Source organism: Eucalyptus grandis, chromosome 11, assembly GCF_016545825.1.
Source record: "Eucalyptus grandis isolate ANBG69807.140 chromosome 11, ASM1654582v1, whole genome shotgun sequence".
Classification (NCBI taxonomy): Eukaryota; Viridiplantae; Streptophyta; class Magnoliopsida; order Myrtales; family Myrtaceae; genus Eucalyptus; species Eucalyptus grandis.
This window is the reverse complement of record NC_052622.1, coordinates 16,681,516-16,749,147: the sequence shown is the minus strand read 5'-3', so window position 1 is coordinate 16,749,147 and position 67,632 is coordinate 16,681,516. Positions and strand designations below refer to the sequence as shown.

Here is a 67,632-nt window from a genome sequence, read left to right as displayed (position 1 = left end):
TTATTTTAAGAAAAAATAGTTTTATGAACACCAAACCATTTTTTTTCATATTTCTACCATTACCATTTCCATAATTTACATCAGGGATGTGAAAAATAATTGGATTGAATTAGATTGGCAATCGCCCGAAATGGGGCTTACTAATTCCAAATGTGGAACAGCCCATCTAAATAATTAAGACCGGACTGATATATATATTTATGATGTAGGATTGAGAGAGTGAAAGAGCCAACTCTTCACACGCACTCTCTCAAAAAGTCCTAATTCTTCTCATATTTTTCATAACTGACTCTCTCTATCTCAGTCCTGCATCTTTTTCATGAAGCAATATGGACGAAAATCGAGAATGGAGACAAAACAATGAAATTCTGGTATTGACACTCATAATTGATCTAATTGGTACGCGCTTATAACAAGAGTGAGAAATATATAATATTTGAGCAAAAATAAGATACAGTCACATGCATAACACAATGGTGATGTCTAATGTATGCTAAACCATCGATGGACATAGGAGTAGATGCCTGATGATTGATGATGAAATAAAGAAATGCTCTCTAAGAAATTTAACGACGATAGGTCCTAAGCAAGATCTTAAGGCTGCGCATGATAAAATTTATGTTTCTTGATTTCTCTGTTTCTCTGTTCCCCGGAACAGGTTTGGAACATAAATCCGTTTGGTAACGTAATTTGATTTCTCTATTTTTGAAACAGATTTATATTCCATAAATAGATTTGAAGAAGAAATCAGAAGCTAAAATCTCAGTTTCTGAAATAGAAATTGAGAAATTGATTTCTGATCAGAAATCAATTTCTGTTTCAGAAATTTTGTCATGCGCACCCTAAGCGGCTCCAGCCATCAGGCAGGCTGCCCCTCTCCGGGGGGAAAGTGGGCCCTATACAGGGCTTTTATCTTCAGTGTTTCCCCCACAAAGAAACCTAAGGAACAAGCCCGGGGAGGCCCTATACAGGGCTTTTATCTTCATGTTTCCCCACAAAGAAACCTAAGGAACAAGCCCTAGGAGGGCAATGAAGACAACCCGGGGAAACAAAGCCCCTAGGGGTGGGCCGAGCCTCCCCCGAGCCCAAGTTTTGGTCTTGAGCAAGACCTTAAAAGGCTATAGCCATCGGGCGGAACCCCCCTCGGGGGGAGGGGCCATGTACGGGCTTTTATCTTCAAAGTTTCCCCACAAGAAACCCAAGGAACATGCCTGGGAGGGTAATGAAGACAACCCGGGGAAACGGCCCTTGGGGATGGGCCGAGCGCCCCCCTCCCCCCTCCTCCCGAGCCCAAGCTCCATTTACGAGCAAGTGAGGGGGAGAAACACAGATAATAGCCCCACTGTGGCCGGCAGACGATTGGTAGCTTGCTTGTATGAACCTTGGTGACAGCTTTTTGATGAGAGATGTTTTGAATATTACTCATAATGCTAAGATAATTAGCGTCGAAGATGCACGTCGTAGTCATGAAATGGGCATCGACAACTGCACAATGCTCAAAACACAACTAGAACGGTTATACGAAACATGGGGAAATGGGTCTACGGGTATAGTGGGGCATGAACAAAGCAATAAATCAACAAAATAATCAAAATGTTATTTTTTTTTAATCTTTACTTTTCTAATAGTAGATTCTCCTTAGTAATATCTTCTAAATTCCCGTCGTCGATTAGAATCCGGCATGTTTTTTTATCCTAGTACATTGTTATCGATTAAATGTTGGCATTGTATCTTATTATCCTCAACACATGTCGTCAATTAAATTCTAGCATAGTTTGACACTAATCTAATAGCATTTGGGCCTTTGTCGTTGATTAAATTCCGACCCGACATAAGATTATATGATGTTGTTTGGATCAAAGAAGTTCAATTCCTTATTGCATGAGATATTCTATGTAACTTTGTCCCCTTTGATAAAATCAAGAAATAACTTTCGATGAAAGATATTTCATAATGGAAATGAGAGAGCTAGTGAAACATTTCTGGGGGGTTTATGACAACCTCCATCTTCACGTTTTCTTGCACTGTAAGTCTCACCTTTCCCTGCACACTTCGATTCCCAATCTCCCAGGATAGTGGACACGGCCGGTACTACTAACCCATTGGATTTGAACCGGATTGGTGATTCCATTTATGAGCGAGTCCAAGAACCAACAGACGGTTTCCCATTTCAGAATTAGTGGAACCAATCCTAAATGGATGGTTCCTGAATCTATAAAGTGAGATTCGACTTATTCTAGAATCAATCACCTTTAATATATATTTGATCTATATTACAATCAAGATAAATCTATATTGCTATGTTGTATTGGTCTTTTTTTAATTTCTTAACTTTGGGCCTTTTTTTTTTTTTTTTTTGTGAGAACATTGGGGCCTTTAATAGTGAGAACACTCATGTTGAATTGCATATTATTATATATGATGATAAAAAATATATGTGAACAAAATGATTTTGATATTCATAACCAAGTTAGCGATTCAAGAAACAAAGGAGCAACATAATAGGGTATTATGTATTTTTTTTCATTAAGTTAATACCATTAAAAGTTTCAAACTAATAACCCGTGACATATTCATTGCAAATTAATTTTTCACCTCACAAAAAAATTCCAAATCGACACCTCATAATATATTTACTCCAAACTAACTTTCGTTATTCAAAAATCACAATCCGATACGTTTTATTCAAATTTACCCTCCACATTAGATCGGGAAGAATAAATATTGGGTCAAGACTAGGAGTACTGGTAGAGGATATATTATGGGGGTGCCAGCATGAAATTTTTTGAGGAAAAAGTCACAAAAAATCTAAAGCTTTATAAATTGTGACACATTTACCTTGATTTTTTTTTTTTTGGTGATACCAAAAATCTCAAACTTATATTTGTATAATACATTTATCCCAAACTTTTTTTGCGATATTAAAAATTCCAAACTAATACTCGTATTGCATATTTACCTCAAATATTTTTTTATGACACTGAAAATCCCAAACTTTTTTTTGTGACACTAAATTTTTGGGATTGAAAGGATTGAACCTTCATTCTTTAAGAAGTTGGATTTGCCTTTTGAGCTTCTCTATTTCTGCTTTGGGGCTTTCGAGATGATGATACCTCAGATGTTGTCCAGTTCCAAGGCATGAAGCCTCTTTTGGAAGTCTGAAAGCATTTTCTTAGTGGTTTCATCACATCTTTGAAGATCTTATTGCACATTCACAATCTTGGAGTTAATTGCTTTGAACGCATTGTTGTGTGCCAAGAGAGTCTTCGATTACCAATTTAGGACAACTTTAGCTACAGGAGTCCTTTTCTGCCTTCCATGTTCATCCACATCAGTATGAGCAAGTATCTTAGGAGCATGCCAATATCTACCTTGTGGATCAATAAATTCTTTTGGAGCAGGGAATGAAAGTTTGAAACTTTCTCGGACAAGATGAGGAAAGTCTATCTCATGGAACATGGCGATGGAAGAACTTGGTGGTGTTTCTACTAGAGCCTCAAGTGGGTAGGGATACTTCTTCATCCACTTTAGGATTGGCTTATAAAACGGTGAAAGAGCTAGTTTCTTCTGAGGGGGAGATGGAGGAGGTGATGGTGGTGGAGTTGGTGAAACGGAGGGAGGAGCAGTGAACTCTTGCGATGGAGTTGTGCATAGGAAACCATAAACTGAAATTTATCATACTCACTAAGAGTATCAACGGAGGAATCTCCATTCAAGTACCTTTTGGTACATAGTATCCCTTGGCTTCTTTTGGTTCGTCGAGGTTTTGTATATGGATCTACCTCATCAAGAGAGTTTGTGTAATAAGAACATTGACAAAAAGGATCCTAGAAACAGTGACAATACCGGTCCTTATAGTAATGGATAAGATGTCTATCACTTTTGAAGTATTGAACAAGCTTTTTTGGATCTGGCTCAGAAATTGACTTAGGAACACATGGTTCAATCATAAAGAGGGTTTGGAAGATAGAAGGGCTTTCTTCCTTTTCCTTGCCAAATTTGATGGAAACAATTCCATCTTTCTTTCTGATGAACTTAGAATCCAATGACTGGAAATGCTTGTTATTCTGATGCAACTTTTCATAGTTGGTGATCCAAGTTTCTGGAATGAGCTTGGCCAACTTTTCCTTCGAGATTTGTCTCGAAACATTGATGCATGATGCTTGATCATTTTGCATGGAAATGAATAAAGTATCTTCATTTCCATTGTGGAAATTTAAATCAAGAGCATGGTCATGCACTCGATAAACCATCTGGTAATGCGGTGTTGTAGCAACATAGTTAGTAGTTTGAAGAGCTCCAGTGAGCTAAACTTGAACTTTTAGAAATGAGAGTAGCTGGGAGTCTGAAAGAGCTATATTGAAGTTTGGATATAAGGTTACGAAGATTGTTCTAATATTCAAAGTGGTTTGGACGGTACCAATGCAAGCATGCTGGTATTCTAGGAACCTATTATCCCACAACACAATTCTTGCCACAATTGGTAAGCCTATGCGACCATGAAAAGTAAGAGTAAGACGAACAACTCTATTATAGACATGAGAATATCCTTGTTTAAATCCACTGTTTGGGAAACTTTAGAGGAATCTGGAGAGTAACAAAGTATTCATTCTTAGTGGCAGGAATATGATATTGATCGAAAACTCTCCATGACTTTCTAAACTTCTCTTCTTCTCCAACCTGGTAAGATCCTTTGAGAGATGCAGCTCGATTAGAAATGTTACCATTTTGGCATCTCTGAGTGGTTTTCTGTTAAAAGGCTGTCTCTGAAGGGCTTGAACAGAAGTTGTTCACCTAATGTGGAAAGGCATACCTGTAGGAAAGTGACTATGTCTTCTATGATTCTAAGTCTAGGCCCATTCATGGTATCAGAGCCATGGTTTCATTTGTAGCAAGATCCGTTCCATATGCTTAGTAGATGAATCCAATGTTGAGAATATCTCTTCACATCATAACTAATCTAGAAATATTAGAAGCACCCGTTTCTCTCTCATTGCATCTCCATCTTCTTCAACCCCTTCAGATTTCTGTGTTTCCAATGCTTCTAATGTAGACTATCTTTATGAAGTCTCTCCTAGCGATAAAATCAAGATCTCTGAAACTCAACTTCCCCTTATCAACCCTTATTCTACTTTTGCTAAACCCATTTCGTTATTTTCTTCCATCTGCTCCATTCGTCAACTCATTCGCCATACTCTGGAAGTAAAGGAGACGTGAATACAATACAAGTTTGACGTTTTGGGTGTTATAAATAAAATTTTGAATTAATGTATCATAATTGGTAAAATTTAAGATTTTTTGTGGTTTTTATTCAATTAGTTGTTATATTTGGTCAAAAGAAAAAAAAGTCTTACCTTCAATGTAAAAGTTTTTTTTTTTTTTTTTTTTATAATAAAATGTCTAGGGTTTGTCTTCTCGAGACCGGTTCATGTGCGAGGTCATTGGTGGGGGGGTATTTATGCCAGAAGCTTATGTCATCCTCGTCCCTGCAACACCACTTCCTCTCTCTTCCTCTTTCCTCTCTCCCTCTCCCCTCTGCGCTCGCTTCTCCTCTAACCATTTCCATTTTCGCGCACGCGCGCCCGCCCCATGTTGAGGCCTTCCTCGATCCGCCGCCGCTGAAGACCGGATTGACTCCGTCCAGCCCCGTAGGCACCCATTCGTCGACACCACAGTCAGTTCTTTCCGGTCACGTTGATTTGCTCCTTCCCGGCGGCGTCTCTGCTTCTTCTCGGATACCCACTTCAGGTACTCGTTTTTTCCGCCGAATGTGTCGATGTGGAGCCGTTCGTGGCGTGTAAAGTTGCTTTCTTTTTTGACCTGAGGCTTTAGTTTGGTGGTTAGCTTTAAGTTTCTCTGTTGGATTGACCATCGTCCTAGACCATTGATTCGTTTTGGATCTTTTGCGTGATCTAGATTTGTTGAGATTTGCTGGGTTTTTTTTCTTTGTTGATTGGCTTGCATGATAGTTGGTGTGTGTATATGTGTTTGTATGTTTTTCTTGTTAAATTGATCTTGGTATTGGATGTGCAGGCGTGGGTGGGTAGGTGAGGTTGGTGACCGAGCTTTTTTGGTTCTAGAGATTTAGGGACTGAAACATGGCTACTCTGTCTCAACTGCGTTACAGACTGCGTCACAACCCACTTGCCGGGCACCACAGCTTCGGCGGTAATCGCGACCGGATCAACAGTAACCCGTCTGTGGTTGCTTTCCCACCTTCCTCATCCTCTCTCAATCTTCAAAACCAGTCTTTTCTCCTGCCAGAGATAAAGACTTTCCCAGCCAAATTGCATGCGAAGTTTGATTTTTCGTGTGGTGCGGGAGGTGGCAACGGTGGGGTTGGCCATGGAAGCGGTGGCGGCGGTGACAACAGTGGCGGGTGGAGTGGGGATGGCAGTTCTGATGAGTCCTCGTCGCCATTCGCGGGTCTGGGGATTTTGGGCCTTTTCCTCAATGGGTGGAGGTCCAGAGTTGCTGCAGATCCCCAATTTCCATTCAAGGTCTTGATGGAGGAATTAGTGGGGGTCAGTGCGTGTGTTCTTGGAGATATGGCTTCTCGCCCCAATTTTGGGCTAAATGAGCTCGACTTTGTGTTCTCGACTCTTGTTGTTGGGTGCATACTGAATTTCACTCTTATGTACCTTTTAGCGCCCACTGCATCTGCAGCATCGTCCAGTCTCCCTGCTCTTTTTGCTAGTTGCCCGAAGAGTCACATGTTTGAACCCGGTGCTTATGGCATAGTTGAAAGATTTGGGACTTTTGTGTACAAAGGGACGGTTTTTGCTGCAGTTGGTTTTGCTGCTGGCCTTGTAGGGACCGCTATCTCGAATGGCTTGATGAAGATGAGGAAGAAGATGGATCCTACTTTTGAGACACCAAATAAGCCTCCCCCGACCATCCTGAATGCAGCTACTTGGGCAATTCACATGGGTTTGAGCAGCAATTTAAGATACCAAACTCTGAATGGTATCGAGTTCTTGCTGGAGAAGTGGCTTCCCTCGCTGGGCTTCAAGACATCTGTGGTGGCTCTGAGGTGCGCGAACAATGTGCTTGGCGGGATGACGTTTGTTATATTAGCAAGGTTGACAGGATCACAGAGTGTTCAGGAAGCGAAGCCTGGCAAAGTCGAAGACAGGTTGGTTTCGGAGAAGGAGAAGTTGGTTGATGGGGAAGCTGAGGGTGTCCAGGGCAATGAGAACAGTTACAAGTGATGTATGTTTAATTATATCCGTGTTGCTCTTTCAAAGTTCTCTATAATCGTAGGCCTTTTCTGTTCATAGCTTTGATCAAAGGCTGCAATAAAGTTTGAAGAGGTGGGTGTTACTGGGTGGTCTTGATTATGGCTTGGACCTGATGTGCCATGTACTTGTTCCTACAAATTCATTTTTTTGGCTTTGATGGAGAAATCTTAAAACAAAAAAAAACCAAATAATTTGGGCTGTGAACTGACCGTTTACTAGCATGAGTCTGACCAACCAACACGGCCAGCCGTTGATAAACGTGTTTTTTATTCTGTTGATGTAATGTCGGTATTTTGTCCCAAAATGTTTTGTTCAATTTCTCTCGTTCTTTTCTACGGGCGGTTGTGATGTTACCGATGCCGGCTTCTTTGTCTGCTCTTGAAGACTTGAGCTATGAGTCCTCTTGTATGGTGGAGCCTTTGTCCTATGTCCTCTTCTGAAACTAATCATGCGAAAAATGCCTCCCTCACCAGAATATGTTTGTGTGTGTGTGTGTGTGTGTGTGTGTGTGTGTGTGTGAGAGAGAGAGAGAGATGTTTTTGTGCGTGTGCGCGCGTGTGAGAGAGAGAGAGGGGGGCTGAAAAATCTCTAATAAAATGACTAGTCTGTCTCCTAGCCATGGGGCTACATTAAGAACATGAAATTGACATCTAAAATTCATTTGTATCTTCAGATCTCAGTTTGGGTCCCAAGTGTACTCAAGGACGATGGCTGCTATGGCTATAAGAACTTAGAAATGTCAATTTTCCGTATACGCCACTGAATAAGTCTTCAGCAGCCTAGTACGTACAAACAGCAATCGGGAAAACCAACTAGCGGACATCAGTCCTCACACTTCAGAGGGGAGAACGATGACTTGACTTAAAAATCTGATTTTTCTAAGTTAAAATATCTACAGCTCATCATCCTGCTCATTCAAAATCCAATAACCAGTCAATAAACCGGTCATTTCTGGACGCACTTCATGAATTAGAATTGCTTTCTCTAGTACAAGGGGCAACAGCCACCGAAAACTGGCACTTTCTTTGCATAATCTACATCAGGTGAAAAATCTGAGTTCAATAACTTTCATGCATCAAATCTTTACATGTGCTGTGTCCTCCGGGTACTTCTTGACCGCGTTAGCTTGTTCTATGAGTCCAATCCAGTAGAGTCGCCAAACAGATGAGCCAAAAGTAGTGATTCCTGTTCGCTCCTGACAAGTCCACAGCAAGATATGGAGCATCGCCAAATTATCTGACAGCCTCCGGGGCCGAATTGCAGTAAGGTGTGTGCAAGCACACCAGCTTGGTGCATGTTAAGCAAATGGTGGCAAAACCGACTCCCATTAACAAACCACAACTGCTTTTCCTTGCATTCAATCTTGTCGCTCTTTTCACTATCCGAGCAAAGCTCGGGAGTAGTGCCCCGCAAGCAAATACCATCACGTGGTCAAGACCACTGTAGTCAATTCCTGCAAGTATGGCTCCAATGGCAGAAGTTGGGCCCATAAACCCGATAACCGCAGCAGCAGCTAGGGAGCCATGCCAGCTGTCAGTAGCTCCAAAGATACAGCTGGCGACAGCCGCACCCCTTGGAAGCCCATGCAGAGAGACTGGAAGGACCATATGCCGGCCCAGCCCGTATGCTTTAGGTGCTGCAACTCCTAGGGCAAGTCCTTCAGCTAAAGCATGCAAAGCAACTGCTCCACATGATAAAAAAGACTGGAGGGTGATCGTGCTCAATGGAAAGCCAGTAACTGATGGCAAGCTTGTTGAAGTTTTCTTGCGTACTGCAATGTTTAAGATGCTAGATGATACGACATGGAAGAATGTTGATCCAGCAGCAATAAGTGAAATCAGAGGAATGAATCCCATCTTTGAGGAGAGTAGCAGTTGCAATGGTCGCCAAGCACCAAGGACAAATGCAATTCCAGAGGCAGCACCCATGAGGAGGGCATGCTGCAGACGGAATGCAAGGGCAAATGCTACAAGAACAATGCCACCCAGCAGTGGCCCAAGACCAAATAGTAAAGAGACAAAGAAGCCAGAAGCATCCTCTGAGCTGGATGATATCCCACAGTTAGTTTCATAAGCATACAAGATGAGGCATTGAAAAGAGAGGAAAAGAAAACCAAAAAGAGGCAAATTCAAGGCAGCAAAAAAATCGTGACTAATTGGTACATCCGGGCAGCTCAAGAAGATTAACGTGGTTAAAAGATAAAAATTATCATCCCAATCCTTATTCTGTCAGTTTATAAACTCCAAGTGATCGTCCAAACCATACTAAAGTAGAAAGACTAATCATTAACCAGATAAGACAACCGAATTCAAATACTTTGGCTATGGTGACGTAAACCAAATTAGGGACTGGGTGAAAAAAGGATGAGAAAAATGAGAGCGACTGACAAAGAAATGCCAAAGGAGGACAGTTGGCAGGCCAGCTAACTCTTGATCCAAACTCAGCAAGAGCATTGGTTACAGACTGGAACAGTAACGAGACCCATACTCACAGCTTGATGAAGGCTGCTAAATTGACGATGCCTATGCATGACCAACAGAGGATGCTATGGAAAAGAAAATGTCTTGAAAAGGATTGCGAAAATCATACATTCACAATCAATGTAAGAAAATCCAAGCAGTTCACTAATCAAAGGAAAAATTCCAAGTAATTCTAGTATGGATGGGTTCTTTACCCTTGACCTATTCAGGCCTTCCTTTGTGTGCTAGGATATGCGAATTTGGGAGCCTATTACTGAGAAATTGAGAAGACATTGCTGGGTTGGAAAAGATCTTTCCTTTCGAAAGGAGGAATATTGATCCCCTCAACAAAACACTCTGCCATCTTCCTATCTACCTGACGTCTCCCTTTCCTATCCCTTGTTCGATTGCTGGAGGCTATTCAGAATAGACTTCTGTGGGAAGGAGTATAATGATTCATGTAAATTTCATCTGGTTAATTGGAAAGCAGCTAATCAACCTTTTTCTGACAGCAGTCTTGGCATCAACATCTCTTTTCTTGCTTAACAAGGCTCTTCTAGGCAAATGGTTATGGACGTTCAATGTTGAAAATGACTGTCTTTGGAGGAAAGTGGTCCTAAATTTGGCCTTAAAAGAACCGGTTGGATTTTCAAAAGTGAAAGAATAGCTCATGAGTTGAGTGACATTGTTACTCATATGAATCCTATTGTGGGAAATGGTAAGCAGATACAATTTTGGCTTTACGCTTGGCATGGGATATTTCTTTCAAAGGTCGTCTCCCTAACCTCTTTGACATGGTAGGAACAAAGAGGCTCTTTTGTCGGATTGTTATAATTTCTCCAAAGGGATTATCACCTGGGAAATTGACTTTACAAGACAAGCCCGAGATTGGGAACTTGAATCTTTTGGCAGTTCTTCTGATTGCTGTATAACTCAGATTTCCCGAGCTACCGTGGATACTGTCTTTGAGTAATAGTAGAGATGGAACCTTTTCAGCGAAATCTTATTATAATATACTCTGAAAGAAGATTTTCGGTGGCAAGGAAGTTTTTGCTTGCTATTCGGAAAGGAAGAGTACCAATAACAGTTTCATAAAGCATAGCATCTTGAGAATGTCATCTCACATCAGACAATTAGCAGAAAGAGGGAATGTGCTTATTAATAGGCGTTTTTTTATGCAAGAGAGAGGCAGAGACAATGAGTCATCTCCTCCATCAATGTCCATGGACAAGAATGATCTGAGTGGCCACTTAAGGGTGCACTAGGCTATCTTGGATTATAAAAGGATCTACTGAACGAGAATTACTGGCATGGCAAGGTCAACTCTTGCATTGAGGAAACACCCTTATTTTTATAATTTTTGAAAGCTGATTGAAAATCTTAAACTTCTGGTATAGTGGACAGTAATGTGTGTATGTTAATCCTTTAATCCATATCATAGATGATTTGTTTTGTACTTGAGCTCTTTGCATATATGGGTTTGTACCCCCTTGGGGCCCTTCAGTATTATTTTTGTTTTTTCATAAAACAATAAGATAAACATTTCTCTTTGCTCATGTTCAGGATCAAGGTTTTGAACAGACAGACCCACCTGTAGTCATGGCTGAAATTCTCGAAAAGGGTGCTGAGAGCTTCCATGAATGCCACAGAAAGTGTTGCTGCTGATGCAACCTCAGATGGAGAAGCTTCCTACAAGTGAAAAGCCCAATGAACCTTAAATCTCGAGATGCACTAAAACAAATCTCAGGGCCTGATGATTAGCCAGCCCTTTTTCAGACACAAGGTACTGAGTTAAAGGATCACAGAACCAATCCAATAAAAGTTTAGCAAATAACTAAGGGTGGGTACATCATTACCTTAAACGCATCAGGAAGGACCTCTGCAACAACCATCCAAATCATACATCCAGCAGCAAAGCCCGTACAAAAGGGCAGAAACTTGCTAAATGCATCAGCACAGATGAAAGAAGGGACTGCTACAATTGGCTGCAAAAACAAATAATAATGCCAGTTACTGACAGAAAAATAAGGACATGAGCAGGTCGCAGGTATTCATTGGTATCAAACAGTCACCACTCAAGCAAACTGAGTAGTGAGCGCCCAATATTAACTGACTAAGGTTTGGTCAGGTCAATCCAACAGTTTAGTAAATTTCACAAGAGACACTATATGTTTGGGCTTCTTCAAATTTTCAGTTTTAAAATTTTCAACAGCAGGAGTAAAATAAAATCAAGAAGATAACATAATGTACTTGATTTAGTCCAAGGAATCCACATGCTAGGCCTGCATCATATATTCCATAAACTAGAGAATGTGATATATAGTTTGCATGTTCTCCTCATACTTCATTATGAAACTTCCACGCTTATTTCTTTTCTCTGGATGAAAACAACTAAAAGGGTAGTGTAAGCAACAATTAGGAGCAGTAGAGCCAACTCGATGGCATTTGATAGCCCAATAATAAAGTTGCAGCAGCAATTAAACTAAATAAATTAGGCAAACAGCACCAGAAAAAGAAAAGAACAATCTGACAAAGAATTGTAATTGGTAATATTCATGCTTCACTATTAAAAAGCATCTGTCTGCTAGTTTGAGCAGCCTGGCATGGACAATCCTAAACAACTACGAGTACCATGGACAACGGATATAAGAACACATCATATCCAATGTAGTTCTAAATCAGTCAGGTAAATATGGCTTAGGAAAAGGCTTTGAATTTCCCATGATGAAATATATTTGAAAGGTAACAGGAAAGAAAAGGCTTGCCAAGGAGAAACTCCTACAACATTTCACTCCATACCTGAGGTAGGGAGGTAATTACACTCCATAACATAGCATTCTGTGGAGAAACACCCCTTGATGCCAGTACCATGCTGACAGCTAATCCCTCCGGTATATTATGAACTGCTATGGCCAAAGTCACAAGTAGACCTTGGGAGAATCCTTTAGAACCAGCAAAAGAAACTCCAACTCCAGAGCCTTCCCCGAATGAATGAAGAGTCATAATCCCAATAACGAGAACTACTTTAGTAGCATCTGCGCCTTTTATGTCTAACATACTGACTTCTCCATATTGTTCCAAAAACTGAAACCATCAAAATGGAATGCAAATTGTGACCAAAACTGACACGTGTTTTGCTTTTCTCCAAAAGTAAAGAAAAAAAAACAGAAAGGTAAGATCAAGATACATTCATACACTATATCAAGCAACCACAAGATACTCTCTAACCAAGTATGAACAAACACCTTTTCATAAGGTGACAATTATAAAGTCCTCAAAATGAATTTTTTCCATAAACACTGTCCTAGCAATGAGTCTGGCAATATTCATCCTCGAGTAAAATCTAAAGTCATGCCATTTACAGACTATGAGACAAAGGCGCAGCATTGGACATGCAGATATGAACAAATATCTAGGCAGAAAATCTCAGAAACAAAAATTGCAGAAGCATCGGTAAACTTTACACAAAGGTGAAATGGCAATTAAAAGACAATCTATTACCTTCTTACAGAGCCAGATAAAAATGCCCCCTGATAAAATCCCAAAAACAACCCAACTTCCAGCACCATGTTCCTGCCCTTCCTGTACAAGGTCAAAACTTGCAGCCAGCATTACACCAGCCGCCATTCCATTGCATAGTCCTGCCCATTGTGGACCAAGTTCCACAAAGAAGAATGGAACAGCACCGAGACCAGTCGCAGCAGCCATTGCCAGGGTAAATAAAGCAACAGTAGAGATTGAGACCTTACTGTCAGCATTCTTCCTCCCGCCCAGTATGTTACTTGCACCATCAAAACTTAGGACCTTCTCCTCACCAGTACCATCTATGACATTACTCACCACATTCTTGTGTGGGGCAGCTCTCAGACGTGTGATTTCATTTTCAGATTGTGCCGCAATGCAATCTAATACCACCAAGGAAAAGAAGAAAATTAAGAGGACTGGTTTTGCTCCCATCTTCTTCTATGCACACACGAAGAAGATATGGGGCCTTCAATATATCAAGAGATGCCCCCAACAGATCCTCTTGCAGACAATTTGGTCTTTCTACCACTGACTGGCACAAATAATTCGTTTTGCAGAGAGTTCAGAAGAGAGGAACTCTCATATGCTCGGTGCTACAATTATGAAAATGACCCTTCTGCATGCAGGTAAGAATTACACCCACAGAAGCAAATGCAGGTGCAGGGACCAAGGATCGAGAACCCACTGCCGCAAAATTTCCTGATAATGACCCAGCTGCTGCAGTGGAAAAAAATTAGCATACCGTGAGCAAAAAGCTCTTAATATCAATTCAATTGGTAGCAGAGATCATCGAATTATTCCATGCAAGGGCAAATTCCATCCTAAGCTGGCCAAGGTACAAACTTGAAAGACCAGATAAAACAAAAAGTCACCAAAAACTAGCCTGGAATTGACAAAATCCACTACCGATCAGTCCCTCCAACCAAATTAAGCAGCTCATTAGTCCCACCTTTAATCAAAATTTTCAATCGCAGGCAACGAAAAAAAGAAAAATGTCGCACGAGAAACACTTGATCATCGGACAATTCAAGGGCAAATAACCACAGAGAAACGAAATCCGCCGAAAGAACACGCACCCATGAAAGCATATTGACTCCGTTTGACCAAGAAAAAAAGAAGAAAAAGAGGAACCCAGAAAGTCCGCCACATCAATTCACGAACCAACGAGACGCATCAAGATCAGACAACATATCGAGGACGAACCACCTGCCCGCAAATCAAAGAACCCAGAATCCGAAATGCTTTGATCTCACCATCAAAAAATTTCGGGGAGGCGAAAACAACCCTAGGCCGAACAATGAGGCACACGAGGAATCCACGGAAACCCAAAAAAAAAAAAAAAAAAAAAAAAAAAAAAAAAACGAAACTTTCATCCAAAAAGAACAGGGAATTTACCGAGAGGACGGAAGCAAGAGTCGTCCAAAACGCCAGAGACACCTAAAGAGAGAGGAGAGAGGGAGTCTCTGGCGAAGGAGAAAGAGAAAGAAAGAAGGCAGGGCAAAGTAGCTTCCAAGGAATAATCCCCTTTCCCCCTTCCAACACGGATTGAGCATTATCGCTAATGAATTAATAATCCATATTGCTATTTTGGTTAATTGGGATCTGAATTTTTTTTGCAAAAGGGAATATAGATTCGAGCTGAGTCAGGCACGACGATGTATTAATGACGCGAGCACGCTGTTTTGCTCCCACCGCCAACGCCAAAACTGTGGTCTGCCCATGATTAGTCAAAATTGGCCAAATCGCCGTTGACGTCACGCGCACTCTACCGGTGGAGGGACCCACCCCACACCCATTTTTATGCTTTTTGGATTTTAGTATATTAATAATTGTGGGTACGACCGGATGAGTCGTTCGTCTTTTTTTTTTTTTGTCTTTCCTTTTAAATAGCCCGGCAAAGCATTTGAAAATGTTTTAGTAATCCGACGCAGCTGGAATCTCTCGAAAGTGCACCGAACCATTGCCGTGAAAAGGTCATTCGATGGACGAAGTGATTGAATAATTGTTTAGGCGTATTCAGCGGGTAGAGAAATCGAATCCGGACCGGTCGGATCCGGTTATTTATGCAGAACCTCACATGAGTCGTACAATTATGTTAACTTGATCGAGTATACATGTCCGTTAATTAATTACTGCGATTCATCTCGGGTTGGTAGGACGTTGCCTGGAAGTAACCGACTGATGGAGATTTCATACCACTATGATGACTCTTGTGCTAACTAAGAGCAGAGAGGTGGTCACGAACTTGGGTAAAAATATACAAAATTCGATCGAGGTCAAGTCTCATCGTGTCTCTCAAGCACACATCAAGTGCCATCGGATGAACAGGCGCAACCCATTTTCGCAAGATCCCGGTTGAATCCTGAATTGGTAGGAATCAGACCAGATTAATAATCCTGGTCCGTTACCAAATGCAGTAGACGATGCATAATCTGCAAAATGAATTGTTAGATTAATAGACTGCTACTGAAATGTACAATCTTGTTTCTTTTCAAGGCATCGCCAGACGGAAAATCGAGTCTCAATCTCAGTGCGACACAACCCGGTCGTGAAGAATGGAAAGCTTCGCGATGAGTAAATGAAGTACAGAGAGAGTACAGATGCTTGACCGCTAGCGGCGTGACCATTCTTTGCGTTATAATGAAGGCTCGTGAGAGTGAAATCAACGGTGAAGCGTCTGAACTTTTGCCCACCAGAATCTAGAAACCACCCCGTCCGTACTGAACAAATTGCTCCTCTAAAGAAAGAATACACCGCTATCGTCTTGATGAATCTTTGAAAAATCTGGATCACGCTTAATGGCTACAATTGAGAGACGAGACCCAGCGAAGAATTAATTTTTGGACTCGTTCTTACAGGATCGACCTTTACAGTGTACATTTTTAACAACATGCTACAGCTTTCATCTTACTGGTCTTCTATCAAAGATGTCGACGGCTCCTCCCCTGGCTCTGCAGCAGCAAAATCGTGCTTGTGGTAAAGATCCAGCCACTAATACTTCGGGTACCAAAACATTCCTTTGATTCCCTCTGGGTCAGCTTCAAAACCCAAGTTCCGGTAAAAATCTACAACTGCAATGAAAGCGATGAAGCAAAGTGAAAATGCATATTTACTTGAAATCAAAATGAAAGCCAATTGAGGAACTCTAAAATAAGTCAAAGCTTCCAAGCACTCATAACAGCTGGAATCAGAGGGTAACAGATGATCAAAGAACAATATCCTCAGACTGATATATGCATTTCATTTATTAATTTATTCTCAGAACGTGGAAGATGTCATCATGCACTACTCATACTGTAAAGCACATGCTGGTACATAGGAAGGAGGAGATCGATGCTCATAGAGAAAAAGGAAAAATGAGAAGCAAATCAATTTGCTGAGAATAGTAGATGGGTGTTATCAGTAATTTCTGCAGCATTGGAAATCAAAAGTAGGTTTATTCTGCAAAATATATATACAGCACCAAACGATATGTGAAAGTGGCACGATCAAGAAATTTGCCTCAACCCTCAACAACTTTTATGATATTACAGTCTGAAAATTTTCAAAAAACAGAGAAAACAAAGAAGAAAGAGAGAAAAAAATGAAGAGGGGTCATGATAAGCTAATAATATAACAGTAATAATAACAACAAACATAACAATAAGAACCAAATTTCAGCAATTTTGAAAGAGTATAGCATCGTGTCTTAAGAGCCAACCTCCAGTCCACAATCAAGGCATGATAATAGCAGGGACAGAAAACAGATGGGAAAATTCTGGACATGATTTCTCTCATTTTTTCTGGGTCGCATGGCCTACATATTCTATTACTTCTAGTCCACTGTCCTTATTTCCTCCAAATATTAGAAGGTAAAGCATTTCACCTTAGAACAATCAAGTTTCAGACTCCAAATTTTCCATCTCCCACAAAGAGGCATAGATTAAATGACTAGATAAGCAGATGCACAAGTTTCATGACTTGGGTATACACTGAAGCCATTCAAACTCCAACAAGATTGACTATGCTCAAAGGTAATAATAGGCTTTAAACTGAGATCTGCTGTACAAACTTTTTTCTTTTTTTCCTTTTTCAAGAAGAGAACTTAGGTGTGACCTTAATCAGTTGCCAGACAATATATATCATATAGGAAGGATCAAACAACATCACTGCTCACTGACCTTTACTATCCGCAAAGAGTGATATATTGCCTATATCCCTTTGCAGAAGAGTCCTGATAAGATTTTCCACGAGAGTCTTCCCAAGGCCTTGACCCTGGATGAAAGGAACGTCATTAACACTACTGCTGCAGTATATAAATCAGGACACAAACAATTTCCGGTTATACTCAAGCAGTGAATAACCTATGGTACCCTATGTCATTATCAGGTAATAACTATCCCACTAAATCTCCCGGAATGTTGGCATAATGCTTTGTTGGGATGGTGGTTGTGGAAAATGGGGTAAAATTCTCCATCTTCACAAACAAAGCACCAGAGTCCCTAGATCTGTATTATAATATCAAAATTCATCTACCATGATGAAAAGGTTCAATTAGAAGTTGGGATAATAAGTAATAGTAGCATGTGCAATTAGTTGCAAGAAACAGTGTTGTATGACAGATATCCACTACATAATAGGAATATTTTAATAAATAATTATTCTGAGGTAACCTATGGATTGGCTGTCTCAAGTATACAATGATGCCATAATTCAGCTTGGTCATGTGCAAATATTATGGTGCAGAAGCAGTACATATGAAGGCCGATGACAAATATTGCACAAAATTCCATATTTAAAGACTAAAACTCATGATTTAAAGATCATGGACCAAACCATTAAAATGGTAAAACTTTAGGAACGGAAGATGCTGTTTTTCCACTTTGCAAGTCATCACTTATCAGTCAAGCCAAAAAACCTTATGGCTCAACTAAATCTCATCTGGATTCTTATGGTTTTCTCACACAAATATTTCTCTGAAACATGAATTTAGTCTGTGACATAAAATTACCTGATAAGAAGGATCAACAAGGACATCCCAAATGGTGGCATTAAAGGCATGATCAGACGTAGCGCGTGCCATCCCGATGAGCTTCGTTTGGGCACTCTCATCTGTAGGTAACTTTTGCAAGTACAATAAGACTAGCATCAAATAGTCTTTGACTGAAAGGAAAATGCAAATAGAACAGGGGTAAATCGATCTACCGCAACACACTAATTTCTTGTTTTAAAGTACCTGATTCAGGGGAATGCCTTATAGAATGCAACGTGGCCACAATGTAGCTATTTTTCAAAGCTGCAGCCAGTTTGGACAATGGCCTCCGAGGCCATCCCACCTACAAAACATATGAAACTGATTTATTTCTAATTACCACTAGAGGCACAAAAATTCTTGTTTAACACATAAATAGAAAAACAGGGAAGAAGAGATGACATGAATGATCTCGATTGAGCAAATCAACTCCATTTCTACACTATGCAGCTCAAAGAAACCTAAAGACATACCTAACAATGTATTACAAATACAAATTTAACCACCAAAAGGAATTAAGTATTAGCTAGCTCTTGCAGATGAAGATTAAGGGGACACAACAATAAACTTAAAATCACCTTATCACATAGTGCTTGAAGATCATACACATCAACATCACCACCAGATGAGAACATTATCTGTTCAAGTGAGCCATCCGGTAGAGTCTTCTCAAATAGTAAAAACTCCTGAGGTAAGATCTCTTCCTCCTCTTCAGGACTGGTTGGTGGATCAACGATTTGTGTCGCACTGTCCTTTAAAAAACTGCCAAAAGAGAATATTGGTATTAACTAAAAACAGGCGGCTACATTCCACCAGAGAGTATTGGCAAAAGGTTCTGCTAATGAATGCAGATTACAGAAAAAGGCATGCCAATGTGTGTCACACAAAGCTTAGAATGCGGAATAAGAAATGGCTGAAATCTAGCACGAGAAATAAAATGGCATCCAGAATAAACCTGTAATATATGATAATCATCAAGAGCAACAAATGAACTTGAATATTAAACTACAAGGGCTTTTTATACTTCCGGAACCCACATTTTATAAGTGAAAAAACCTTAGCTTCATCCCATCTAAAACTGGTTGGGACTTAATAATTGTGATAAAACTAAAAGCTTCTTGCAGCACACCATATAGGTTTCAGGATCAGCTCCATATAGTTAAATTTGTGGTTCCAGTTTGATTGTGCTCACACAATCACAATGAATAGTAAATTGAGATGCTTTGGAGATAGAGTTCTCACCATGTCCACTATATCTCTAATAAACACTGGCCTTTTATCAATTTTTAACTAACCTATTTTACATCCTTATACAATAATTGTTATTATGTCAAAATGGACTATTTTCTTGATTGAAATAAGCTGTAGCCATGAACTAAACTACTTGGCGAAAATACATGATGCCCAACTTTAAATCTATTGCTCTCACGAGGAAAGTGTTCGAAACTATGAGATTTCGATAAATATATAGGTGACAAATGTACTGATAGTGACATCCATTTTCTTCACTTGATAAGGCTGACAAGCAATTCAGTAAAGAAAATAGATTTATAAAATATAAATAAAAAGAGCTTTTGTTTGAAATGTTTCATGCTACAAAAGCTTTGAGAAAACAAAGTAACTCAAATAAAAAGTTTCTTCCAGTGAAGCAACCATGCTGATCTAACTACCACAAGTAAGGATAGTATTTAACTCTTCAAATAAAGATGAATGATCAGACAACGAAAAGAATTTGATATTTGCAATTCGGGTGCATGTGCATCATATGCTTGACAGCATAATCAAGGCTTTTATGATTTGTCATTTACCCTGATCTTATGGTTTCCCAAAAGCTAGACTTGAGCGGAAGAAATTTAATCCTTCGACTTGCTGCAAAAGGAATGTCAGATATCAATCAAATGCCAACTAAGAGACTAATAGAAAGAAAGTGGTCATGATTTAAAGGTAGAAGCCAAGAGAACAATGGAAAGATCAGCACAAGAGAACTGGACCTTTAGCTATTAGAAAACGCAACTAAAGTTTTCCAGTTTCTCCTTTCTTACCCATGTGGTTCAGATGTTCAAACAAGGAGTATTACGGTGATGATCCATCAGACAAAGTGTATCTTAAAGACTGAGTGAAATGCAAATACTTCAGCTTGGAACTCAAAATGCAAGCGCAATTGCCAAACTATAAATAATATTTTGACATAGCCAACATGAGAAAGTTATCTGCAAATTCGAATAGATTTTTCTACCAGATGAAGAAACTTCATTCTCTAGTTGAAGATATGGCTTATTTAATCTGCATCCTCATGTATCCCCTTCCTATTCAAACATTTGAGTTTTGTTTCACAACTTTCAGTTTCACGTAATGACAAGACTTTGGATGTACAAATACAAGTACCTTTAAATTCATTTTATGATAAGAAAAAATCCGCTTCATTGGGTACCGTTATGTACATTGATCAAGCTGGTTTGCCAGACTTTTATCTTCAGAAGCAACAGATACAAGAACGCGGCACAAATCCAATAAACGAGTGCTTGTTTTTCATGATGTACATTCTATGCATCTCAAAGAATTAAATCTCCAAGTAATATGGAAAGAAGCTCGAACTATCGCATCAAGATCAAGTGCTTTATTCTACTGCAATGACTCCATGAATTTTGATGTCTCTAAATTTCAAAAGTTCTTGATCCTAATCCTCTTCCACTTTGAAATGGATAGTGAAAGCAAACGTTCCATCTCTTTAAAGCACCAAAACCCAACCAATCCTTACACGAGAAAGGTTTTATAAGAAGCTACACAATAATACAAGAAGCACTTCTAGGGGAGAGGTATGCATAAGATAAAATCCGAATGATGCACTAATGGTGTCAATGAGGTTCAAGTAAAAGTAAAAGTAAAAGAATGATCAGGGCATGGGGAGTTTATTCTTAAAGAGTTCTTGCGCGTGGCATTTAGCAGTAAGAAATTGCGTAAAGAAGTGATCTTAGTACTCAATCCCACAAAATTAGACTTGCATTTACGGATACTTGCGCCTTCTGATAAGCCAAATCTCTCTTTTTTTTCTTTTTGGGGTAGAATCTTTCCCACTTAACTTCCACCTAACCTCTCACCTCTTCTCTAGAATTTTGACTTCACAAATTCAACTCGATTCCTTCTTTCACTCGGCTCGAATTGCCCGACCACACGTCGTTCCCACACAACCGAACCTCCGCCAGCAAAAATTTCATCCACTTAGCCCGAAACTACGCCGCGCGAACCGAAGTCAAACCCAATTTGCGTCTCGCTCGAGGGAAGCCGAGAAGCAGGCGGATCGGCGCGATTCTATCCTTAGCATTCCCAGAGTCGCGTAATCATCTCAGACGCCGAAATCAATCGACGAATTATTCAAAAGAAAAAATGGCGTCGAAAAGAATCAACCGGCGGGACTTCGAGGCGGGGGCGGCGGCGGCAGCACGGGGCTTACCTCCGGCGAGTCGAGCAGGGGCGGCGGCGGCGTCGGAGAAGAGGGGGTGGAGCCGAGGTAGACGGCGGCGGTGGGGATCGAACGCGAACGGGGAAGGAGAGGAGGAGGACGGCGAGGGGAGGAGCAGGTTGTGGGCGAGCATTTTTCTTCGCTGACTCTCTCTCTCGCTCTCTCGCTCGCTGGCGGTCCCTGTGGCTCAGAACTGCCTACCGTCTCGAGGAGGATGAACCCGGCGCCAACGTCACCCCCCCGCCCGATTCGCGTACCCACGATCCTGTCGTGACTCGATTAGGAATGAATTAGAATCTTGGATTGCCCGCGGGATGCTCAATTAGGTGTCTCCATATATCTCGAATATTAATCTGTGACTGCGGTTGAGATTTGTTGAAATTTCGGGGGGGAAAAAACACAAAAACACTACACGAAGTAGTGAATTCCTCAAAAAAAAAAAAAAAAAAAAAAAAAAAAAAAAAAAACTACACGTAGTGAATTCTTAAAAAAAAAAAAAAAAAAAAAGTAGTGAACTCCTACCCTCAAATGTACAGGGATGTAATTAGTGAGGATTGGCTGGTACTAAATCTATGAAAATGAGTCATAACCCTTTTCCTTAACTTCTTTTTCGATTTTTGGATTCAAAAACCCCATTTGATAGCTGAGTTATTATATATAGATGGGTTGAGAATGATAAAACCCAAATAATATTAGTGTTAAATGGTTAAGAACCTACTTAAATCCATGTTTATTACTTTTTCACTCTCATTCGATCTTGTGCACATTTGTTTTCTATTGAATGTTTTAGAAATATGAGTTTGGTTGGATGTAGATCACTAGATTTATAATGTATGAAAATTGATTAAATGGGTCAATTTAAATTAGATCATTTTCGACCTTACTCATCCATTTGACCAATTTAATCAGTATGATTGAATCTAAACCATTACGCCAAGCAAAAGGGAGTTTCTAACTTTCATGAGTTCGCATGGCTTTCGAGAAATTATATGTGAATGGAGGATTTATGTTGATCACTAAACATACCTGTAGGTGTACGTGGAAAATGAGAAATGGAATAAAATGAGTGGTTGAGTGGATCGCATCCGTCCACTCTTTGGGAATGTCCTCACGTTGGGGAACATGTGCTAAGGTGTTTGTAAACTCGTTCAGATCATAATGAGTGGCAAAAAAGGGAAATAAATTCTATAGTCTCGAGGATCAGTACTGTTGCATAGCTTAAAATGGAAAGAAAGACATCCTCGCTAGCAAAATTGAACCAAGAAAAAACACATGTTTGATTATTCTGCTGTATATGAAATCTATGATTTCCGTCAGTTCAAATGTAGTGAATTCAAATTTGAATTCGATATGCAAAAAAATCTGTCCTTGTCTTTGGCAACAAACAGTTATTCAATGGGGAAATCTTATTTACTCAAAGTTGAAATCTTATGATCGTAATAAGAAAGAGGGTCATCAAGTCAAAGAAGGTATAGATTTGGGGGTGGGATGTACCTAATGAAGTTTTTATTTTTTATTTTTATAAAACACATTAAGGGAAAATTTGAGAACGAGAACCACCAACCCTTTTTTCTACCGAAAAGAATTTAGATAAATTAGTCTTGTTTAGAAAAAAATTAGACTTTGTTTGTTTTGCGAAAAATGAACAATTTGAAAATATATTTTCTAAAAATGATCGTTTCCGTTGCTCGAAATAATTAACAAATTTAGACTCGATTGTAAGGGGGCGCATGATAACCAAAATTTCGCCTTCAGAAATAGTTTTTCCGTTCCACCTATTTTTTAAAGAGAAATCCGTTTGATAAACCTATTTCGTTTTTCTATTTCTCGAATAGATTTCTATTCTAGAAATATATTTGGAAGATAAATTAGAAATGGAAAAATTTACTTCTCTATTTTTTGAAAACAAAAATCATAAATAATTTATCCCACAAACCCTAATTTCGGTAACTCTCATCTCCTCTACAACGTCTTGCCTCCTCCCCTCCTCCACCGGTTGCCGCCCGCCGCCACCCGCCATCGCCACCGGCCGCCGGCCCTCGCCGCCCGTTGGCCCCCGCCGGCCGTCGCAGGTCGCCGGTCATTGCCGCCGCCACCCGACGTCAATCGCCACCCGCCGCCGCTGGCTACCGATCGCCAACCAACGACCCGAAAGGAAGAAATTTTTGTGTCGTTATCAAACGAATTTCTATTTTTAATATAAATTTTGTCTTCGTTATCAAACGGTTATTTTTACTTTCTGAAATAGAAATATAAAAAAATTTATTTCTTTCCAGAAACTATTTATGGAACAGAATACCAAGCAAAAACGATGGTTAACAATATCCAGAGAGATAGCATTGGATAGCATCGCTATAATTATTCTCTCTATTATTCACCATCCAGACAAGCTGTCTTCGGAGGGATTGGGGCTAGTTACAAAATGAAGCCCACTGTCGAAGGTCGTGGGCTGGAAATTTTGATCTTTTTGTAGGTAGCAGGAATTAGTTTAGAAGAAAAGGGATCGCATGCGAGGTCGCCCATGCCCACGACGATGCGTGGTTCCACAAGCCCATCAAAACTCGGTAATTAATTCCAAAAATGAAAAAGCCATGTAGGGTCGGATGTTCATTATGCAAACGATGTGAGTACACTTGAAAAAAAATTCTTTTATAGTTCGGAAAATATTTAGATATAAACCGTTGTTGATAATAAAAACACTTTTGATCGGCTAATTATATCAAGTGATATAAATGATTTTTTTAATATATATTTTTTAAATTATTTGTTTTTTTCGCAAAATAAACAAAGTGAATAGAAAAATAGATTTGGGATGGTCAATCTTCTCAAACAGGAAAGTGATTAACTCTGCACACGTGTCTCAATCCCGACTCAATTTTGAGTCGGGTTGTTAAATGAAGCCCCAAATCATATGCTCGAGCTCACCAAAACAATTGACACTCATGGCCCATTGTCTAATCATATCACTATTGTCCTCAATATCATCTGATTTGTTTTTCTCAAACAGATTAAAAAACGCATCATCAAATTGATCTGATCAGTGAAATACAGATTACTAGAGAAATTCATCTATTCAAAATCACGAACTGTGTGCCCCATAAAATTTAATATGAGAGGCATTCGAAACCTCTAGGGCTCCCAGTTTGGATCTTGAATTCAGCATAGAACATATATTGGTCAGTTCGCTATTTGACCGGGCCAAGAAATCCAATTTTATCGAAATTCATTTTCGTAGAGCGGACCGAGTAGATACGTAGGTGGGGGACAACTCCCCATCCGAGCATCCCCTTAGAGGCATCCTCAGCTTTGAGCTATTAGGGGATCGCCTATCTCGACCGATTATTCAAGGGTTCGAAGAATCTCGGGCGTTTACAAAACAACAAAAAAAGAAGAAAGAAAGATAGAGAAAAGAAAAAGAAGACGAGGAGTCCAGCATTATGGGGTCGTAGGTCCCTGTCTTGGCGCGGCTCTCTCGCTGTCGGATTCCTCGCGCGTTCCTGAATGTTTTTTCCGCGCTGAGGATTGGCGAGAATCACATGGGGGGGTGGAAGGGGAGGGGGGGCAATTGATCCATCTTTTTCCAGGATCCCACATAGCCGGTGGCACATGGCTATTATGCTGGCGGAGACGAATCTTTTTTCTCATTTGGTCCAGCAACTTCATCTCATTAGCAGGCCTGATCCGATCCGATCTGATCCCGGCAGAGACGAAGTAGGATTTTTAATTGGTGGGGTTTTTCCATCCCGCGGGACCCGCTCGCATTTGGAAACCCATTTTTTTTTCATGTGTATCTGGATGATATGGCTGGTCCACATATATCTGTTATGAATATCCTTTGATCCCAATTCCAACAGCACACGCCTTCCTCTTTTAACTTTCGAGAGTCGGATTGTCCAAATTTGTCGACCAGCAATAGCGTCGTGGGATATTAAATGAACAAGTGCCCCTTAGACACTCATTTAAGTTAACAATACCCATTAATTTGTACTTAATCATGATTTGATGTGTATATACACATGATTGCTTCACCTATGTATAAGTTAAGATAGTCATTTCTTGTCCAATTCTAGAGTTGTTCGGTACAATTCAATCGGTTCTTAGTTGATGTTAGGCATCTAAGGATGCTGAAAGAAGAAGCCTCGTGAAACTCTAAAGTAAATGAGCCTCATGTGAGAATCGTACGATAAAAGGGTGGCCTCAACCCAAGTCATCAACACTCGAATTGACCCATATAGACAGGCGGTCTCAGGTCTCGTACACGGATCAACGTAGCGGAACACAAACATGGGAGCCTGCGGAAAAAAAAAAAACAATTGGTGATGGGGACTTTAGGGGAGTCGCTAGGACGATGATGCATTTATTCACATCCACCCGCCCCCTTCGCGTCACTGTTATATTTCCTCTTCGGAAAACCCAATTTCCCATCTTCCTTTCCTTTCTTTCCTTTCTTTCCTTCTTTCCCCTTTCCTCGAAACACGTTCAGTTCATGCCGAGGTGACGTGACGACGCTTGTTGGGTGTTAGATGGGTCGGGAGCTCGACTGGTCGACAGTTGTCCGGAAACGACCTTAAATTTCGAGGGATTGATGATACGGACGGGGATCGTGAGACGTCGCTGGTGGTCCCGTACGATCCCCAAGACCGACCAACCGACACCACCGATGCCAAATCCCAGAGTTCATGAACCCTTCCTTCCTATTCGTTTTCCGAGTTACACGAGTGAAAAGAGGCAAAAAGGCCACACTGTCCATCGCGTGATCCGATCTTTCTTGCGATTTGATTTTGTGCGATTGCCCGGAATTCTCGGCGTCGAGGGCAAAATGGAAATCCGATTGGAGGTACGTGCGGTCTTTGCTTAGCATGTGAGTTCTCATAGCCTCCGATGGCCACGTGGGTCGAATAACGATGTGTGCGTGTGGGTTGGGCACACGGCAAATGTCGAAATCAACGCCCCCGAATGCGAACGATCTCGGTAGGTGGGATTGGAGGGAGTGTTCTCTCCTCAATTTCATTTTAGAGATGGAACCAAAAACTAGATTGGGTTGAGCAATTTGAGGTTCAGTTCGGCCTAGAACTTACTTAGTTTCTCATTTTCTGAGACCTGATATTTACCTTGCAATTTATTGATCATAATTTATATATAAACATATAAAAAATATGAAATATTAATAAAATTAAAGTCTCAGTCATAAAATGAAAATTTAGACCAGTGATTCCATATTATACGCTATGGAATATCGCACTATTACGAGAGGATATAGACTAAGAAAACATAAAAAATTATTCCAAGTTTCACCTACATAAAATGAAAAATCTATTGTTGAAACAAGTTCCCGAATTTTAGAACTCGAAACCTAACTTATATCTTGAAACTTGGAACCGAATAAGTTTCCATTGGTTCCATTTTTTGGCTCAAAGTTCTACTCTAAAACTATGCTCACCTCTATGATATGCAACCTCTTGAAGAGCATGGACTCATCGTAGATTATTTTTTCATGACACGATGATTCAAGTAATATTTAGGATAGATACAATGAGAACCCAAAATTGGTATATCTATGATAAATTCACACTCTGTTGGTTTCCATAAATTATACAATCAAATTGTTGAGTTTAATGACACATAATAGTTTATGGATGTATCAGTTTGGAGTTTTACCTTCCGTTTATCGTAGGTGTACCAATTTATGATTTCTTTGTACATTAGTCCAATTTATCGAAAACTAATGGAGGGTGAATTTATCACAAACACAAATATATCATTTTGAGATTTGTTATTATAAAAAAAAACAAGTTTCAAGTAAATTTGTTATTGGTGTACCAATTTAGGGGTCTTTGATGATATTAACCATAATATTTATAGGATATCTTTAAGGATTAGAACTTCCAATGAATCATTCCCAATAAGATTATGTGGAGGATAATTATCCAAAAGATCATACAGCAAATTTAATTCTAAAATTTTCATTTTGGTCAATTTAGTCCCTAAACCTTTTGACCATTTGTCAATATAGTTATTCCAGCCAATTTTAATCAGAAATTGCTAACGTGACATCGACACTATATCCCAACATTGATATAGATAGCCTTTGTAATTTTTTCAATTGCATGATTCGATATTCCCGTGATTTTACGCAATTGGCCAAAATTCTCAATTTCAGGGGTGTATGAAGAAATCCGATTAAAGCTATGCGGTTCGGCTAGTGCGCGACATGTAAAAAGACTGTCAGGCCATCGTAGAGCAACCTAAATAGAACAAAAACCCAAATAAGGGAAGAAATGACTGGACCAAGACACAAAAGGGCATCATACATTTGAGCGTGATCGGTTGGTACGTTTCAACTCGCCACATAAACATTTATATATGTTCGCATATTTTACTTAGTGAGTAACCTTATATTTATTGTGTAGGGAAACAAGACCAGCATGTCAGCATTAATTGTGTCATGTTACATGATTGACATCTATATCGGTAACTTTTAGTCAAAATGGGACAACGAATTGGTTGAAAAATATCGTACTAGCACAAGTCGACTTAGTAGGAACCCTTCCAAGTTTCACCTTGTCACCCCAAGTACAAGATGCTATTATACCTACTTGCTTGACAATTGCTATGTCTGAAGACATAACATGGTGTCTACCTTCACCACCCAATGCCCCATTTGTTCTTAGGTATCTTTATCTTCTCCACCTAGGAGAAAATATCTCATAATTTTACGTCCCATGATTCAAATGAATCAATTTAAGGACTTAGGTCCAATAGTGGGTAATCCAGTATTTACCATGTTCGCCTACTAATGAAGGGAAACACATCAACATCGATCATGATATGATTTAACAGTTGATATTCATATCGGCAATTTTTAGTCAAAATCGGTGGGAAGAATATATTGACCAATCATAAAAAGGCCATGATTAAATTGAGCAAATTAAAAAGTTTATGATTAAATTAGCCATCGCATAATAGGTTTATGACTTTTTAAATAATTCCCCTAATCATATGCCTTGTCCAAAAAGAATTGGTCCTATAAATGATACTATTAAATTATAGGCAAATAGTTGCACTTAAAAAAGTAAGAATGCGTCCCGCGTACATCCTTGACTTTATAGTCGATCAGATTCTACTCGATGCATCTCATTATTCTCCCTGCCTAGTCAAAAAGTTTTTGGACAAAAATCATGGAAATTCATGATACTTTTTTCTTTTCTAACGATAATTTGTGATTCTTGATATGTAATATTCGCATGGCTTTAGTAGAAACTAGAAAGTGCAACTATATATATATATATATATGCTTTCACAGTTTAATAAATTGCAGGAGGATGAGTTTCTAATATTTCTAACATAATCATGAGTAAAATAATGCAACTGCCGGAACCAAGTCCGCGTAAATTGTTAGCAAAAATAGCTAAAGATGCATACGTAAAGCAACAAGAATGGCAACAGTATCGACTTTCACACTAAGAAAAGAGAAATCTTGAACTCAAGAACATGCTTCCTAGAACGGATTTGATTGGCCTCTGTTGTTGTAATACAAGCAAAATAATAGTAATAATACAATGAAAAAAAACTAAAACCGGTATATCCCCTACAAACTAATCATCATACAGCTAGAAACCTTAATTTGGTACACCGTGACAAATTTACTAAATTCTTGTAACAAAATCGTGTAGATTTAGGATTTTAGCATATTTTCAAATATGAAGGAGCTCTAAAGGAAAAATTAGCAGATTTTTAAATTTTCCAATCTCAATTCATTTTCTTTATACATGGATTCCCCCAAATAATGTCGTTTAAACAGCTCATTTATGTTGTATTTTCACATGTTGCATGCTGATCATTTGAGTTATTTGCCACGCGTTTTCTTGTTAGCAATTTTAAAGGTATAGTGAACCGAAGTTAACTCGAAGCAAATTTTATTCCTGGTATATTAGTTTGGGATTTTCAGTGACTAAAAAATTAGCTCTGGAGAGAGCTATCAAATTGGTGGTGAGTTGAAATTGACCCAACTCAACTCGATCAATTTAATCCTTTTTTTGAATTAAATGTAATACAAATTTAATTATTTTATACTCGACTTGACTCGTATAATTAAAACACTTATATTTTAAACCGAATGTATGAAATCTCATGCCCAAACTAAAGTGACAATAGGAGCAAACAAGCATGAGATCAAATGAGGGTAAGAGAGAGCGAAAATAGAATCATAAAGACGAGTTAGGTCTAAAATTAATTATGAATCCATATGAAACCGTATAACCAATTGATATATAATCCATTTAATATGGGTTGATAAATAGGTATATATCCCATTTCAATGGGCCTAGCTTTGAATAAATATGGTATGGGTATTATGGTTCGGAATTTTTTTTTTTTGTGATAAAAAAATAGAGCTTTGATGAAGGACGCGTGATTATTCAATATGGAAGTTGGGAAGTTCTCGGCGATGGAGATTAAATGCCGACGGTAGTTGCTGCGTCGTTTGGACGTACCATAATGATGTTTCGTTTAAGGAAAAAAACAATATAATAAAAAGGGGAGGGGCTTTTATGCTTTCTTCTACAATTTTTTTTCTCTTGCATCGTCCCCACTAACGTAATAATCAAAGCTCGTAATTTGTCAACGGCACAGAAACTTTTGCCTGGGCCTTTCACCGTGACCTTTTCTCGATCAACCACCCCACCTTCTTTCCATCTTTCTTTATTTTTCCGGTTAATTTTTTCAGTACTTAATTAATGGCGGAAATTATGTCACCACTAATGAGCTGATTCACCCTTTTAGTTAGGTGGGTCCAAATTTGGCTTCGAAAATTGCATGGTTCGGACGTTTAGCCACGTACCCTATAGATATAATCTGCGGCTGTTATTAAATTTCGGCGGAACGGATTTAGTTTCGAGGGTTTTGTTAACGAACTCGCCTTGGTAAATCGTATTAGATGGGGAAATATTTTTCTTGAATTTTAATTAACTTAATACACAAAACACAAGATAGACACTATGTTTTTTGACGATGAAAATTTCTTTGTTGACGTGTTTAAGAAGTGTCCGGATCGCTTATTTACAAAATCCTATTACTACAACATCACTTTTGAAAAAATAAATAGTTTGAAAAATGTATTTTTAAATGATTGTTCATAGTGCTTCTAAAAATGAATGAATGAAAAATATATATTTATCACCCATGTAAATATTCGAACATAAATTGTTGTTGATGATGAAAATATTTTTTATCAACTAATTAATTCAAACGTTATAATTGCTCATTATTTTTTAAATAATTCATTTTCTGTAAAATCGGGAGAATCTCATTGAATTTACTTTCTTCAAGTTAATAAAAAAAGTCAAACCAAGTAAATATATTTTTTGTTTACGCACGGATAAGGTCTTCTCCATTTATAGTGATTAGGAAAAGAGAATATGCGCACACGTGTAATTGTTGCGAAATTAAAGAAATTGATTTAGGAAAGATTTAAATGATTGCGAAATGAGGCAGACCTGCATTCCATTGAGAAAAAGTAGGGCATTCAATGCGATAAGTTGACGATCATCTCAATTATTGAAAAATTACGAATTTGTCTATTTGGGTAATACTATATTGTTGTGATTTTTCTTAACAAAATATATGGGCATTTAATAGCCTTTTTTTTTTTTGGGGGGGAATAGAAGATTCGAGATTGAAATTCTCCATTTGGTTTTCTTTTATAGGTGACAATTATGATAATGTGTTATTATTTTTCTGGGTACTGTCTTAGAAAAGAGACTCGGTGAAATAAAATAGACATGTTTTCGAAGAGGCAGGCTTGGCTTCTAGACTTTCTTGCATACCGAAGCTTATTAATTCTATTTGCTCTATACGATACCATATTATAAGAAAATCTCAAATCATGGACAAAAGTACATCTCAATTCATGTCATCTTCTTGCCAAGATGAAAGAGAAGTACGCGACGTTCTTGCACTCGGTTTCATCATCCGATTAGTACGGCATAATATTAATATCAGATATACTCAAATCAATCCATAAACGGAATAATAAATATTTATGGAGCATTGAATATGATCAACTTATTTTCAGCAATATTGTTATTATTATTTTTTTCCAAGAAAACTGTTACGGCCTAGATTTTTGCCGTCATAAATACGAGGAGCAGTCAAGATTACGAGGTGGGGGAGGGAGGAAGACGAGGGAGGAGAAAAGCCCACCATATTTCTTTGTCAGGGAAGTGCTGCTGCGGCTGCTGCTGCTGCTGCGGCTTTCCTTCTTCCTCACCCCTCATTTACTGCGCACGGATCTTGAAGCTGCAGCAAGCATTCGCCACCTTCCCCACAGATCTAATCAATCCCAACCTCCCTTCCTTCTCTCTCTCTCTCTCTCTCAATCATATGACGTAAAGCTCAATCAATCTCGAGAGAAAAAAAGGAAAAACGCCCAATCCGTGGCCACTTTACTGTCCTCTCCTCTCCCTTCGCATCTACTGCACTCACCTTCCCATCCCCCCTCTCTCTCTCTAGATCTCTCCTCGTTTCTCTCTCCTTCCCCCGCGCCCGCGCGGTCGCCCATGTGTCGCATTTGCCATTTGCGCTTCTGGGTCGCGGCGGGCTCGCCCTGAGGGGACGCCGGAGGGAGCGGGGATGAGCAGGAGCGGCAGGGAGTACCTGTTCGGGGGGAGGAGCGGGCCCGCGGGGCCGCAGAGCCACCACCGGCGCGGGCACAGCCTGGTCGGCGTGACCTCCTCCCGCAACGCCGCCGCCGCCGCAGACGAGAACCTGGATCTCTTCTCCAAGAACCGCCGGAGCATCTCCGTCGCGTCCTCCGACGAATCCTCCGACGGTAAATGGCCCCGCCCCCACACTCCCCTCTCAGATCGTCCTCGGCGATCGTCTCTCCCGTGTCTGCGATCGCCGATTGGCGATGCGGCTGTTGTCATTTTGGCCAGATCGCCATTAAATTTTTGATATTTTTTTCCGGGGAGAATTTGGATTTGTCTGCTTTCAGCCGGTTGTTTTCGTCTTCTCCGGAGGAGAAGATATGGGGATCGAAAACGATGTTATTCTTGGAACTACACATTAAATGGAAGCGACCCTTTCGGACAATATACGAAACGATCACGTTTTCGGAAAAGTTAAAAATCGGTTCTTTTTCTCCTTTTACTTCCTGCACAGGAAAGTAGGAATTGCTGTTGCTTGTAATGATGATCCATGGCCTCTCGGCAATAATCCTCTCCCCACTTCGTCGACCCAGAAAAAAAGTTTACTCCATTTCCATTGCTCGTTTCGCAATGCGACGATCCCAAGATTTGGAGTTTAGCGTGCATCTGACAAATTGCATCTCCATGGTTTTTCTATTTTTTTTTTTCTTTTCTTGAATGGATATGTTGGTGGGATAAGATTCTTGAGTTTTTCTGATTCAGTTTTTGATCCACAACAGCTTCTTCGATAAAGCTAGGGAGGCTTTCCGTCGGATCAGTGGCGAAAGTGGCGCGCAGCGGGTTGGATGATCTGCTTACATCTACGGATGGAGGGAAGCACGATTACGACTGGTAAATTTTCTGCGACGATCCCACAATCAATGCAGTGCTCCTTTGCAACTGTACTCCTTCTTGGTCGTTTCTTTCCCTTTTCCCTTCATTTTTAGATTCGCTTTTCACTGTTAAACTTTGGCTGTGCTGACATTCTGCTGAAGTAGATTTGCCTATGTCACGGTTATATACACAAGTGTGGTCCTCTGCTAGAGATGTTTTAGCGCCGTTGTTCAACTGCTAGATTTGTTCATGTCTATTCGAGTCCGTGATAATACAGCTGGGATAAGTTTTCGTGTGGGAAGGGATCTAGCGGTGTCTTTTCTTATGTCGACTAGGGGGGTGCCATGATGTGGTTCGAGCATGATAAGGACTCTTTTATCTTTTGAATTCTTGAACAGGAATGTTCATGTGCTCATCAAGCATAGAATTTGCAACCGAGGAAATTGGATTTGTGTGATCTGTGATCTATAGATATAAGTTTCTAACTGCTATGAATTTAGACCTCGCCATCTATCTGAAGGCATTTTGAGGTATCCTCTGAACATTGGCTTAGGACTTTGACTTTGTCTGTCAACAAGATGAGGTGTCCTTTCTCCTTTTGATAGAGACTAGACAATTAGTGTTATGGAATTCCAGCTCAAACAAGGAAAAAGAGCAAAAAGAGGCCTAGTCATCTTCGATCAATTATAGAATGGTGCATCTGAGATTCATGATACTATGGCTAAGCTAACTAAACAGTGTTTTAGCAACTATTCAAAGGCTTCCTGCCAGATCTAGGTTCCCGAGTGCCTATTTTATTTTTGCAGTAGCTTCTAGTGCAAAACTTTAGATTGTCTTCATTCTTCTTTTTTTGAAATTTCTGATATGGAAAAATGTTATCAGGCTTCTCACTCCTCCTGGGACTCCTCTATTTCCTTCATCGGATGGAAATGAGTCTCAATCAAACACAGCGGTGCCAAGAAGCAGTTCCAATGTCCGATCAACCTCTACAACCAAGGTCTCCAGGGTATGTGTGTCTTCTCTAATTTTTAGTAAATATTCTTCCCCATCCGGAATCTAAACCTTCTACACTTCTTAGTGTGTTTGCTTCTCTTAATCTGGTTCATGCAGTAATTAGAAGAAATTAGGCACAGGTTCCGTCATGTCGATTTACTTCTGCTGCCAAGTCTTAAAAAGAGTTAATTATCGCCTGCTATGGGTGTGATGGTTTTCCGTAGAGTCTGAGCTTGAATAATATTGCTAGCAGTAATCAATCTGCATTGTGTGTATCTCTTGCAGTTATCTGTTTCACAGTCAGAGACCACTCATTCCTCCAGACCTACCAGAAGCAGTTCGGTGACTCGCCCTTCTATCTCTACTTCTCAATATAGCACCTATTCTTCTAATAGATCATCATCAATTCTGAACACCAGCTCAGCCTCAGTCTCATCCTACACCAGACCATCTTCCCCACTTACCCGCTCTTCCTCTGCGGCCAGACCTTCCACCCCATCTGCCCGTGCAACTGCATCACGATCCTCAACTCCTTCAAGAATTCGTCCAGTCTCCACAAGCTCCTCTATTGAAAAACCTCGACCATCACAAAACTCGAGGCCTTCCACTCCAAGTTCAAGGCCACAGATTGCGGCAAATATAAGTTCTACCACTCCTCGATCTAATTCTCGTCCATCTACCCCCACTCGTAGGAGCTCTGCACCTTCCCCATCCCCATCAGCAGGCACGTCAATCTCTAGTGGGCGAGTGCTTTCAAATGGTCGCAGTGGAGCCCCTGCATCAAGACCAAGCTCTCCAAGCCCACGACTTCGATCTCCCCAACAACCTATTGTTCCCCCTGATTTTTCTCTGGAAACGCCACCTAACCTTAGAACCACCTTACCAGACCGGCCACTTTCTGCTGGTAGGTCGCGTCCTGGTGCTGCTGTCACTGTTAAAGGGAACTCAGACATCTTGGGGCCAGTAAACGCAACAAGACGGCAACCATCACCCATTACTACCAGGGGAAGAGTCGCAACTGCAGAGTCCACGGGAAGAGGTCGAGTCCATGCTAACGCGACTGATATAGTCGAGCCCCGTAGATCCCCTAATTCACCAGAGTTGGGAATGAGAAAGCCCGTGAAAAGTGTGACATCTCTTAGTGAGAGCACTGGATTTGGAAGAACTATCTCCAAGAAATCATTAGATATGGCTATCAGGCATATGGTACGTCCATCCTTATCATATCAAGATATGGTAATTTTAGCAAATTTGATGCACAGTAACGTTACTTCTGACATGTCAGTTTGCAAGCTTCACAAATAAATTTTAATTTCTACTGTGAAAATATAGTTTAGGTGTATCAAGTTTCTTCATTCCTTCCACGATTGTTTGGATTTGTGACTAATAGCAAGAGCTCTTCTCCAATCGTAATTTGATTTCTCTTGAATTAAACAATAGGCCCTTCGCTCTTTAGTAGCACTGATGGAATCAGTTATTGCTACTAATGGAATCAGTTATTGCCAACAGGGTATCTAGCTAATTACGATGCAGCTGTAGATCTATAGCTACAGTCTCGTTTGTCCTCTTCATTGAGGTCTCATATATTATTTTTAATGTGACCTGTCCCATATCATAAAGTTTCTTCCAACTACCACAGTTTCAACCAAGTACTCCTACATTAGTGATATGACTTTTACGCCGTCAGAATGGATAAAAATTATTAGTCTTGGCTTGTGATCTTTTGGTGCAATAAGGTATAAGTGCATTTGAAGTTGAAGCTCAAGTCCCAGGTGTAGAATCAGCTTTCCTTAAAAGATTGCTAGTCTGCTTCTTCTGTAACTTCCACTTGAAGCAATTTGCAATTCATAAGGAATCTTTCTGTTGCCTTAGCAAGAACAGAGGGCTGGCCTCTCAATAGTCTCCAGAAAGCGAACTTTCTAACTTTCTGATTCCATATATACAAACAGGATATAAAAAATGGAGCAGGAGGCAACCGGGCACTTTCAGGCACCACCCTTTTTCCTCAGAGTATTCGGTCTTCTGCTTCGAAGAACCAATCAGCTCGCATTTTCAGCGCACCGCCATCCATCAACGGCAATGGCAACCAGCACAACATGAACGACGTAGTCTTTATGGAGAATGGCAGCAGAATGAGAACTCCACCAGTCGGTAGTGAGGCGGGCAGTGGAAGGTACTCTGCCAAATTGACAGAAGTCGATATCTACGAGAGCTCCCGATACGATGCGATGCTGCTCAAAGAGGATTTGAAGAACACAAACTGGCTCCACAGCTTCGACGATAAATCTGATCAGGGACTGATCTTTGATAACGGGTTTGAGTCTCTGCCCGAACCATTCGCTCCCTTATAGCGACTGAGAGGCTGCACCCTTCCTTACAACTCTGGTTATTTATTGGTCGGAGTATTATTTATATCTCAGTCCTAAAGCAGGCAGCTCTCGGACAGAGAAACATGAAAAGTGCTCAAGTGTCCTCAAGGAGAAATCAGCTTTGATGTGGTCTTTTGTTTTGTGGCCATTTCTCATGGAGAAATCGATGTTTTCTTTTTCTTTTCTCTTTCTTTCTATAGCATCCTACAGTTTTCTTGGCTTGGGCAGTGTAGGATCAGCAACGCATTATTGAATGATGGGTGATACAGGGGGAAGTGAAGAACTTGGTTTGATGGATGTGTTCATGAAAAATCGTAGTTTAATAATTTAAGCATTTCGGGCTTCTTTTTGAATAAAATGGAGGCGCCGTGTGCACTGGCCAAAACCAAATTAAGGAGAGCTAGAGTCTTTTTTATTTTTTATTTTAATAAAGCTATACGATGTAGAGAGTGTATATATGGATTTTTTGGACGAGAGCAACTAAATGCAAATCGAACTATTAAAACCAGAGCCCAGATCAAATCAGTAACCTTGATTAACTTTCAGCATGGTTCGATTTCAGAATGTTAACAGCACACTGACACAAGAATGAAAAGTCTTAAGACTTTAATTATATCCTGCGAGAGCTAATTAACTTGAGATTTTTTAAAATATATTGTGTTATAAAAAATGCAAATTTCTACAAAACCCATCAAGGAAGAAGTACAACCACAAATGCATCAAATTACTTATTTAGGACATAGAATAAATTATATAACTGAGCTAAACTTAGGAATGTGATGGAGCATGGAAAACCCTATTATGGATATTAAGTCTAAGATTTCAGAGTTTTCATCAAGAATGGCCTTTCGGAAATAGAATCTCCGTTCTCTAATCGCAGAGGGATGAATAAAAGAGTGGCTACTTTGGCTAGGTTAAGTTACCAATTTTATCTAGTCGAGAAGAACAATTATTTATCAAGCTCTTAAATTTGGTTGAATTTTATCGTTGATGAATTGAAATCAAATCGAAAACAATAAACCCAACAAAACCAACCCTATAAATCGGACTTTCTACAAACAATCTCGATGGTGTTAATTTGATTCTCTCTACTTTTAACCGTAAATGATATTCATCGTAGATCCATGTATCCGTATTTTGGCTCATGCCATATTTAACTCATGAATCAAATGAAACAAATTTTCACTTCTTTTTTTGGGCAAGAAAATGTTTTGCGAGTTTTCAAACCGGCAAGGTTGACGGTTTCGAGAGGCTTGTCAATCGTAGGCAACGAACGTCGGTGGGGCCGTTTCTGGATTATCTTATGGGGAAAGTATCGAGCTCGACAAACCAAACTCGGCAACTACCCTTTCCTTTCGTGGGTTAGCATCCGAATTCGTCAACCTGGGTCGCGTTGCTTGCTTCTGCAAAAGGCAAAAGCGAAAATCCCCACTTCCTTGCCGGAGTTTCCATCGCAACCCCACGAGGCGAATCGAACCGAGCACGCTCCATTTCGTCGAGTCCGTCCGTCCGTCCGTCCGTCCGGGTTGGTCTTGGCCAAGATTCGCAGGCTCGAGCGTCGCCCGAGTTCGCGGCTGCGGCAGTATCCGTCTTGAAATCCGACGCTTCGGCGACTCCGCTGCTGCTCCGCTGGTAGACCGGCTTGTCAGAGAACGAACCTCCCCGCGGTTTCTGGGTTTGTTTTTCTGCCGAGCGAGAAAGGGTTGTTTCGGTTGTCGTCAGGTGGGTCAGTCGTGCGTGCTCGCTAATGCTGAATCTTGAATTCCTTCGTTTTCGTTTCGAGTTCGTGTGGTGTGTCGGATGAGTCGTGGGGATTTGGAGTCTCGCGAGTGTGAAATTTTCATCGATTGTTGTGACTTCTCGAACGAGCCGAAGTAGGAGGTGATTGTTTTTGTATTCGCGTTCTTGATTGATATAGATAGCGAGCTCGTTTATCGCATTGTTAATCTGCGCTTTCCTTTTCTAGAGATTTTTTTATGGGGTTCGTGTCTTACTTTCTTGGGTGAAATCAGAGAGAGAAGTTTGTGAGGTTTTGAAAAAGAATATTCTTTGATGTGTGGAAAGCATTCAAGAGTATTCAAGAGTCAACTTACTATCCAAAAAAGATGAGATTTTTAATGCTCGACAGCATTTATGCTCCCCAACATCTACTTTTTGCTAAAATAAAGAGTGGGGGGGGGCGGTTTTGGAATGATACATGATAGAACTTTGAAGAATCAGGACTTGACTTGAGCGGCCCCTCCAATTAGCAGGTTTTGCAAGTGTCAAAATGGTTTCGTCATTCGTAAAGCCGAGTATACAGTTTCCATTTCAAGCATAATTGCCCTGTGAAGTTTCCAGGACCTTGAAAATGTGAGCTCAGATTAGAAACTATGAAATTTTCAATGTTTCAGCCTTGGAGGTTTCTCTAGGCAATGATCGCGCTAACTCTTTTCTTCGAATTGCTTTTGTTAAACTTGGTTTCCATGTTTGTTCGACGAGAACCACCCAAGTAGCTTAATGGATGCTTAAGAATCTTTACTCTGGCAAATGCTATACTTTTTGGGTGCCACAAGGAATTTGTTTCCTCTCACTTCCTCTCAGCTTAATCCTACTCCTTGGCATGCGCTTAAATGGTCTAGAATGCTCTAGTTTGTCTACCAATTTATTGAGGTGTCTAATTCATTTCCTTTGTATCTTATTGGTTTAATATGTAGCCTTGGATTCGATAATTATTTTTCTTTTTTACGTGTACTGATAGGTTTTCTGCTGCTTTGTTTGTCAGGGTCCTTTTGTGTCTTAAGTATTGCAACTCCATTCCTGATACATCATCATGGGACAGTGTTACCCAAAGGTAAGTTTTTCATGGGATTAGCTAAACGATTGATGGAATGGAATCTAATTCAGTCACAAGTTTGGCTCTTCAATCTGGGAAAGTTATTAAACCTGTCATCACATTTTTCATGTGATATAATAGCATTTAAGTGAGAAGAAACCTTTTCTTTGTAGTTATCTAATATCATGCATGTAATCATATTGAATAGCAGTCAAATTTATCTATCATTGCTAACTAAAAAGTAAAACAAATCGAGGTTATATGCATTTGCCTACTTAATCTGCGGGGTATGCACTCAGTTTAAAAGTCCATGTTCGTTAGGTGCTTTCTTGGTGCACCTTTGGAAGGCTGCCTGTTAAGCATCTGCTGATCAGCCGCGTGTAGCAAATTTTGTCCAAAATAGTGCATATTGAAAATACATGTCCCGGTTTCGCTACATGTGTGCTCGCATCGTGTTTACATGTTTTTTTTCCCTTGATGAACCTCGTATTAGCACACTGGGTGAGATGGGGGAAGGCAGGGTTGTGAGAAGTCGAACTCCTAGCCTGTGTAAAATTTGTGGGAATTTACTGACCTGATGAAACTAACATCGAAAAACTTCCCCACGGCAACATTAGTTGTGGTTTTAATGCGCCATTCAATCCATCGATTTCAACTATTTTATCCATCTCCTTGCTTTTGAATGCATGGATGTGATTCTTCCAATGGAAATAATGGATACATAATCCTTCTGAAGGACTTGAATTGCCTGCAAAAGACAGCTGATAACTGTCGCTTTCAAACTGAGCATATGTCAAAGGCCTGAGGTGAAGAGAATGTACTATGGACAATTTCAGCGGATACCAGATGTCATGACACATGACCATTGGAAAATTTACTTTGTGAATTGAAACACTTTTTGGAATGATCACTATGGCCTTTCAATTTCATGGGAAAATTTTTGCCCTAAGCCAATGGCTGAATAGGTAATTCATAAAATCTCACTACAATCGAGATACTAGTAATGCAATGTGGACTTTAGCTCTTTGAACCACCACATAAAAAGGGAATGGTGGTCTGTGGGTTATGCTGAACGGTTGACAACAGGATATTTACTGATCATCAACAGCCCTGGGTAATACTGGTTTTTCCGTAGCCACACACCTAAAGGTGCATTCATGATGTCATAACCTAATCTAGACTTGTGTCTTGCTTATTTCTAAAGCCCTTATCACATGTGCAATTCTTGTAGAACCAAATGCATGGAGATGATTCTGATGAGCATGTTGAATTTGCTGGTGGGAATGTACACATCGTTACTACCAAAGAAAGCTGGGATCAGAAGCTGTCAGAAGCAAATAAAGATGGCAAGATTGTAAGTACTCTGCAGCTGCTTTTAGAAGTGTTTCATGAGCAAAATTAACACAATGCTAATTAGTTTGATTTTTATGAGGTATGTTGGGAAAAGATTTTGTTTGAGCAATTGTCAAGCATCACATCAGCAGATCATTTTTTTAGGTCGCAAATTTAACTTATAATTATTTGTATTAGGTAGCATGCCTAATTATGTCTTTCGGCATTTTCTCTTTTGGTTGAATATGCTCAAATAAGATGTTCTTTACTGCATCAGTTAGGCCCCAATTTTATGAACAGTCTCAGAGCTGTGCTTCTCGCATAAGAATACCATGGGAGACTAAATTGTATTTATCCGAATATTCTTGAATTTGCATTGGTTTCTAATTTAATTGGATTTCTGTGCAGGTTCTTGCAAATTTCAGTGCAACCTGGTGTGGTCCTTGTAAGATGATGGCACCATTCTATTCAGAACTGTCCGAGAAACATTCTTCTATCATGTTTCTGGTGGTTGATGTGGATGAGCTAACTGTAAGCAATGAAACCTACTTATTTGCCTTAATCCTTAATTCCAACCGCTTAGCCTAAACAACAAACACATGCTCATGCAGTCGTCTTCAAAGTTTTCTTCCACTTTAGCCCTTAAACTGAAAGCAGCAAGTGCACAAGTGTTCACAATACATGAAAAGTAAAACACAAATAAGGATAAGAAAGGCAAAGTACATTCCATTAGGGGTTATTGAAATTTAGTGGAATTTGCAGACAGGTCACTGATTTTGATTTCAGTCGGCCAATATACTAACTTTTCACTTTTTTGCAATTGATACGCTATGGCTGGAATGAAATCTATTTTCTGTCGAGCGCTATCGTCAATGCCCACATGGCAATTACATGGCATCTAGAAAATTGTCACATATCTGCCATGTCAGTACTTTGCCAAAAAATTGTTGGATTCCGGTCAGAGTACATATGTTGTAAAAACTCGAAAGGCTAGTGTATTTGGTGATCGAAGTTAAAAGTTCAATGATTTGATTGCCAGTTCCACCAAGTGATCCGTGATCTATTCATGCAGAAAAACAGGAGTCACATAGCATCGTGATCATCATATAGAACAATCGACAATGTTTGTTGTTCTTCTCCACTTTCCCGTGTAAAATGCATTGATGATTTTGAACTTATGCAGGAGATGAGCACATCTTGGGATATTAAAGCCACTCCCACTTTCTTCTTCCTCAGAGATGGCCAGCAAATCGACAAGCTAGTGGGTGCCAACAAGCCTGAGCTTCAGAAGAAGATCACTGCAATCCTTGATTCCGCCAACCCACGTTAGACACGAATTTGTAATCGGTTGTCAGTGCGCGCGCGTCTATTTGGATCCTCTGTGTATGTGTGTATTTGGGATCCTTTCTTCAGCAGGTGCAAGGGGACCCTTTTCTTTTGCTTTCTTTTGTTGTGATTATTCTGATTCCTACTCATGAAATTCTCTGTTCCTAAATCTTTTGGCTTGGGACGTGTATTTGTATATATGAGTATGACCGCGTGATATTCTGGAAAGAATGTTTGCATTGTGTTCAAAACGTTGGTTCTGGTGTAAAAGATGTCCAGTCCTCTGGTTGCCTCTGTTCTTCTCCCATTTCTTCTTTCCCAAATACCGTCCATGATTGTTTTCTCCATAGTTTCTCAACCTGTTATTGCCTCGCTTAGTTTTCATTAATGCTCTGTTTGGGAAACAACTATGGAAAGGGAAGAAATGGAAAATAGAGAAGAGAATCATCTTTCCTCTGTCGCAATTGACGAGAAATATTTCAACATTTCTTGAATTTTCACCCGGACTTTCTTTTCCTTCCATTCCTCTCCTTTCCAAAATGAAGCATCAGAAATCAAGTAATTATTTTGAAATTTACCATAGGGTCGTTTTAGCCTCGAGTCTTTGAGTTATATAAGTAGTGCCAAGTAATTATAGTTCAAACCGAGCAGTATCGGTTATATAAGTAGTGCCGAGTAGTTATAGTTCAAATCAAGCGGTATATATTGAAGTAATTTGAAGTCTCTTCTACAGGGTGATGAATTCTGTCAACAGATTTCGCTGAGCCCGGTTCTTGGTAACCAAGCATTCCTTATTCTCACTGGATAAACCGAACATTGCTGACGCGGCAAAAATGCAACCTCTGCTGACTCTTCTCAGTTTTCCCGAAACAAACGATCGAACAAACGAAGAAAGCTCCCTCCTTTTCCTCTGCTTACGTCGAAGCAACAATCCCCATGGCTTCCTTGCTCTTCCCAGCACCGCCAGCTTCAACCCAGCAAAACCCGAAATGCGCTCATCTCTCGCTCTCTCCTTCCTCTCCGAGACCCACTTCAGCTTCCCATCTGTGCTTCTTCTCGAACAGAGCCAAGGCCACGAACACCCTCAAATGCGACGCCTTTACGAGCGACATTGCCCAGCTGGTCGACCAGTCGCTGTCCCAGGTCCCTCTCTTCCAATCTGGGTACGAGCGAATTCTGGGCGCGGCCAAGGAACTGCCGGAGATGCAGAGATGGGGGGTCGTGATATTCGGTGGGCTTACTTGGGTTTACCTGACGGCGAGGCCCGGGGTGTTGATCGGCGCCATCGATGCCTACGTTCTGGCTCCGCTGCAGGTGGGTGTGGACAGCTTGAGCGGGAGGAGGAGGTTGAAGAGGAGTGACTTTCTGATTGGGGACAAATTGGGGGAGGGGTCTTTTGGGGTTGTGTACTTTGGGGTTGTCGTCCCCAAGAATGTGAACGTTGAGGAGGGAGTGCAAAAGAGAGGGCGTGGCAGGAGAGCTTTGAATTTGGACGAGAGGTTCAAGGAGAAGGTCATCTTGAAACAGGTAAGCCACAGACACCCAGAAACATAAATCATCGAATCATGCCTTTTGTGCCTCCAGTTTTCGCTTGATGTGTTGAATGAAAGACAGAGATGTTGTAGCTCAAAAAAGGACTAAGCTTGGTGTCCTGCGTATGTTTTTGCAATTTGAAGCAGAGGGTGAATTTTTAATGGGTTTGTGTTGGTTTTATGTGAAGATGTTTGGTAATGTCGAGAAAGAGAGATAATCTTTTTGTTGGTTGCCTCGACTCCATGAGAATGTTCAGGTTAAGGTTGGAGTACAAGGCGCAGAAGAATGTGGGGATTTTGAGGAGTGGTTCAATTACAGGCTGTCCCGGGCAGCGCCTGAGACCTGTGCTGAGTTTTTAGGGAGTTTTGTTGCTGATAAGACGAATTCACGATACACCAAGGGCGAGAAATGGCTGGTTTGGAAATTTGAGGTAATTATTTCTCAGGATAAGCGCTAACTTTAATTAAACATTATGTCAAGATCCTCTGCTATATCTTCATCGGATCACTCGTGATTTGGCTGGAAGAGTTGTCTCTCTTTCAATTATGCTCGCCTTTCAAGTGCACAAAGAGATTGTAATCTACTATCACTGCGACTTACTGACGAAGGTCAGATACTTGCCATTGTATTTGTGTCCTCATGCTGACCAGGTAATTGTGTTTCTTGCAATAGGGAGATCTAGACCTTGCCGATTACATGAAGGAGCGCAGCTTCCCTTTGAATCTAGAGTCCATCATGTTTGGCAAAGTCTTGCGAGGGGTAGACTCCGTTAAGCGGAATGCGTTGATCATTAAGCAAGTGATGCGGCAGATTATAACTTCGCTGAAGAAGATTCATGATACTGGCATTGTCCATCGGGATGTAAAGCCAGCCAACTTGGTTGTGACAAAGAAAGGGCAGATTAAGCTCATTGATTTTGGGGCAGCCACAGACCTTCGTATTGGCAAGAACTTTGTGCCAAATCGCGGGTTGCTTGATCCTGATTATTGTCCCCCCGAACTTTATGTACTTCCGGAGGAAACTCCAAGTCCACCTCCAGAGCCAGTTGCTGCCTTTTTTTCCCCCATCCTGTGGCAGGTAACTGCTGTTCTGCTGAGTAGGTTATGACTTGTCGAGTATCAAATGAAAGAGAAAGGTGTTTGTTATCGTCTTTCTAGTTCATCAACGATGCTTTCAGCTTTCTGGACAAGGTTTCCATCGGTTAATTTGAAATATTTGACATTGAATAATCCTAATGAATTAGAATGAGAATTGTTTCAGTCTAAAAGGAAATTACTACTGTAAAGGAAATATTGAGAGCATAAATCTTATTTTCACGTCAATTTTTTGTCGTAGCTAGTTTTCTTTGTTGGTTAACTAGATGGGGAGTACCCATTCGCTTCTTTGGAGCTTTGATGGGGCAAGAAGATATTAAGTATTTTATGCTTGGATATGTTCTGATTGCGAGCTCAGATGAGCCCGAAATATCAACCATTTTCTGTTTGAAATGCTAAATTACGGTTTGTGCTGTATTTGCAGCTGAACAGTCCTGATCTGTTTGACATGTACTCTGCTGGAATCGTTCTCCTGCAAATGGCGATCCCAACCTTGAGGACCTCCTCAGGCCTGAAAAATTTCAATTCTGAAATCAAGGCAGTTAAATACGACTTGAATAAATGGAAAGACTACACGAGATTGAGGCCCGACTTGACAATTCTTGAGCTCGACTCGGGAAGAGGTTGGGACCTGGCCACGAAGCTCATCTCAGAGAGAGGTTTCCTGAGAAGGGGAAGATTATCGGCCGCAGCCGCCCTCAGGCATCCTTATTTTTTATTAGGAGGCGACCAAGCGGCTGCGGTTCTTTCGAAACTGAGCTCGAGAAAATAGGAAGTTGGCAAATGATGTAAGTGCGAACATCGCCGCTCATTCATTGGCCATTGTTTTGCGTTCACTTCTACATTAAATTCTCTTTCCTGCTTATCATGTACAGATTTTGTAAAGCCAGGAGCTTTCTCATTTACGAGCAGGTCCTAAGATATAATTCATGGTGCATAAAAGGAATACTGGTCCAGTCTTCTTCTACTCGCTGCCTGTACCCGTTGGCTCTCTGCATGTCTCTGATATCGGCTCGGCTCTCCGGTCTTGTGATCGCGAATCTTAAGAAATCGAGTTCAATGTTCAGGTAAGGCAGTGTTGCAGGAATCATCCTGATGACATGGGCAAAACTCAAGTCCTCTGTACGATAAGGTCGTGTGGGTCGGATGTTTTTCCTCCGGCATGCGGCAGTCGAGCTACTCGGTAGTTTTTTCAGTGTCGCCACGAATTGTAGTGAATCTTGTCACCACGGCGTGCTGGAAAACGGATCCGGACAAACCGGTTCCAGGTCGAATTCGGTGAACTAATAATATAAAAGAGAAATGCATCTCCGGTGCAGCTTCTTTATACCACACAATCAATGTTTGCAAAGGATGTCTTTTTACTGTCAGGCCATCTTATCATGTACAATAGCAAGCGTAATATTATCATAAACATTAATTACGCTCGTACAATATAATAATATCTCTTCACGGAAATGACTTTTCTTGTCGTTCTCTTTAATTTATCCTTCTCATCAGAAAAATTTTCCCGGAAACTAATGAGAAAATTACTCGTCGGTCATTCTTCAAAATGAAGGAATCGTTCATCACCTAGAAAATATTACTTCGATTCTTTTCTCCGTGAAGCGCCGACGCAGTGACACGTGGATATTATCTTCTCGGCTTCTCTCTCTCTCTCTCTCCCATTGCAGCGGCACAGGACGACCAATGACGATGATGTCCCGCCACAGTCGTTGAGGTTCGAGCGCTCGGCGTTCCACCATGTGCGACTGCGTCCCGTCGCCTCCTCCTCCTCCGCCGTCGCTCCTCCCCGGGAACCGCAAGCTAGCCTCGACCGCCTCCTTCCCGACGCCGAGGGCCCGGCGGTTCGCGACCCGCCGTCCTCTTACCTTCAGAAACCCGCCGCACGCCGGGCATCCGGCGGCCAAGTCGGCCGGCGGCGCCCCCGGGAGGGCGCGGACTTCGGTTCCCGGGACCGCGAGTTTTACGGCCGGCTAGGGCTCAAGGACGACGGGGAGGAGCGGTTCGAGCTGGAGACGGACCGAGGCGGCGGCGCGGGATCGAGGGAGGGAAGTGGGAGCGGCGGGAGTGATGCGGCGGAAGGCGGAAACTTGGGCGCCGACATGCCGGCGCGGTCCGGGGTGGAAGAGGAGGAGGTGCTCCTAAGCGGCGACGGCGGCGATGCCGGCGTCGCGTTGAGGGAAGAGGAATCAGAGAGTAAATTGAGGGTGAGGAGTGGGCGACAGGTGATGAGGCGATCGAGCATGGTGGCGAAGCAAGTGATCAGCGTCGAATCTGCTCTTGGCTTGGGGTTCGTCTCTCAGCTCTGGGTGGATACCGCCTCGGTAAGTGACGGAATTCTTCATCTTGGTTCGTGTAGCAAAACCTCGCGTGCCTGCAGAAGATTGTCCATTGAAAAATTTAGGTGGGTTGTGTTGTAGCAGGTGACTTTGAACGTTAATGAAAGCTTAAAAGTGTTGTCTTTATATACCAACTCCCGGAGTTTACTAGTATTCATCTTGGTTCTTGTAGTTTTCTGCTCTGTTGTGGGAAGCAAAATCTCTCTGCCTGCAGAAGATTATCCATTGAAAAATCTAGGAGGGTTGTGCTTTAGCAGGTGACTATGAATGTTAAGGAAGGCTTAAAAGTGTTATCTTTATATACCAACTCCTGGAGTTTACTAGTATTCATCTTGGTTCTTGTAGTTTTTCTGTTATCTGTTGTGGGAAGCAAAATCTCTCGTGCCTGCTGGAGATTATTCATTGAAAGATCTAGGTGGGTTGTGCCTTAGCAGGTGACTATGAATTGTAAAGAAGGCTTAAAAGTGTTGTCTTTATTTACCAACTACTGGAGTTTACTGGTATTCAATTCGAGTCCATCAGAGCGAACCACTTCAACAAAAAGCTAATAAGACAGATAATAGTAAATGTCATGTTGGTCTGTGCATTTATTTATTTTTTGCATTTGGTATCTTATTTGTAGTTATCTAAATTTATTCGATAGTTGGAGGAAGATAGAGATGTACCTAAGTGAACGCATTTGCTTTCGCACTTGATTGTACTACTTAATCAGCCTTCAAGTCAAGTTTGCCTTGCAATCACTTAATAATGGAGTATCCATTGGAAAACCAGTGATTAAGGGAAGAATCAGGTTCATTTGCAGTCTTGATTATTCTCATATGCTATAAGGACACATTGCATCGCTTATGGGAATTGGAGATTGTCATCTTTAATATGAGATTTTTCTTTGGACTAGTGGAACGTCGTGATTGTGGAAGTGAGGCCGAATTTGCTTTCTGGTGATTCAGAGAGATTTCTTCTTGAAGATGTCTGCCAGGTGCTTTTTTGTTTTGCACTTTTTCTTTACTGAGTAACCTTGCATTTCCCTTTTGTCTGCAAATCATTAAGGTGGATGCATGCATTTACTCTGTGGAATAGTGAGACGTTCGTTGTTGTGACATATATCATTAAAAAATTTAAGGTTCCACCAATTTGCTTAGCAGTTATCCAGAGTCGTTGCTTGGTAGTTATATGGAGTAAATTTGACTATGGACATATTTGATATATTTGTCAGTGAGTCTGAGGCGTTTGATATATTATGGCCCTCAATTTCTTGCTTGAGTAGTTTTTTTGATGGTTAATATTGCCCAAAGTTTTGTGGCAGGTAGGTGATGTTGTGCTTGTTGAGAATGAGAGGGTAATGGAGAATGAGTTGAAAATGGTGGGGCTGGAGACATTGGTATGTTTCTGTACGCTAGAGTTTCTTTTTCTCTTGATTTTCAAATTATTTATCTGCATAAGTAGTGCTTGACTTGTTATGGCACTTGTCTAAGGAAGGTCTGAATGAGGTTTGACGACGTGTTCGGTTAAATTCTCCTTGTAAAATTGACATGTTCCGGAGAAAGGTGCACAAAACATAGTCGATCAACTCATCATATGCACATATAAAATGGATGGTGGAGTTTTGGTTGGCTATTGACAAGCGTGCAATACTAAGGGAACATGAATTCTGTACCTGAAAACTGTTATTTTTCTGCATCAGTTGCTTGCTTGTTTCAGGAGCTTATGCATAAGTTTGCTATTAAGAGCTTTCTATTTCTGTTAGGTAGGGTATGAAGTTGTAACTCCTGGCAGAAGAAGTATTGGCAAGGTATAATGATAATTTACACTAGTTATATCTTTTTTATAGCTATGTTTGCAGGAGCTACAGCATGTCATCACAAGTGTTATCTTTCTTAAGTAACTTCCTTTTGTTATTTGCTAGGTCAGAGGTTACACATTTAATGTTAATTCAGGGGCTCTCGAGTCCCTCGAGCTTGATTCATTCGGTATCTCAATCATTCCATCAAGTTTGGTATGTGAAGCATTCCTTTTGATCTTGCAAACTGAGTGTTCTACGTGTGCCCAGGCCCCTGTGCGTGCATGCGTGCGTGTGGGGTCTTGATGGGTATTTTTACGGAATATGTGTCAACTTCAAAATTCATGTTTGTATATGCTTGCTGTTGTTTCAGGTGAGTACTTATGCTTTGTTTGTTGAGGATGTGCTAGAAGTTGCATCGGATAAAGTGTTAGTGCATGAAGCTGCAGCGGCACGCTTACAGAGGCTAACAAAGGTACGTCAGAGTGACAAAAACCAATCTTCATCTCCTCTAGAGCATTTAGCGTATCAACAGCTGTTTCATTGCTACATGCCCAGTGATGGTCTCTAGAGCATCTCTGACATCAACCATCAGTATTTCCTAGTCGATATATAATCACACCTTTTAACTTGCTTTTTGGTCCATTTCCCCTTTGTTTCAATCTTATGCACATTCCCCCTACTCAGCAACTTTCATCTCATGTGCCAGGGTTGGTGGGGTGCCCAGAAGGTTGGGAAATCCTTCAACGAAGTGGAAGAATATTATGATCTTGAAGAAGACGGATTAGCTAATGATCGCCGCACAAGAAGAGAATTCCGGCGCAGGAGATCCCGCCCTAAATCGAGGGAAAATCAGGACGACTTGGACCTTCCAATGGACTTTTTATGATCCCTGAGCATACGCACTATCCCGGCATTTAGCGTACAACCATTACTCCGTGGAGGACCTTACAGTCGAAGTCCATAAAAGGGCTCTTTGGTGATGCTCGTTACCCGTCGATCAGCTCGAAAGAGCCCACAGGAGCCTTTTCTGTCAAGTACTATAGTGATTGCGACGGAGCATTCGACAGAATTCGAGGAACGACAGCTGCAATTCGATGCAGGTTTGGATGAGCAAAAGGAGGCCAGAAGAGTAGGCGATTGAAGATTGACTTGGTAGCTTTTTCCAATCTTTGCTCCAATGCATTAAGGATTCTTAATGATTTGAGCCATGTATAAAGCCTTGTATTGCGCCAAAACCATGAGGTCTGATGGACCCTGCACTATGGCATTCCTTGGAGCACTGTGAATAATTCCATATTATTGATAATCGTAGTCGCAACGGCCGCATTGCGCATCTTGTGAAGCAACTCAAGGCGGCGTATGTTTCAAGAAAAATTTCATGATTAAAGAAAATAATTTTTCGAGAAAATGTCCATTTTCAAGTTAGAAATTTATTTTTTTTGAACTTTGGGTATGCATATTTCTTTGACCATAATCATTTTTAGTCAACGAAACAATTGAAATTTCAGAAAACTAGTTCGTGGAGAATATTTTTACTTGAATAAAAGCAAAAAAGAGCAATTATTTGATTGGATGCGTTGCCTAGAAAAATAATAAAGGTAACTAGTTATTGAGCTTAAGGAGTATCTAAGGTTGTCCGCAGAACTCTTCCAATATTCTAAACTATCTAATTTTTATAGCTTTTGAATTTTGGAGGTTTACTTGAAGTGACTTTTACTTTTTCCGCTATGAGTTTTTTTTTTTTTTCTAATCTCGCGACTTTAATCTATAATATTATTGGATGAGAAGACGGCTCTTAATTTGTCTCTCCAAATAAACTCAAGTAAGACATAGACTTTCATTTCTTAACATTTTATTATAATTTACCGACCAAAAAAGGAAAACATTTTATTATTATTATTTCTTTGTCGAAGTATAAGGTGCTCGAATAAATTTATTTAATGCATCTCTCTCTCTCTCTCTACCATTCAAATTCTCCGGCCACCGAACCGCGAGACCGGACCTCGAGCGACCGATCGCCAAGCAGACCGGTTCTTCAACCTCTCGGCGGTTCGCACGAGCCCCCTCGCCGGCCGTCGGCCATCGCGAGCCGACCGCGCGTTGTCTTCTCCTCGCCGTCGGCGGCGGCTCTCTGTCTTGGGTAAGCAGCCTTTGCCCTTTTTCAGCGGTGATCGGGTAGCTATACATCTCAAATTCCACGCATCTCCCACTCTCAAAAGCCCTAGCGCGCCCTTGAGCTCGAGCCCACCTCTCGGTCCCCGAGTTCCAGGCGGTCGGGCGGCGGTGCGGCTGATGCTTTCTTCGCTGTGGCCGATTCCCGGTCTCGCGCGTGTGCTTCGTCTGGCGCGTGTTCGACGACTTTTTGGAAGTACCCTTTCTGATTCTTTCTGCAACGTCCAAATACGGTTCTTGGGAGTTGACTGGGGAGCGGGAAAGGAATTGACTTGATCATTTTCGGGGGAGCTGAGTTTAAGCGGGCTGTTGAAGAGGGATTGCGGAAGTTTTGCTTCGCGCGGGCGTTGCGATTGGGGAAGGATTACTGTTAGTTAGCTAGCGTGTGTGTGGGATTTGAATGAGAAAAAGATGGTAAACGTGGCCCGCCGTGATGGGTGGCGTCAATTTACACGCCATGTTCGCTTTGCTGCACCGTAAAGCGGGGAGCGGGAGTGGTGTTTGCTGGCAGTGAAGTTTCAGGATTGTTTGTTTGAGAATGTGAAAGGGTTGATAGGTGCTGCTCTTACTTTTACTGGATGAGACCTTTGCCGGTTGAGTGAGATGGGTTTGCATCTGCTTGACTGCTTGTGGAATGAGGAACTCAGAGACCCGGTGCTGCTTTGAGGTGTCAATAGTTCTCTGCAAGCCTTTTCTGAGAGTTAGTTTTCTTGTATTGTGCTAAGAAAAGGCACTGTTTTCCTTATGTGTCACAGTTGGACTTTGCTTGCTTAAACATGTTGATTATTTTTACTGATTTGGGGGGCAACCTTTTACAGATTGTTTCTGATGATGTTCCTGCTTTTCCTTTTCAATCGGTAGGTATAAATGGCATCGGCAGAAACTGCAGGTACTGAAAGAGGGCCATTACCAACCAATGGTGCTCCAAGGAAGCCGCGGATATTGCTGGCCGCTAGTGGAAGCGTGGCTGCAATCAAGTTTGCGAACCTGTGTCATTGTTTCTCTGAGTGGGCCGAAGTGAAAGCAGTTGCCACTAAGGCTTCTTTACATTTCATTGATAGAGCATCACTGCCCAGGGATGTAGTCCTTTACACTGATGAGGATGAATGGTCAAGTTGGAGTAAAATAGGGGACAGCGTCCTTCACATTGAGCTGCGCCGATGGGCTGATATCATGATCATTGCTCCACTATCAGCGAATACGCTGGGCAAGGTAAAGCATACGAGCAATCAGGATATTCTTCTTGTTGTTTGTACTGGATACATGGGTCATTGAGTCCTTCGCATTGAGTCATTTCTTGGTTATTGTCTGAAGTTATATACTTCATTGTACCTTTATGTCATCTGGAGACAGCAGAAATCTCTTTCCTATAAAAAGATTTTGATGTGTGCTCATCACAGACTTGCATAGAAGTCATTTAGTTTCTCTTTGTTCATTTAATTGTCTTTCCTTTGGTTATGGAGAAAGAGTTTGATTTGTTAGTTCTTTGTGCCGTCTCATTGTAGATTGCAGGAGGCTTGTGTGACAATCTCCTAACATGCATCGTTCGAGCATGGGACTACACCAAGCCCATCTTTGTCGCACCAGCTATGAACACTTTCATGTGGAACAACCCCTTCACAGAGCGGCACCTTATGACAGTTGATGAGCTTGGAATTTCTCTGATTCCTCCTGTATCAAAGAGGCTGGCTTGTGGTGACTACGGAAATGGGGCAATGGCCGAACCTTCGCACATCTACTCGACCGTGAGACTTTTCTATGAGTCTCGAGTTCAAGCAGGCAGCAGTAACTTTTAGAAAGCATGTGTATGTTTTAAGAAGTGACGGGGACACTCACCTAATCCGGCAGGCATTATCACTCTTTCTTTTTGACATATGTTCAACTAGCAGGATAACGCTGATTCAAGACTGAGGTTTATCTGATAACTGGGCCAAATTTTCGGTTTGGTTGTCTAATTTTACTAATCACCTATGTAACTCAAGCATCTGTTGTATAAACTCTGAGTTGGTTTGGCATCATTGGCTGCTGCTGTTGGTAATCCGACTGAAGTTCAACTTCCCAAACTTTTGCTGATCTCTCCATCCATATATGCACTATGCACACATTAGGTTTAGCTCCATACTTGTCAGCTTTCCTTGCTGTTTTGCGATCTCCATCTTCAACTCAAATAAGAAAAGAGTATTCATTGTCATGACTGCCCCATAGATTAACATGTCTTTGAGAACAACTCTCTTTGAGAACATCTGAACATCCGACAAATTAGCGCCCGCTATATCTGTTGTGGAAATTTCTTTTAGGTTCACCAGCTTGTAAGGGCGCGCATGATAAAATTTATGTTTCTCGATTTCTCTATTTTTCTGTTCCTAGAACAAATTTGGAACATAAATCTGTTTGCACGCACCGATTTCTCTATTTTGAAACAGATTTCTATTCCAAAATAGAGAAATTGAAAAAATCGTAAACCAAATTTTTTTCTCGGTTTTGAAATAGAAATATATTTTTTTTTTTTTTTTTTGATAAGGTAAAAATAGATTTTTTTTTCTTTTCTCCATTTGGGCATCCTTTAAGGAGTAATTTTTTTATGATTATATTTATAGTTACAAATTATGACCAATGTAGGCAAATACTATATCGTGGATTCTGGTTACGCAGTAACTCCGAGATTTTTAACTAAGGTGAACGGTATCATTTAAATGATTATAGGTGTAAAGCGATACGGCCAACAAGAATTATTCAACTATAAGCATTCTTCTCTAAAGAATGTTATTGAAAAATCATTTGCGGCATTCAATAATCGTTTTTTCATATTGAGGCACATGTCCTCATTTGCAATTTGAAAATAAACACATATTGTAATTGCATGTTGTGCTATCCATAATTACATCCGTGATCAGGACAAGATGGATAAGAATTTCTCCCTATATGGAGATCCCCAGTATTTGTCTGAACCTACGCAAGATGAGCTTGCAAACAATACATTGACCGAGAAGGAAAACCAAATAAATACATTTAGGAAAATCATTGTCAATAAAATGGCAAGAGATAATAATATGCTGAAAATTCCATGAAATTGTATTTTCACCTTTTGTAATGTATTAGTATTATTTCGACTATTATTTTGTATTTGAGAATTTCCTATATTGTTTTAGTATTATTTGGACTATTATTTTATATTTGATGATTTCCTATTTTGTTTTAGTATTATTTGGACTATTATTTTGTATTTGAGGATTTCTTATGTGGTTATCTAATCAATTTCTATTCCTATAAATATAAATTTTATTCTCGTTATCAAACGGATTTCTATTCCGAAATATAAATTTTGAGTCGTTATCAAACGAGTTTCTTTATTTATAAATTTGTCCGGGGAATAGAAATTGAGAAATCAATTTCTGTCCATAAATCAATTTCTATAACAGAAATTTTGTCATGTGCGCTCTAAGTTGCCTATGTTCTAATTTACTTGCTGTTCTGATAAGCTCCTTGGTTTCTTTTGTCCACTTCAGCATTCCTCAACTTCATGTTAATGTACCAAAGGTCTGATCACTTTCTCAAAAAACATGTCTGTAAATGTATGGCGGAAAATGTTGCACTGGGTTGATCATCCTAAACAGGACAGGTCATCCAATCTTTCTTATGTTGTCTGCCCCTGCAACCATGTGAAGGGCTTGGCATCCTACGAACGTGATCAATCTCACTTTGTAAAGTTATGCAACTATGCATTAGTTATTTTCTTCACTCGTAATTTTTCGTGATCATAATGTGAGTTTGGTCACCTTTCCGTTGGTAACTTTCCTTTTAGGTTAGTAAAGTTTTTAAAGCAAATCCGATTTGTTCATGATTTTTCCTTTTTATCAAATGCAAGCTTGATCACCTTTGCATTGGTAATTTCCCTTTTGATGTCAGCAGGTCACGAGCGAAAATCGATTTGCTTTTTATTTTTTTTCCTTTTTAGCCAACAATCCACATTGATGGGGAGACTGGTCTTGTAAGAAGCACTTAAGTACGACAACAGTATTTATTAAATATAGGTATCGTGGTGAGGGATATATATGTGCTGGAAGTCCTTTTCAATTATCTTATTTTAATTTGAGCGGCCTCGAATTTTCAAATATTAGAGTTTTACTGGTGAGACTAGTATTATTACTATTATACACAATTATTTTGTCCATTATTTTTCTAAGACTAAAAGTTGTGCTCTGAACGATCTCTTAATAAACATTTGGAAAAGCGGATAAAATAAATATGCAATTTGTTTGTATTTTTATAGTTTGTCTGCTGTTGTTTGTATTTTTATGGTTTGTCTGCTGTTGTTTGAATTTTTGCAACGATCTACCATTGACACATGTTTCATAAATGTATTAGCTAGATGAGTGAATGATAATAAACATTGAACGCTATATTTTTTATAAAAGAAAGATATTGAATAAAAATTTCTACTTGTTGTGATATAAAAAGTTCTAGATACTACTTATATAATCAATAACTTGCATATTGGATGAAACTAGCTAAGAATTGGAAAAAAAAAAAAAGAATCTAGTAAGTTTGGAAATATATAGATGACTTTAAAGATATTGACGTTGGATCAATCTAGACGACTTTTTGTTTTGGTCAAAAACCTAGACAATTTTGAAACCAATGCAATTGCTATGGAAATGCTTTGCCAATTTCACATCAAGAGTTAATAATAAATTACCCGGTGGATGAAAATTACTTCAAGTGCAAAATATATATTATGTTCTTATACGAAGTCTATTAAAGGAAATCAAGTACATAGAATTTGTGCCGGATTCTCATATGAGATGTTATAACATGCCCGGTGTTTGTGATGTCAATCATTTCTTATCAAGTATATTTTAAAAAAAGAATTTACTTTTAGGCAATTGCATTGAAATAAGAAAAAACTCCGACAATTAGGAGAAAGCTAATCTCCCTCGTGTGGTACTTTGCCAATTTCACATCTAGAGTTAATAATAAATCACACGGTAGATGAAAATTACATCTAGCACAAAATATATATTATGTACTTATATAGAGTCTATTAAAGGGAATTAAGTACATAGATTTTGTGCCCGATTTTCTTATGGTATGTTATAACGCATAGTATTTGTCATGTCAATCATTTCTTGCCGAGTATATTTAAAAAAAAGGATTTACTTTTTGGCAATTGCATTGAAATAAGAAAAAACTCCAATAAATTAGCTTGGAAGGAAGCTAATACGTGCAATTTCACATAAAGAGTTAATAATAAATCACATGGTGGATGAAAATTACATCAAGCACAAATTATATATTATGTACTTATACAAAGTCTATTAAAGGGAATCAAGTACGTAGATTTTGTGCCCGATTCTCATATGGTACGTTTTAACGCTTAATGTTTGTCATGTGAATTGTTTTTTGTCAAGTATATTTAAAAAAAAATGTATGTACTTTTAGGCGATTGCATTGAAATAAGAGAAAACTCCAATGGATTATTAGCTTGGAAGGAAGCTAATGTCCCTAGCGTGCGGTCAACCGGCTCTCCATTTACCCATTTTGATATACAGAGATGAGCGGACGTGTACAGTCTTCATTGCACCTTTTTCAGAAGGTGCATTATTCAATCAGCCGGCACTATTGGTTTTTTTTTTTTTTTTGGAACCGAGCCGACACTATTTTCGACCAAAAAAAAACTGAGCTGACACTATTGGTTTAATTGCACATATTTTATCAATTGAATTTATCAAACTACTTTTTGCTAAAATTCGCTAATATCAATGTCAATTATCCTACATCATAAGATTTCGTTGACGTGAATAATTTTTAATAATTTATAAATATTTTATTCTTTTGCTTTTTTTTTTTTTCGCCTTTATTCATCTCTTCGTCAATGGCTGGTTAGCCTTGCCTTTGCCACAAGTGAGACCCGATTGGGCGAAAACTTCCCTCGCTAGATTTAGCCTAGGCAAGGCCGACCTTCCTAGGGCTCACCCTTGCTCGAGCAGGCTGATGGCTGGTGATCACCTATGGCTAGTGGCTCACCAATGACAAAATTAACACATAAGACGATCGATATCTATATCAATAAATTTCAATTAAAATAGGCTGGATAGATCTAATTAGTAAAATGCAAAAAGATTTAAGACTTAATTAATAAAATTGAAATATTCACGATTGAATTCATAAAAGTGCAATAGTCTTTGAGATTTCTTGAACAATTTTTCTCTTAACCGAGACGCCTCCTCCAAGATTGGTTTTTTTGTAAGTTGAAAATGGAAAGATTCACCTTTGCATTGAATTTTGGGTCATTCCGAATTCAATGAGATGAGATACGCTTTGATCTCGTGAGTTTTGGAAGCTTAATCATGAGATGAAGAGAACCAGAAAAAGTGGCAGAGGATTCCGCAAATGTCAAGTTTCTTAATAGCGATGGTGACATCCCAAGGCCCCGACCGGTCCCTTTCCCTTTCCTCGCCTTAAGCGACGTCGCCATCATTATTCTCTTTATCTAAATAATTAAAACTCTAAAAATAAAAATAAAATAAATAAAACATCTATTTCATTCAGATATGGTTAGATGGGACGTCGGGCATTTCCAGATTAATCTTACCTTTCCTGTATTTTTGGATCGCAATCTTTCAATTTGCAAACCCAGTTAGTGACGTTGCCACGCCACCGATTATCGCCCGTTGCTACACTTTAATTTATTTGATCTGACCTCTTAACCTTTAATTTAATTTTAAATAGTTTAAGGACTCTGTTGAATATTTATCAATAATTTATAAATTGCATTTAATAAACTATAGACTTATGGATAATATTGTCATCCAGCCAAAGTTCATGAATTATATTTTGTAGACTAAAAGTTTATAAGCCATATATGATTATTTGTGCTATTATTCCTTTTAAATATCAACTCGTGAAATTTCATAAATCTGCGTTTTATGTGATTTAAATGATAATCATATGTTGTTTAAATAATGAATAAAATGAGGGTTTAAAATGGCAATAAAATAGTCACAATCAAATCATGAATCTCTTACAGACTCTCAATTCAGAATCAAGCCTTCATTTGCGTAATCAAGCCTTCATTTGCGTATCAAGAAAAGATGGGCTACATAAATTCCTTTTGCATCATTTTGCTCAATTTAGTATCGATAAAAACTTATATAACAACTACCATCGCCTTTCGACCAAAAAAAAAAAAAAAAAAAACTACCATCGCCTTGGTGGCCGCGATGATTTGAGCTCTCTTCTCCTCACGATTGAGAGGAGTTCAAATTGCTTGGGGTCAGGATGATGGGTTCTCCGGCTTACCTGTCCCCTAAGTTTACTCGCCGGTGGTGGGTCTTCTAGCTTACGTATCCCTCGGTTTACTCGCCGGCTGCCGACTGTACGAGTTCCTAGGTCATCAAGAAAAAAAAAACAACTTATATAGCAACTTATCATTTTCAATTTATATGGAAATATAAATTAAATGCAATCGTGACATTTGACTAAAATTGAAGCTACAATAGTCAAAGCTCTAGCTAAGATGATATGCCTATTCAAACGAACTTTGCAAAATAAATCGAGGAAGTAAATAAAGTGCATGCATATTCGCATCACGATTCGCGTGAAAGATGACGAACTTAATGAACTTTGACCTGAATAAAAATTAACATTTCTGCAAATTATTTTTATAAGTTTACCATCGTTATGTAAATCTCTCTAGATAAGGTACGTGAGACTGATGCAAAGATAATTTAATTTATTCTTGTATAGTATAACCGATAGCATCGAATTATATGCAAATTGAGATTTTATACATTTGATTTCTTACTAACTTTGGTTTTCAACGGATTAGTACGGATAGATTTTGACCCAGAATTAGGTGATGTAAGTAGATCGTGACCGTCATGACCATTTTTTTTTTTTTTTTTTTTAAGTATGGTACTTGTCGGGTTGTCTCCATATAGCCAAAATATAAAGGCAGGAGGACGAAATAAATAACTCCTGAAAAATAGTAAATGAATTTTTAGTACCCTCATCACCATTTTTTAAATTAGATATTAACTTTTAATTAATGGACGCACCAACAATCTACTAGAAATCCAAAATTAACCCATTTAGTCATGAAATACCCACACTTATCGAGATAAATTTGTTTTGTCGGCACTTTCTATATTTAAATTCAACGCAATCACATAACATGTTTAATGTTCAAGAATCGGATTGTGCGGAATAAAAATTCGACCACCCAACTGCATAATGGACAATACTAAATGATTCCTTTCAAAGACGGCGAGCAAATTTTGTACATCGATTATTCAACTCGAATGGGAACATAGTAAGTGAAATTGGAGGTTTCAATCGCTAGCCCACGCCTAATGGAGAGCTTTACTCAACATTTTTACAAATCAAGCGACATGTGGAATCAATAGCTATCCACATGTAATTGGCATGGAGGATGAAATTCCATCTCTGAACTGCTATAACATCGTTCTAATTATTATTATTATTATTATTATTATCGTCGTCGTCGTTGTTATTATTATTATGGTCTCTTTTTTTTTTTTTGGGGGGTTGGGTGTATTATGGTGTCTTGAAATTATATAATTATGCACAACGTTATTTTGGGGTGATGTCGTTGAATATAAAAGGGAGGGAATAATTCGGAGTTGTGCGGGCAAAGAAGAGCCAAAATCGATGGTACACCGCTCGTCCTCCTCTCTGTCTTCCTCCGTCGGTCACGCCTTTGGTACCCCATCCGCACAGACGCCAGGCCACCACCACCACCACGACCACCTCTCTCTCTCTCCTCTCTCTCTCTTCTTTCTCTCTCTTCTGCGTCTGCGTCTGCGTCTTTGCCTGGAGCCCTAAGCCCTAGCTCCACCCTCCATTCCCCCGTCGCATCGTCGAGCGCGCGCAGATTGGATTGGATTGGAAGGCCGATCTGGTGTTCCCTAATGATTCAGGTGCAGTAATCGCTCCCCCCCTGCTGCTCTGCCTCTGCCCCCGTCGGAAAGGAAAGGAAGGAGAGATCTGTGCGCGGAAGTACCTCCAGATCTGCGCGATCTGCGATCTGCTCCTCTGGTGTCTCCCTGCTGCTGCCTGCGGCCTTTCTGACGTTTCCGCCATGATTTCGCATTCAGCGCATTGATTGAATCGGGGGTTTGTGATTCGCCGAACGAGGCACGAGGCTCTCCGTCGTCAGCTGCTGGTGGCCCCACCCCCGCGCGTCCGTCCGTTTCGCGGTTCCCCCGAGGCGATAGAGCTTTCCTCGATCCCGCTGAGGTTCGTGTTTCGTAATTGCTTTTCCCTTGCCGAATCATCATTAGCTCCCGGATTTTCTGAACCCTTTAGCTTGGTTGGATCGCGGGCTTTAGTTTTTTTTTTTTCTTGTCGCCTTATCTTTTTTTTTTTGGAGCGCGTTGGGAATTTTTTTTTTTGGCCGTCGGTTTTGGATTGCGCTTTGCTGCCTTCGTATCCGTGTGAATTTTGTCGACATTCGATTGAATTGGGTGGCTTTTCTTTTTGGGATTTTTTTTGGTAATGGATTCTGCATTTGCAGGCCTCTGCCTGTAAATGATGAAACTCGGGAAGAGGCTCCTTTTGTCCGCGACCGAGCTCGTGATTTATCTCGTTTAAAACGGAAAAGTTGAGGACTTTATCTGGTAGAAGCGTGCGGGAGCCTTCTTCCGGGTGTGCAATTTGGGCGATCATTGCCTTTGTCCTCAGCATCTGCTTGTCATCGGTTTTTGGCATTGCCCTTTTTCTTTCTTCTTTGTAGTTTGAATGGTGCGGGCGTGATGAATTATCAGATGTTGGGATGATCCTGATTGATTTGAGGAGAATGAGAGCGAGTTTAAATGATCGATCTTCAAGTTTGTAAGCTGTGAAACCCGGATGTGTCGGTATGACTTTGGTGCTTGACCCTTCTTTTTTCCTGAATTTTTAGGAATCCAGCCGTCCATGTGTCCGGTTCTCCAATGTGGTCGTTGGAGGATTGTTATTTATGACTTCTGGCCTGCCGTTGCTGTCATCTTCAGATCCGCCACCGTTGAAGCTTAATAAGAGCGCGGGCTCTTTTGGATGTCTCTGCCGGGATGCTTCGTTCACGTCGTCTACTCTCGATGACAAACAGAGCAATTTGACAAGCGAAGAAGGAGACTCATCTCCTTCGGACATCTTTCCCGATAAACCACTTGCACAAGCCTATCGACCTACACTGAAGAAGCAGTTCTATTCAGCGGACCTGCGCTATCATCAGCGGTTTCCATTGGAATGCCCCACGCCGGGGAGGAAACGGCAGGTAGCTTGGGGTTCAATGGACCTGCCCAGATCTAACAACAGCAGCTTCTCCCCTTTTGAAATTTCCAGGGCCTCCTCGGTGGGTCAGAACAAGAAGTCCGAAAGAGTACGGCACAAAAGTTCGCAGTTTGAAGAGAACCTGTTTCAGGAAGAGAATCCCAGATTGATATATATCGATGATCCAAGGAAGACAAATGAAAACTATGAGTTCTCTGACAATGAAATCCGAACTAGCAGATATACCATTATCACTTTTTTGCCTAAGAATCTCTTCATTCAATTCCATCGCGTTGCTTACCTATATTTCCTTGCCATTGCTGCTCTCAATCAACTCCCTCCACTTGCAGTCTTCGGGAGAACGGTGTCTCTTTTCCCCCTTCTCTTTGTGCTTTCTGTCACGGCTGTTAAGGATGGCTATGAGGACTGGCGAAGGCACAGGTCAGACCGGAAAGAGAATAATCGGGAAGCACTAGTGCGTCAAGGAGGTCAGTTTCATTTGAAGAGATGGAAAAATATACAAGCTGGCGAGGTGGTGAAAATTTGTTCGGATGAAACACTTCCATGTGACATGGTTTTGCTGCGAACAAGTGACCCTAGTGGGCTTGCGTACATTCAGACAATGAATTTGGATGGCGAGTCCAACCTGAAGACGAGATATGCAAGGCAGGAAACTGCTTCAGATGAGTTTGAAGGTTGCGCGATCTCTGGAGTGATCACTTGCGAGCAACCAAACAGAAACATCTATGAATTCACAGCTAACATGGACTTTAATGGGCATAAATTTTCTCTCAGCCAGTCTAACATTGTTTTGCGAGGTTGCCAGTTGAAGAACACGGAGTGGGTGATTGGTGTTGTCGTGTACACTGGACAGGAAACAAAGGCGATGCTGAACAGTGCAGCATCCCCTTCCAAGAGGAGTAAACTAGAAAGTTATATGAACAGGGAAACCATGTGGCTGTCGATTTTTCTTTTCATCATGTGTGTGGTTGTGGCACTTGGAATGGGGTTATGGCTAGTACGTCACAAGTATCAGCTTGATACTTTGCCGTTCTACAGAAAGAGATATTTCACAGTGGGAAAAAAAGAGGGGAAGACATACAAGTATTATGGAATTCCCATGGAGACTTTCTTCTCATTCCTCAGTTCTATCATAGTTTTTCAGATAATGATTCCAATATCTCTTTATATTACGATGGAATTGGTTCGAATAGGACAGTCCTATTTCATGATTGGAGACAATCATATGTATGACAGTAGTTCTGGATCAAGGTTCCAGTGTAGATCATTGAACATAAATGAAGATTTGGGCCAGATACGCTATATCTTCTCTGACAAAACTGGCACCTTAACTGAAAACAAGATGGAATTCCGCAAAGCAAGTGTCTGTGGTAAGAGCTATGGGAGTTCTTTGCCATGGCTGGAGACCAGCATTACAGGTATAGATTCTGCTTCTTCTACTCTGCAGATGATGATTGCGGTTGTTTATGTATTTATGCTTCTATTTTATCCTCTATGTCAAGTTATCAAATCTGCTGCTTCTAGGTTCATGTATACATTTGGAACCAAAAGTATAGGATAAACGCTTTCATACATCTAGGAGGAAAAACTCCTACCTGTTGACTATGTGATGCAAATTCACTGCAGGACAAGGGTTGAAATTTCTACTATGGGCTTGATTATAACTTGAGGACAAAGAGTCATAATTTTGTACTCACTAATAAAGATAATATCTGTCGTGGCACTATTTGATGTTGTCTTAATGGATTGTTATGTTGGAGCTCTAAGTATCTGCAATTCCTTTTCTTTATATTGCTCCAAACACTTCAGTAAGAGACCAGATGATTAGTCTCAACCTTCCTTTTTCAGCTCAAAGAATCAAAGACATCTATATGTGCATTTGTTTTAAAGTTTCAATGGTGTTTCTTTCTGGTATATTTGCAGGTACTTTAATCTTTTGATCCATTGCGATCTGTTAGTATTTTAATTGCACAACATAGTGTTTACTTTTGTCTGAACATGTGCTTTGTATTTCACCATATTCTTGTTACGATGTTTTTTTCACATATATTTATCTAAGATTATGTTATGGTCTTCTCCAATATATTATCAATTTGGCATGACTTTCTGTAGAGAGAAGTACAGGGACACAAAGGTGGAAGCTCAAGTCGGAAATTGCTGTTGATCCTGAACTTATGAAGTTATTGCACAAAGAAGTAATTGAAGGAGAAAGGCTTTGTGCACATGAGTTTTTCCTTACACTAGCTGCATGCAACACCGTGATCCCAATTCTACAAGATGACACAGTATCGATTGATTATCAGGGTGAATCTCCAGATGAGCAGGCATTAGTTGCTGCTGCATCTGCTTATGGATACACTCTTTTTGAGCGGACATCTGGGCATATTGTTGTTGATGTGAATGGTGAGACACTAAGGTAGAGAACCCCGCTCTCTCTCTCTCTCTCTCTCTCGGGTACACAGACACATGCTCACTGAGTGCTTAACCGTTCAGTAGGCTCTTTATGTGATTAGTAGTATAATGGAAATTTTTGGGTTTTGTTTGCTAGTATTTTTTTGCCATGAATTGAGATCTAGCATACAATTGTTCTTACTTTAGCAGTTTCTTGTACACCTGTCAAATAGGTTGGATGTTTTGGGACTGCATGAGTTCGATAGCGTGCGCAAAAGGATGTCTGTTGTTATAAGGTTTCCCAATAATGCCGTGAAAGTTCTTGTGAAAGGAGCTGACACCTCTATGTTCAGTGTTATTTCGAAAGATACTGAAAGAGGTGATCATATATGGGAAGAAACTCAAAAACATCTGGTTGAGTATTCATCAGAAGGTCTACGTACACTTGTCGTTGCAGCAAGAGATCTCACCGTTGCAGAACTTGAGCTGTGGCAAATAAGGTATGAAGATGCCAGCACTTCCTTGACAGATAGAGCTGCAAAACTTCGTCAAACGGCTGCTCTCATTGAGTGTAATCTAAATCTTCTTGGTGCAACTGCAATTGAAGACAAGTTACAAGATGGAGTTCCTGAAACCATTGAGTCTCTCCGGCAAGCGGGAATCAAGGTCTGGGTTTTGACTGGAGATAAGCAGGAAACAGCGATTTCTATTGGGCTCTCTTGCAAGCTACTAACGACGGACATGCAACAAATCATCATTAATGGCAACTCAGAGATTGAGTGCAGAAATCTTTTAGTTGGTGCCAAAAACAAGTTTGGAGTGGAATCATTGAATAGAAGAAATGAAGATTTTGGAAGGGGAAATAATTCTGAAAATGGCTATCATGAAGTCTCTCTTCGTACAAAGTCTTCCCAGATGCCCCAGTGGACTGTTTTTAAAGAAGAAGCCAAACCGAATGTGCCACTGGCACTCATTATTGACGGCAACAGTTTAGTTTACATTTTGGAGAAAGATTTGGAGTCAGAGGCATGTATTTGCTTTTTATTTAGTATATGCTGCAATTCAATTTCTATGAAGGATCACTGTTAGTCCTACAGATTTTTTTCTTACTTTTGAGTGTTTCGGATTTATTTGAGAATCACTTGCAGAAGTATCACTAATATTTTGTTTTTTCTACAGCTTTTTGAGCTGGCAACTTCTTGTAGTGTTGTCCTGTGCTGTCGTGTTGCACCCTTGCAAAAAGCTGGGATAGTTGACTTGATTAAGAGCAGGACCGACGATATGACGCTGGCTATAGGTGATGGTAAGCTATCTTCTCCAAACTTCAGCTGGTAGCATGTGCATGCTGTTTGTGTCGATTGCTGTACTTCCTTAGTTCTCGATTCTCAGTGGTGTTAGGCCATTTGAGAAGCTAGTTGATGATTACAGTCAGACATGTGAAGTACAAAAGTTGGCATTAGCAACCTCCTATATCTATGCTTGGTTTTGTCTAACTAATTGAGTTTTGATAGGGGCAAATGATGTATCCATGATCCAAATGGCTGATGTTGGTGTTGGAATATGCGGTCAGGAAGGGCGTCAAGCGGTCATGGCATCAGATTTTGCTATGGGGCAATTTCGGTTTCTAAAAAGATTACTTCTAGTGCATGGTCACTGGAATTACCAGCGAATTGGTTATCTCGTTCTGTACAACTTCTACCGAAATGCTGTTTTTGTCTTGATGCTTTTCTGGTACGCCTTTTTGTTTCATTTTGGGTGTCCAACTGTATTTACTTGATGATGGCTTTGACATATGTTTCAACTAGGACCTAAATAAATGCACGTGTTATGGGGGACCTAAAGTGGCACACTCGGTGTTCTGCCTCCCATTTCCCCTATTTTAACCATGAAACTTGAATATTTTGTAGACAGAATTCCTGGCAAATGCTTGTCTTTTTCTTTTCGAAATTTGTTTTTTTGCTGAAAAACATCTCTTCAGAGTGTTATACAATGATTTTTTTGTAGATAGTTGCTTTTTCATATTTTTGGCTACATGCAATGCTTGGTTGTAAAACTGGAGAAAAGGTGGAAGTTTCATTTTATGCTAGCCATTTGTTTTACCATATGAGCTGTAAATCTGGCCAGGGGTCTTTTGAAAGCTTTTCTGCTGTTAAATTTTGAAAACTTAGTCAGCTCCCATGTATGGCTGTGGTCCTAGCTTCCTCTTTTGTTCATTTCTTGCTGTGTTTGCAGGTATATTTTGTATACAGCCTTTTCAACTACTTCTGCCTTAACAGACTGGAGCAGTGTGTTCTATTCTGTTATATACACTTCAGTTCCAACGGTCATAGTTGGCATTTGGGACAAGGACTTGAGCGATAAGACACTTTTGCGGTATCCGAAACTTTACGGTGCTGGCCATAGACATGAGGCTTACAATTTGCGTCTTTTCTGGATCACAATGATTGATACACTATGGCAGAGTCTTGTTTTGTTTTACATACCACTGTTCATATACAGTGAGAGCTCAATTGACATATGGAGCATGGGCAGCTTATGGACCATATCAGTTGTTGTTCTCGTCAACATTCACTTAGCAATGGACGTTCAGAGATGGGTATCGATCACACATATTGCTGTATGGGGATCGATCGTAATTACATATGCCTGTATGGTGGTCTTAGATTCCATTCCAGTCTTTCCGAATTACTGGTCAGTCTCATGTATTTGTGATTTAATATGGTTTATTTATTAATATCTTTTAGCTGATTTTCTTAATGCTTATTTTCAGGACCATCTTTCGTCTGGCAAAATCACCTTCATATTGGCTCACCATTTTGCTAATAATTGTAGTAGCATTACTCCCTCGTTTTCTTTTCAAAGTGGTGCGGCAAGCTTTTTGGCCTTCTGATATCCAAGTGGCTAGAGAGGCTGAGATCCTAAAGAAATTCCCTGATCGTATGGTTTCTAAAGAAAATCAAACTTCCACGTGACATGCACTACTTTTGGAGACAAAGCCAATTCAAGAGCTTCCCTTGTGCTGGTCTGTTGTACAGCTCTCTTGAAACACATTGAATAAGGCTACAGTAAGTATGCGTGACATTTCAAGCACTCATGTTTTTCTTCTTTTTCTTTGGTTGAGATGCTTAAGGATTTTTTAGAGATTGCCTGAGACTTCAAAATGAAGTTGTGTTCATCTGTCTTTATGTTGAAAAGTTCAATCATTTGCCATGCTTTGTTAACAGTTCTTTTGCCATTTGCACTTCTCAGCTTCATTGAATCGGTTCATGGTATACAGAAAATGAAGACCTGCTTTTATAGCATAGAAGTGTGAAGTGCAGCACTGTTCTTGGCCAAATAGGGAAGATATTCGACATTCGCTGGGAGAGCTGTTTGGCAGCGTGGAAAATGATTCAGGTCGGGGCTCTGGGGGGGGTTTGGAGGGAGGTTGACAGAGTGGTTCAGGGATACCGATCAATGTAACTTAAGATGTTGGTTGGGCCCTTTCGGTAGGAGGGAAATTTTAGGCCGAGTGTATCATGATGGTACTTGTTTAGGGCATTGAATACAAAAGGAAGGAATACGAGAAAAGAGAGTACATAATAGTTTGTAAAGTAACCTGTCCAGTAACCAAAAAAGGAAAAAGGGTTGAATCTTTGAGACTCCGAGAAATGTGGAAAGCGTTCAGAGATGTTCTATTTATCTCCTTCCTCTCGCCAATTTCACTATATTGCCTGAGGCCAGAGCCTATCCTTATGAACAGGTAGTGCTACTTCCCACATTGCCCGGTGGGAGTAGATATGCAAAAGCGATTTCTCGTCTGATATATGCACAAAGCTGTAGGGTTTCTGATCTTAGGTTGCCTGATGAAGGCGGAGACTTTGGAACAAGTTCTCTGGGTACGTTGGTGTCTTTCTTGTCCACTTTGTTGGTTTGAAGGATAGATTTTGAAAGTCGAATGTGGTTTCTGTCAATTATCAAAATTGTGACGACATCTC

The 67,632-nt window shown here is 40.2% G+C and overlaps 9 protein-coding genes across 15 annotated transcripts; 7 read left to right on the top strand and 2 right to left on the bottom strand.

Annotated features, from left to right (window-relative positions):
- The first annotated feature begins 5,474 nt into the window (after positions 1-5,474).
- Positions 5,475-7,445, top strand: LOC104425128 (protein RETICULATA-RELATED 3, chloroplastic). The gene is made up of 2 exons (XM_010037721.3): positions 5,475-5,748; positions 6,034-7,445. The coding sequence occupies exon 2, from the start codon at positions 6,099-6,101 to the stop codon at positions 7,209-7,211; it is 1,113 nt and encodes a 370-aa protein (XP_010036023.1). The 5' UTR covers positions 5,475-5,748; positions 6,034-6,098; the 3' UTR covers positions 7,212-7,445.
- A 652-nt stretch (positions 7,446-8,097) lies between these two features.
- Positions 8,098-14,847, bottom strand: LOC104425127 (putative zinc transporter At3g08650). Of its 2 annotated transcripts, none has more exons than XM_010037719.3 (6): positions 14,621-14,845; positions 13,202-13,942; positions 12,500-12,784; positions 11,557-11,685; positions 11,292-11,389; positions 8,098-9,284 (listed from the first exon to the last, which is right to left on the bottom strand). In XM_010037719.3, exons 2-6 carry the CDS (start codon positions 13,655-13,657, stop codon positions 8,474-8,476), a joined length of 1,779 nt encoding a protein of 592 aa, XP_010036021.2. In that variant the 5' UTR covers positions 13,658-13,942; positions 14,621-14,845; the 3' UTR covers positions 8,098-8,473. The 2 variants fall into 2 exon arrangements, with proteins under 2 accessions (XP_010036021.2, XP_010036022.2); XM_010037720.3 differs by having other exon boundaries at positions 8,474-9,284; positions 13,202-13,939; positions 14,621-14,847.
- A 1,035-nt stretch (positions 14,848-15,882) lies between these two features.
- On the bottom strand, positions 15,883-21,991 carry LOC104425125 (histone acetyltransferase TAP1). The gene is made up of 7 exons (XM_010037718.3): positions 21,688-21,991; positions 20,045-20,105; positions 18,815-18,998; positions 18,441-18,540; positions 18,216-18,316; positions 17,386-17,479; positions 15,883-16,296 (listed from the first exon to the last, which is right to left on the bottom strand). The coding sequence occupies exons 1-7, from the start codon at positions 21,827-21,829 to the stop codon at positions 16,217-16,219; spliced, it is 762 nt and encodes a 253-aa protein (XP_010036020.2). The 5' UTR covers positions 21,830-21,991; the 3' UTR covers positions 15,883-16,216.
- Positions 21,992-31,890: 9,899 nt separating this feature from the next.
- Positions 31,891-36,962, top strand: LOC104425124 (serine/arginine repetitive matrix protein 1). 2 transcript variants are annotated; one of them, XM_010037717.3, is made up of 5 exons: positions 31,891-32,524; positions 33,122-33,233; positions 34,098-34,221; positions 34,494-35,414; positions 36,158-36,962. In XM_010037717.3, exons 1-5 carry the CDS (start codon positions 32,326-32,328, stop codon positions 36,557-36,559), a joined length of 1,758 nt encoding a protein of 585 aa, XP_010036019.2. In that variant the 5' UTR covers positions 31,891-32,325; the 3' UTR covers positions 36,560-36,962. The 2 variants fall into 2 exon arrangements, with proteins under 2 accessions (XP_010036019.2, XP_010036018.2); XM_010037716.3 differs by having other exon boundaries at positions 33,119-33,233.
- Positions 36,963-37,897: 935 nt separating this feature from the next.
- LOC104425123 (thioredoxin H-type) lies at positions 37,898-42,320 on the top strand. Of its 2 annotated transcripts, none has more exons than XM_010037713.3 (5): positions 37,898-38,299; positions 39,342-39,410; positions 40,624-40,746; positions 41,133-41,255; positions 41,908-42,320. In XM_010037713.3, the coding sequence occupies exons 2-5, from the start codon at positions 39,390-39,392 to the stop codon at positions 42,052-42,054; spliced, it is 414 nt and encodes a 137-aa protein (XP_010036015.2). In that variant the 5' UTR covers positions 37,898-38,299; positions 39,342-39,389; the 3' UTR covers positions 42,055-42,320. The 2 variants fall into 2 exon arrangements, with proteins under 2 accessions (XP_010036015.2, XP_010036016.2); XM_010037714.3 differs by lacking the exon at positions 37,898-38,299 and adding an exon at positions 40,129-40,541.
- Positions 42,321-42,770: 450 nt separating this feature from the next.
- Positions 42,771-45,693, top strand: LOC104425120 (serine/threonine-protein kinase STN8, chloroplastic). Its single transcript, XM_018865643.2, has 5 exons — positions 42,771-43,577; positions 43,840-44,013; positions 44,256-44,660; positions 45,102-45,465; positions 45,553-45,693. The coding sequence occupies exons 1-4, from the start codon at positions 42,987-42,989 to the stop codon at positions 45,447-45,449; spliced, it is 1,518 nt and encodes a 505-aa protein (XP_018721188.2). The 5' UTR covers positions 42,771-42,986; the 3' UTR covers positions 45,450-45,465; positions 45,553-45,693.
- Positions 45,694-46,502: 809 nt separating this feature from the next.
- On the top strand, positions 46,503-50,132 carry LOC104425121. 2 transcript variants are annotated; one of them, XM_010037710.3, is made up of 7 exons: positions 46,503-47,004; positions 47,915-47,995; positions 48,323-48,397; positions 48,764-48,808; positions 48,923-49,012; positions 49,170-49,271; positions 49,506-50,132. In XM_010037710.3, the coding sequence occupies exons 1-7, from the start codon at positions 46,783-46,785 to the stop codon at positions 49,683-49,685; spliced, it is 795 nt and encodes a 264-aa protein (XP_010036012.2). In that variant the 5' UTR covers positions 46,503-46,782; the 3' UTR covers positions 49,686-50,132. The 2 variants fall into 2 exon arrangements, with proteins under 2 accessions (XP_010036012.2, XP_039160102.1); XM_039304168.1 differs by lacking the exon at positions 48,323-48,397 and having other exon boundaries at positions 46,507-47,004.
- Positions 50,133-50,747: 615 nt separating this feature from the next.
- Positions 50,748-53,034, top strand: LOC104425119 (probable phosphopantothenoylcysteine decarboxylase). Of its 2 annotated transcripts, none has more exons than XM_010037708.3 (3): positions 50,748-50,939; positions 51,830-52,183; positions 52,477-53,034. In XM_010037708.3, exons 2-3 carry the CDS (start codon positions 51,839-51,841, stop codon positions 52,765-52,767), a joined length of 636 nt encoding a protein of 211 aa, XP_010036010.2. In that variant the 5' UTR covers positions 50,748-50,939; positions 51,830-51,838; the 3' UTR covers positions 52,768-53,034. The 2 variants fall into 2 exon arrangements, with proteins under 2 accessions (XP_010036010.2, XP_010036009.2); XM_010037707.3 differs by having other exon boundaries at positions 50,749-50,939; positions 51,833-52,183.
- Positions 53,035-59,614: 6,580 nt separating this feature from the next.
- LOC104425118 (phospholipid-transporting ATPase 1) lies at positions 59,615-67,336 on the top strand. 2 transcript variants are annotated; one of them, XM_010037706.3, is made up of 9 exons: positions 59,615-60,229; positions 60,894-62,682; positions 63,389-63,680; positions 63,889-64,681; positions 64,835-64,958; positions 65,167-65,386; positions 65,888-66,346; positions 66,426-66,720; positions 66,905-67,336. In XM_010037706.3, exons 2-8 carry the CDS (start codon positions 60,951-60,953, stop codon positions 66,625-66,627), a joined length of 3,822 nt encoding a protein of 1,273 aa, XP_010036008.2. In that variant the 5' UTR covers positions 59,615-60,229; positions 60,894-60,950; the 3' UTR covers positions 66,628-66,720; positions 66,905-67,336. The 2 variants fall into 2 exon arrangements, with proteins under 2 accessions (XP_010036008.2, XP_010036007.2); XM_010037705.3 differs by having other exon boundaries at positions 63,377-63,680.
- The last annotated feature ends 296 nt before the right edge of the window (positions 67,337-67,632 follow it).

Coding starts and splice junctions, on each gene's coding strand:
- LOC104425128 (XM_010037721.3), top strand. CDS start 6,099: ATGGCTACTCTGTCTCAACTGCGTTACAGACTGCGTCACAACCCACTT.
- LOC104425127 (XM_010037720.3), bottom strand. CDS start 13,657: ATGGGAGCAAAACCAGTCCTCTTAATTTTCTTCTTTTCCTTGGTGGTA. Junction 11,390..11,556: donor TCCTTCCTGATGCGTTTAAG/GTAATGATGTAC, acceptor TTTCACTTGTAG/GAAGCTTCTCCATCTGAGGT. Junction 9,285..11,291: donor AATTTCAGCCATGACTACAG/GTGGGTCTGTCT, acceptor GATATCATCCAG/CTCAGAGGATGCTTCTGGCT.
- LOC104425125 (XM_010037718.3), bottom strand. CDS start 21,829: ATGCTCGCCCACAACCTGCTCCTCCCCTCGCCGTCCTCCTCCTCTCCT. Junction 20,106..21,687: donor CCCTGCTCGACTCGCCGGAG/GTAAGCCCCGTG, acceptor TTCCTTTTGCAG/CAAGTCGAAGGATTAAATTT. Junction 18,541..18,814: donor TTCAAGCACTATGTGATAAG/GTGATTTTAAGT, acceptor TATGTTTTGTAG/GTGGGATGGCCTCGGAGGCC.
- LOC104425124 (XM_010037716.3), top strand. CDS start 32,326: ATGAGCAGGAGCGGCAGGGAGTACCTGTTCGGGGGGAGGAGCGGGCCC. Junction 32,525..33,118: donor CTCCGACGAATCCTCCGACG/GTAAATGGCCCC, acceptor TTTGATCCACAA/CAGCTTCTTCGATAAAGCTA. Junction 34,222..34,493: donor CTACAACCAAGGTCTCCAGG/GTATGTGTGTCT, acceptor TATCTCTTGCAG/TTATCTGTTTCACAGTCAGA.
- LOC104425123 (XM_010037713.3), top strand. CDS start 39,390: ATGGGACAGTGTTACCCAAAG. Junction 39,411..40,623: donor TGGGACAGTGTTACCCAAAG/GTAAGTTTTTCA, acceptor CAATTCTTGTAG/AACCAAATGCATGGAGATGA. Junction 40,747..41,132: donor CAAATAAAGATGGCAAGATT/GTAAGTACTCTG, acceptor ATTTCTGTGCAG/GTTCTTGCAAATTTCAGTGC.
- LOC104425120 (XM_018865643.2), top strand. CDS start 42,987: ATGGCTTCCTTGCTCTTCCCAGCACCGCCAGCTTCAACCCAGCAAAAC. Junction 43,578..43,839: donor AGAAGGTCATCTTGAAACAG/GTAAGCCACAGA, acceptor GAGAATGTTCAG/GTTAAGGTTGGAGTACAAGG. Junction 44,014..44,255: donor GGCTGGTTTGGAAATTTGAG/GTAATTATTTCT, acceptor TTCTTGCAATAG/GGAGATCTAGACCTTGCCGA.
- LOC104425121 (XM_010037710.3), top strand. CDS start 46,783: ATGCCGGCGCGGTCCGGGGTGGAAGAGGAGGAGGTGCTCCTAAGCGGC. Junction 48,809..48,922: donor GCAGAAGAAGTATTGGCAAG/GTATAATGATAA, acceptor GTTATTTGCTAG/GTCAGAGGTTACACATTTAA. Junction 49,013..49,169: donor CAATCATTCCATCAAGTTTG/GTATGTGAAGCA, acceptor CTGTTGTTTCAG/GTGAGTACTTATGCTTTGTT.
- LOC104425119 (XM_010037708.3), top strand. CDS start 51,839: ATGGCATCGGCAGAAACTGCAGGTACTGAAAGAGGGCCATTACCAACC. Junction 52,184..52,476: donor CAGCGAATACGCTGGGCAAG/GTAAAGCATACG, acceptor GTCTCATTGTAG/ATTGCAGGAGGCTTGTGTGA.
- LOC104425118 (XM_010037705.3), top strand. CDS start 60,951: ATGACTTCTGGCCTGCCGTTGCTGTCATCTTCAGATCCGCCACCGTTG. Junction 64,959..65,166: donor GACGCTGGCTATAGGTGATG/GTAAGCTATCTT, acceptor GAGTTTTGATAG/GGGCAAATGATGTATCCATG. Junction 65,387..65,887: donor TTTGTCTTGATGCTTTTCTG/GTACGCCTTTTT, acceptor CTGTGTTTGCAG/GTATATTTTGTATACAGCCT.